The sequence below is a fragment of the Coffea eugenioides genome, chromosome 2 (genome assembly GCF_003713205.1).
Source record: "Coffea eugenioides isolate CCC68of chromosome 2, Ceug_1.0, whole genome shotgun sequence".
Classification (NCBI taxonomy): Eukaryota; Viridiplantae; Streptophyta; class Magnoliopsida; order Gentianales; family Rubiaceae; genus Coffea; species Coffea eugenioides.
The window spans coordinates 77,482,748-77,546,839 of NC_040036.1; the positions used below are offsets into that span (position 1 = coordinate 77,482,748).

A 64,092-nucleotide genomic window follows, 5' to 3' on the forward strand; every position below is an offset into this window, starting at 1 on the left:
TTCTTTTTCCTTTTTGGTCTCATGAATTTACAATTATGTCCTCAATAAATTTAGATTATTTTGGTTATAATAATTAGTTAACAGAATCTCACAACTTATTTGTTAGTTTTCTACATTTCAATCAGGATTATAATTGAGTGGGACAGATTTTGTAGTTTAGGGGGTTCAGTGTCCCACTCTGAAGTTTAATAACGCAACTGTGAATTAGTCAAAATTAAAGGGTATAAAGTATAATTAACCCTAATAAAAGCAAGGCGTAGTGCAGCAGAGAAAGGGGCAAATTTTGGGGAGGTTCAATTTTGGGAGTTTGTTATGATAATAACTGATAAGCATACTTAAGGTTCGAATCGAATCGAGAAGCCAGCAGTAGTTTTTTCTTTTCTTTTTAATAACTTTTTGTATCTAATTGGGCTCTATTAGTCTTTCATCCATTAATTTTTGGATTTTTTGTGTATTTTACATAGTTCTTTTATTATTATTATTATTATTATTATCAAGGAGATATAAAAGAATTACTTTAGTTTTTTTAAACTTTTTTTTTGTGTTTTGTTTTTAAAAGTATTACTCTGGTCTCTAGTTACTGCTACAAATTGCTAGTGTAACAAAGCCTGACCAACTTTTTGGTGCAAGACCGTGTGGAAGGGGAAAAAACATATATATTTTTTTTGGTGCAGTACTTTTGAATTTACAATACATCCCTTAATGAGGTGATTACAAAACATATCTCTCTTGTTTTTTTGGCTAAGAGCCAAGGTACTCTTACTTGAATTGCTAACAGTATGGCCTGAAAACTCGACTCAAACTAGATAATGATCAAATTCAAATTGAGTTCAAACTACTCAATAAGGTATTTGACTTGAGTTCAAGTAAAGAAAACTAAAACTCGAGTATGAATAGTGTATATAATATAACTTTCAATTTTTTATTGCTGAATTACATTTATAAGTAAGAGAATGATGATATTTACCAAAAAAAAAAAAAAATCAAACTCGAGAACTCGATTGAGCTCTATTTGTAACCTATCCAGTAATGTATTTATAATAATTTTTTAAACCTTACTCAAGTAAGGTAAAATAAGAAATAAAAAGTTCAATGTAAAAATGGCAGGTGATGTCAAATCATAAATTTATCCGTATTGAATTTGCTGTAATGCATGTTAACTATGTGCCAAGATATTACTAATAATTTAGAATATGGAACCTAGTAGAAGTTTGAAGGAACTGGAAGCTTAAACCAGATTGAGTTATAGTATATATTTTAAAATACAAGAAATCGGATATGTTACTTCATCCAGTTTATAAAGAATTTTCACACTGCCATCCATCCCTTTATCAAGAAATAGGATGATCGAATAATGGGGTAATATATTTCCTATCCTATAAAATGCTTTCCATGCATAAGTCATAATCACCGGCCCAAAGGCTTTCCATGCATAAGTCATAATCACCGGCCCAAAGGCTGGTGGCCACCACTAATGTATTAAAGCTTGGTGGAAACCTTGCCTCCCATCAATTTGCCACATTAAAGCGGCTAAAAAATTCAGGTGAGTGCGTAATGCATCTGTATTGTCCGGTGATGATTCAGTTCCCTTCCGAACTACTCTGGAACCTCAAAAAAAAGCATCAGGGGAGATAAAAAAACTTTATAAACCTAAAGTTTGTGGATCAAAATTAATGACATGGAAACAAAAAGGCAGCACTTCCATGTCAAATGAAACAGCGTCATCCTCTTTAAGATTTTTACAGGAATATACCACTACAAAAAATACAAAGCCTTAGCGAAAACCAAAACCATTCAACAGAACGGAAGAACACAGGGAAAACAAAAACAGGATTGCTTCTTCCTAACAAAAATCTTCATAAATTACAGGGCCTTTTTCACAATTGTATTACCTGGAGCTTTTTCACGGTCTACAACAAAGATCTACTACATTCTTTCCTAAATTACAGGGGCATATCAAAACCGAATCTACATATAAACCTCCTTTACTATGAGTGCAATCAATCTGAGTGAGTGAAAATTTTACCCTGGTCAGTGCGTTGGAATCCTCAACAATGAAGTCACCTACATGGTAGTTTACCCAGCTTCCCAAATTATCCAGTACACAACGACTCACAGCACACTGACCATCCGAAGTCGTAAACTGAAACTGCACTGGTTTTATGTCCCAGCCATGTATGTTATCAGAAGCATACACCCGTCTTCTTCCAAGTCTCTTATTAGTTGCCTTTCCAAGTTTGAGTCTGAAAAACAGACTATAGGTGCCTACTGGAAACTGGAATTTGAAATCTCCAACTACCTCAAGCCACCAGATTTGTTGAAGATAGGCAATAGTTTGGAATCTACAGGAAAGAGCAACCGGTTCAGCCAAACGAATACGATATTCACAATGAAGATCCATATAAGAGTTGCATGGTAAAATATAGAACTCAGTTACACGGCTTAGAGGTCATAAAGATTCATAAGAAGGCCCTCACTCTAGGATGATTCATCAATCACGAATCGTGATTAAGGGCATAGTTTCTGTGGATCCCCTCTCGCAAATGTTCAAAATGAAAGACATACTTTACCCTTGGTGGTCATAACATGTAAAGAGGTATCCAATAAAGCTTAGTGGTCACACTACAACCATCTAGAATGTCACTGGGGCTACATGACCGCAAATCAGACGAGAGAAAGTAAAACCTCAGCACAAGTTGAAACTGATCGTTGCTATGAAAATTGACGATGGTATACGCATTGTTAAATGAGTGTCATGGATCTAAAATTGTTGCAATCAAGAAAAAACTTCCCCTGTAATTTGAAATAAGTAGTCATAGACAGGTTTTCTGATTACATGCTCAAGAAACAATGTGCTCGTACTGGTAGCCTAGCAAACATTTTCTGAAAGAATATATGTGAAGAAAGTCTTTTGGGCCAAATTTGCTTATCAAAGAGCTTCACGAGAGCAGAAAGAAGATCAGTAATAGAAGTCTGACAAATTAACTGCATGTGATATAGGTGTAAGCTGATGGTTGACACTGTTTGGAGACTCTTCAGGACGAAACAGTTAAGAACACTTGGCAAGTAGAACTCATCCTGCCCTTAGACATATATTAAATATGCTTTCAATTATGTGGATCATGTTGGGCATTAACTGGTGTAACCAACACATGCATATACTACTTAGAGGTGGATATGACAATTAAGATATCTGCAACTACAGCTGATAGAAGTTGCATCGAGATGAACATCCTTACCCATCTTATCACATAGCCAACCATCATATGAAGGGGCCTTATATTTGCCACTTAGAAGGTACAATTAATGCATCCATTCACACACATATGCCAAAGTACTGGCATCTCAAATGTTGAAGCAAAATTTAGTTGCAACCTTAAACAGGAAAACTTCATCCTTCCTTGCCTTTGTCGACTCTTCCTCATAGGCCCTACCAAACGTGGCACTTGTGAAGTCTCTGAAAACTCTTCATCAAGTTTTCCGTATGACATTCGTACTTCCATCAATGGTCAACAACCTGCCGGTTTATCTCCAAGAGCATCTCTTATTGTCCTTGATCCAACAGTTAATGCAGATTTACACGCACAGCTAAGAAACTATTGGCATCTAATATGGATGGTGGAGTCAGATCTGAAATTTAAAACCTCAACCTCAACATAAAAATGAAACGACCCATTTCACACCAGTTTTTCTTTTTCCCATCCACCTCAATTTTCACCAAGTCACAAAATTATCTTTTGTTGTTATAACACAAACACGACATACTATTTGACCGAAGACACTGCAAACAGAGCATAAAAAAAAAAAAAGATCAAGGAAAAACAAAACTGAAAAAAGGACAGCAAAAGAAACCTATTCAAGAAGAAATTCACAAACTTGATACCCTTCTATTTAGGGTAGCCCATCCTTTGCAAATAATTTTGCACATCACATGTAAAAATGAAAAATGGGCGCATTATTTCTTCATGTAACTTAGGCACTATTTTTCAGTAAATACAAAGGTAAATATACACAAATACACCCCTCAAAACACAAATAACACATAATTACCAACACAGGCATGAAATACAAATCCTCAAATTCACACACAGATTACGAGCTTAAAATTATCCCAAATTTGTGACTTAACTGACCTAGACTCATCAGTGGCAACGTGCTTCCAATATCGCCTATCATCAATTCCCGTTATGGTCATCGCCTTCCAAGATATTGATAAACATACCCCTCCAGTCTTCTTATCAATCCAAACCTCCTATTACAAGCAATGAAACAATATGCTACTTCACGCAAGTTTTGTGCGAAAAATAAAATAAAGTAAAATTTAGAGCAACTAAAAAAAGATTTCAGAAATTGATAAAGTTGAAACCTTTGTGCCAGCATCAAAAGAATTGGGCTTGGATAGCAGCGCAAAAATATCCCTTTTGCCCAGAGGAGTAAAGGGTTCATCTTGAAGCAATATCTTGAGGATATAGGGATAAGTGGAAGGCAGTTTAGGCTCCCAGATAAAGTCAGCAGAGGAAGCATCCCGGAAAGCCCGGTTGAGACGGGCTAACTTGCAGATCTCCGGGGGATCCAGATGGGACAAGACTAAAGCCACGCAAGATTCCGGTATGTCACTTAATTTTGCTTTCAGTGACGGGCTAAGCAGCAGCCCATTTGGGTCTGATTGTTCCATGGAAGAAGCATTAGCGCCCATTTTACATGCAGAGATACTAATTGTCACTGGAAAACAGAAGAGGAGACTAAGAGGGATATCAGAGAAGGACAATATAAGAGGTTTCTGGGTTTTCGAATTTTTAGGCCACTTGAGGGTGGTAGTGTGTAAGTGTGTGTTTTTGGGTGGCGGTTGTGTTGGGAGGAGGAGAGGACATTTGGCAAATTGGTCTATTTTGGGAATGAGTTAGGACTCAGGAGGAGGAAGAAGACTGGGGGGACCGAAAAAGGCAAGGTGGGGTGGCGGTTTGCAGAGGCCGGGATCTTGATTCTTGTCGAGGACGACGTGGAAGTGGGGGAGGGAATGCAGTGGACGCGTTTTTTGGAGAGTGGGATGCACGGTCAGATTATTTCTGCGTTGATAAGTGGAGTTAGGGATTGGTGTAGTTATCACTTATCAGGAGGTTTCCGTGGGGGAGTGTCGGATTTGGAAATATCCAGTCATCCACTAACTACCGCTGTTCACTTAATCTTATCCGTAACTATTCTGCATATCAGGCAACAATTTGTTTTAAGTCAATTCAAGACAAAAAGGTGAGATACGATTTACGTGAGATAAAAAGTTGATTGAAAATTGTGTGTTGATAATGCAAGCAAGTCAGTGTGTGTAAATAAGATATAAATAAGGTGTAATAATTTACAATCCAAACGCACTAATATAAGGTTATTATTTTTAGATTTTCCTCACAGCTACTCGTTAACACAACTAAATTCACACTTAAGTTTCACCTAATGTTAATCTACCGTGCATATATATATATTTAAATGATTATTAACTTTTCTAACATATCATGTATATACATATACTAGTAATTATTATTGTCTCTTGTATTTATATACTTTTCCTAATCAATCTTATATTTTTAATTATCTAACACCTGAAATACATTTAAACGAGTGTCCATTCAGACACACCCTTATTTTTATAGCATTAATTCATGAAACATAGTTACCAATTTATCATTCAGCAAAGAGGAACTTTTGGTGCTCATTGTAACTGCTTATCCTAATTTTCAAGTTACTATTTTTGGGGTGTTTTTGAAAAACTTTGAAGTAGCATCTTGCGTGAAGTTACTATTTCAAGTTTTTAGAGTATATTTTGGAATATTTTTAGAAAATATTTTTAGAAAATATTTTGGAATATTTAAGAGTAGAAGAGTTTCTAGAATGTATTTTGAGATATTTTTTAAAATTTTAAACTAATTTAAACTAATTTTAGATTACCCTTTAGAGTACTTTTTAAAAATTCTTATTATATTTGAAAAAATAGTTTTTGAAAAACACTCCAAAAACAGGGGATGCAAACAGAGCTATATAGTTGTATACAATTTTTTTTTGGCTCATCATGTTAAATGCTAACAAAATAGATAGGTATAAACCCGTATCAAGGACAGTAGCAATTACACTGAGCTAGTGATTAAGACAAATTCAACATGCTTGCAATTAATACAAAAATGTTTTGTACAAATTTAACATTTTTTAGAAACAAATGAAAGGAAAAAAGAAATTAAAAGTGATGAAAGTGGAGTACCAAAATCTGAACAAAGTCAGAGAAATAGAATTAACCTCTTTCTTGGATAACTGGATAAGTTGGTGTGGATGAGTTCTGACTTCAGATAAATATGCAGTAAGTGCAATTTTGGGAGCAGCAAATAACCTTTTTTGTGATTGTATGAAATTCCCACGTTATATATTGTATGCATATATAGGTGTTAATATCTGACCAGCAATGCATGCTAGTATATTGAATTGACTTGAGAATCATGTTTTCTACTTCAAGAATCATGTGTCAAATTAACTAATTTTACTAGTTTTATATTGAAGTTTGGAAATGGCTTATTGATTTTTCAAAAGCTGCTTAGAGAATGAAAAGGAAGTATAATTAATGTCATAAAACGACTTTTACATATATGCTGATAAGTCACTGATCAATTATCTTCTTTTGTTTTTTTTTTTTTTTGTATTTTGTCATGTAATTTACTAAATCCCTAATTTTAGGATGGTATGTTCTTACAATTATTTTAGTTAACTCGTGCTTCAGTTAAAATTAGAAACTAAAATTACATGGTTGAGAAATTGATCTGTATTTAGACCTTTTTATTTGTTTCATTTATTTGCGAAGCAACAAACACAAGGCCCTTGGTTAATTTTTTGGCAAAATATAAGGAAAATGTAAATTAATAAAGCTATTTCAAAACTTGACAAACCATTTTATCTTCAACTAGTAGGAATGGCACGTCCTATGTGTGTGCAAATCTAAAAGAAAAAAATTTTAAAAAAATATTAAATTTGTTAGTAATTATTGGAGGTTTTGTTTTAAAAGTATGGATAGAAGAATTGCGTGCTTTCTTTTTTTTTTTTTTTTTTTTTTTTTTGTTTTGGATAGGAAGTTGTGGCCATTTATTGCCTCACTGCAAGTTTTGCTAGGCTAATAAAATGGGGGTTTGTATATGTGTTTGTGTGTGCTTATTGTAGTGATAGTTATATAGGATTGGGAAGTTTAATAAATAAGATATGGATTAGATAATAGTGAATATTAGAAGGGTATCTTTGGTAAAAACAAATAATGACACTTTTTTTTTACACCAAACCCTATTTAGACTTTATATATAGAAAGATATTGTTCAAAATTTAAAATATATTTTGTTCATATTACTTATAGGGAATAATTTTTATACATTGTTAGTGTAAAGATATTTTATACAAACATATTTAGATTGAATGTCATATCATTACTATTCAAACTTATCTGTCAAGTGGAGTCATAGGAAGGAGAAACTTTAGATTCTATACTTGATTGTGTAAAAACATGTTTACACTGGCAGTGCATCTATGTACGTAACATTAATCCTTTTAATTATACGATTAAGTTCATTAGATTGTACACGCTTAATGTCTTGATAAAATTTCAATTATCACCCGATCAAGTCTCCATACGAGAGCTTTTGATGAACATCATGTACTTCAATCGATGTTACGATATTTATAATTGTTATTTATTCATCTATTTTTGTTTAAAGAGAGATTCAAATCTTATAGGACGATGGTGAAAGGGGGATGCTTTATACTTTTCTTGGCGTGCCCGCTAAAACGAGGAATACCAGCAAGAGTAGAGAAGAAGGTTGTCAATATAAGTTGATTTAATTGGTAGTAAAAATAGATTACTTCTTCATTAATCTAAGAGTTATATTAATGAACGACTTGTAAGAAATCCTGTAAATGACTTGTATAATGCATGTTCTAACTCAGATTAACAGTGACCGGAGCCGAATTTATCCAAATTTTTTCATGAAAAAAGAAGAAGAAGAAGAGGAGGAGGAGGAGGAGGTTATGAGCTGCAGCTTATACGGAATTGCTGTGGATCACACGGTCTGCAATGAGATGTCTATTCGATTTCTCCTTGCACAGATAAGTGGCCAGTTGCCTAAAAATTTCCTCATAGGGTCGCCACTTGGCGCAAAAGATTCTTAGAAGAAAGACGGACTTGGCAGCTACATGGAAAAATCGATTGTTTTTTCTTTTTTCTTTGATATAAATGTTTCTGAATATTGGATAATGAAGGAAATGTCATAATCTCCACTTGTATTCAATTTTCTTATTACCGCGTTATTTTGCTTCAGTTGGGAAATAAATTGATTCACACCTACTTGCGTAGATATTACAAAATCACGTACCTCTTTTCCTTTTTTTCTCGATGATGAATCATATAGTTCATACCGAGTCAAATACCTCATTTTCTTTGAATGCAACCAAAGTATTTTGTTTCGTTTCTATTGGCTAAGGATGACATATGTTGCTGTTGGACGTGGCTTACATTCTCTGATAAGAAGCACGTTCTAATCCGTCTCTTTCACACACACACACATATATATTCTTGGACTAAAAACGAGAAGCAATCACCTTTTTATAAAGGGATAATCTCACAAACCTCCCCTGAAATTTCTCACAATTATAAAGAGCCCCCGCAGGTTTTAAAAATTACTTATACCTCCCCTATTTTTACTGTTTAGTAACAATGTAGGTCCAAGAACTTAGATTTTTTTTCAAAAATCCTAAATTGCCCTTCTGCACAAAACTAAAAAAGAAAAATATAGTATACTCAATCATTTTCTTCCACACTTTGCATAAATCAACAAGCCAAATCCCTAACAACTATCCAAACATAAGTTCTAAAATCAAGTATCCATTCAAAAGATCCCAAATTGCATATACAATATTAATACTTGCTACGATAAAAAAAAACACACACACAAAACCCCATTGATAACCAATTTTATACCCTCAAATTAAATATCAATACTCAAATACCTTTTCAATATAAGTTAATTTGACGTAGAACCATCATTACAATTCTCATATGGCCTTAAAAATATTAATATCTCAAAAGTTGAGAATAAATTCTTACCTCCACAATAAATCATAATAAAAAATTTCTAATCCAATGAAAGAAATCATTATGTAATTATTGATATTTTATAAAAGTTTTTCTTAACAATAAATAAAATATGATAAATTCCACATCTTTAGTTCTTCTTCCTATTTCAATCATCAATTTCATTATTTATTTATCTATCATTGTGAGTCTCTTCACTTCCTTTTAGTTTGACACATAATCTACTCCCTTTGTAGATTTTGTAATTTCAATTTGCTAATATCCACAAAAATGAATATAATAAAAAGAGGTTATATTAACTAGAAAATAGAAAAGAGATAAAAAAATATATTTTTTTAGGTTTTGTAAATTTATTGCCTTAAATTTAAGATTGTCTACTAAGTGGAGGGCATTATAGGTATTTTACTATGTTAAGAGCGTAAGTGTAATTTCTTAAACCTGAGGGGAGCCGAGTGCAATTATCGAAAATCTCAAGGAGGTTTCTGAAATTATCCCCTTTATAAATACATTTTTCAACCTATCTTTTTATATTTTCGATTACTTTTTTATTTCACTTACATTACATTACAAAAAGTGTTACAGTAATTATTCCAAATAATATTTCAAATAACACTCTAGAAAAACTCTATTTCTTTTGCTTTTCCTCCCTCCAAAAAAAAAAAAAAACTGTTTCGTTCGCTTTAGTTGGTCCCTCTACATATGAAAGATAATCAAGAAGCCTAAAAAGTTGAAAATTACTTGCAGCCCTATTTTTTTTTTTTAACTTGCAGTTTCTTGAAACACAAAAGTATGTGTAAAAGTATATGCAATTCAGAGGGTAAATAATAACTAGCGTTGAAGGCATACTTGATATGTGTGCAACTACAAAAATATATTTCAATTTTTTAAAGATATTGGTTGAAATAATTTTTTATAAAAATTGATTATATATATGTTTTATACATACATAGAAAATTCCCATTCATATAATTAAAATGTACAAATAAACTATTATGTGACAATGGATAGTTATGAGAGAGGTGTAAGGAAATACTGTAGTGCGTAGTTAGATATGAAAAGTAATTTAGGAAAATCATAAAGTGACAGATTTGAATTGAAATCAAAAAGCACCCTCCCCCCTTACATATACTACAGATGCATAAACAAACTATTATTTGACAGTTGATAGTCATGAGAGAGATGAAAGGAGATATAGTAGCGGGCAATTATATATAAAGGGTAACATAAAAGTATCACAAAGTAATAGGTTTTAGTTTACAAAAAAAAAAAAAAAATTGAAATAAAGTATAGATGTTTGAAACTTGTGAATGGTTTATCTTCTCCTCCGTTTTGTGTGTTTCATTATTGATGTGGGGGTGTGGCACAAAATAGAGAAGTCTTATAGTAATATCATGCAAATTTCTTTTTCTTGGATGTCGTTCTTTCAGTTTTTTACACACGGCAAAACGTCCGATGAATAGTAGTATATATGCATTCGTTAAAGGACACAAACAAGAACGAATTCTTTCGTCTACGAGATGAAGTGCTAAAATACAATGCCATCCTTGTCCAAGCAAGATTGTCATCCTTCAAACATTATTATTATCCTCCTGAAACAACTTCACAGGCCCGTTAAATGCAATTTGCTGTTACAAAATGCTCACCATCCCTTCATCCTTCCCCCACTATAGTTGCACTACTTTTGCCTTTCACTGAAAAAGTGACCATTTTTTAACGCAACTTTTTTATGATTCTCCTTTCAAACCACGACTTTCCGGCCAAATTAAACAAAACCCTCAACAGTTTTGATTATTTTAGTCCCAATTAGAAGTATGGATAAAATTTTGTTGGTTATGCAAATTATTATGCTAATCAACGTCCATATCACATGACACGGCAAATGAGCCATTGGGGGTGAGGAAAGGACACATTTCCATAAAGCGACCACTTTTCTGAGTCAGCACGAGCTCTAGACAACAAGTGCCTTCCCTTCCATACACACCCAGGCAGTGGCAATCCCAGACACCAGTACTGTTTACGTGCACGAAAATGCAGCCGTATTGGAAATGTTCAAGCAATTCTTTTAGGGTAAATTAAAAATTTGCATGGATTCAGTCTTGATCACTATCCCAAGTCGGAGCATCTCTTATCAATCATAAGTCGCTTACAAGGGAGGGTTTTTATAGATGGTTCGTTAATGCAATCCTTACATCAATGCCAAAATTCAAATGCATGATTGTTGTTGAAGAAGTATCCCAACTTTACTAATCGAGTCACCTTTACATTCCCGATAATGTTAAAGCAACGTGCTGCGTATATTGTTGGGTGTGATTGCTCATTCAGTCATTTGTCTGTTTAAGCAAGGCATGACCTCAATCTCATTTTTCATAATATGTATGATCCTAGATTTGCTGATTATGCTGACGATTTGTCTATAAAGTAGTAGCCTGCAAGGCCTACCAGCACCGGCTACAAGTTGCTGTTTACGCCGGGCAGACCTCAATCTCATTCTTTTGGTGGTTTTTGTTAGGTTCAAGAATAAATGATTATAATCCATATTGGTCCGAGAGATAGAGAAAGAGCGGTTAATATGTAAGTAAGGATTTGAGGCTTAATGGCTTAAAGTTTTGGGTCAGAGTGAAATTCCTGACTTACATATTGACCTCTTTGATAAATTTTCTCGAGATGTTTCTCCTATCGGTTTTGACGGGAGATTATTTGTAATTTGGTCCGCCACTCAAATAAAGTACTAGCATGTAAGGCCAGCTGCATATCTAAAGGACTAAATTCCTTTTTGGCTAAAGAGTCAGAGAAATTCGTGTGGTTCGACTTCGTTGGAGCATGCTAATTATGAATTTATTTCTTGGGAAAAATGCACTTTTCATCCTCAAAATTTGGGCTGTTGACTAATTTCATCCTCAAAGTTTCACCCAAAACACATTTCATCCTCAAAGTTACGTAATTTTGGCCAATTAAGGACAATTGACGGGAAATAAAGAAATTGGTGTTAAATCCAACTGTAAACCCAACAAAAAATGGATTTAACCGAATGGAGCCATTTTTTAACAGAACAAAAATTGTTGCAACGGACGAAAACCAACCTTCTTCCCTCTGTCTTTTTGCAACCCCAAATTTTTTTTCCCAATCTCTGGATTTCTTAGACGTTTGCAAATGCCAAATCCAGTTGTAAGGTTCGTTTACTTGGTGGAGGTTGATTTCCACCACATCCTCATCCCTAACACCCACCTTGGTTTCTTCCTCCTTCACCTCCCTATCTCCAACCGTCTCTTTCACCCCCTCTACCACCACCACCACCTCCTCCACTACTGCCGCCGCCATCACCACCACTCCCACTTCCCCAACCATGGCCTCCACCATTTCCACCACCTCCACCCCCACCCGCACCTCCACGTCCATCTCCACCGCCACCACTGCCAGCACCTCTGCCACCACTACCTCTCCTTCTACCGCATGTATGTTTTCCTCTCCTTTTCCTCCTTCCACCACCTCTCCCTCCACTACCACTTCCACCGCCTCCACCTCCATCTCCACTGCCGCCGCCACTACCGCCGCCGCCATCCCCTCCTTCTCCTCCACTACCTCCATAGTGCGCAACCTAATTGCCATTTACTTCCAGAACTCGTACCGTTATGGTGAAACAATCACATTCCCATCCTTTGCATGTTGACCATTTCCACTCTCACTTCCCTAACCACCGCCTCCTCCATTTCCACCACCGCCTCCTCCCCCACCCCAAAACAATAGATGGGATTATCTGAGGATGGGTGGAGAGATTGTGAAATATGGATATGATATCGAGCTTAGCCTGCACGCTTAGATTCTGGAAACCGCGTTCTTCTGCCAATTGGGAATTCAGAGATCCAACCAGGATTTGGGCAGCCCCATATGCTGCGATTGCTAACTTGTTAGCGGAGCAAGAAGAAAGAACCAAGAGGGCTGCTGCTGCAAGGTCAATCAATGACTCTTTTTGGCATTGAATGATCTCCAACAATACTGGTATGGCACCAGAATTTGCAATTCGGATCTTGTTTCTGCAAAATCATAGCAAAATTAGATGGGGAACAATTCTACAGCCAATGCCTTCGGATGCAACTTCAAAAATTGCAAAATTTAACTGATGCAAACAATACCTTTCATTGTGAAAAGCTAGACAATGCAGAGCAGAGTGCAGCTTCAGTGGCTTCATAAACTTGCTTACGAAGCATCGTAACGAGCCGAGAAATGATCCCTCTTTCTGCTAACTCTGTCTTAGTTTGGTTGCAAGTTTACCAAGTTCTCTGGCAGCTAAAATCTGAGCTTCCCGTTCATTAGATAGAAGGGCTTCCACTATCACATCTTCCATGGTTGGAAGCCCTCTATCCCCCTCAGTCACTTCTCAACTCTCTTTATGTGAATTTGAAAATATAGAAATTTAGTATTTGATTGCTTCAAGGTGGTGTAAGGTTTGGCTTTTGGGAAAAAATTTTGGAGTTGCAGAAAGGCAGAGGGAAGAAGGAGAAGAATGTTGGTTTTGGTCCGTTGCAACAATTTTTGTTCTGTTAAAAAAAGGCTTCAGTCGGTTTAACCCATTTTTTGTTGGGTTTACAGTTGGGTCTAACGCCAATTTCTCTATTTCCCGTCAATTGTCCTTAATTGGCCAAAATTACATAACTTTGAGGATGAAATATGTTTTGGTGAAACTTTGAGGATGAAATTGGTCAACAGTCCAAACTTTGAGGATGAAAAGTGCATTTTTCCCTTTATTTCTTGGTGCATGCAAGTTTCCTATTGATGTTGGGAAGGCCCATAGTGTCTTATCTGCATTTCCAAAAAATACTACTACTTTATAACTTGATGTTGAATGAATAGCTTATCCAAATGAATAAGTTCATCCAAATGAATAGTCGAACAACATCCCTCAAATTTTTTGAGGGATGTTGCTCGACTGTGCCTTATATAGTAGTGCTACCAAGAAAGTAGGAATCATTTTTGCCAATTCATGTTTGATGCTAACATTCAGGACCAAAAGTACATAATTTTTTTTTTGCCCTCTGTTAATTTTGCCCTCAACCTCCAATTCCTCCATCACAGGGACATTCATGCAGTTTAACAAGTTACATGTATTAGTCTTTGACCAGTTAGTAAAGCCATCAGACCTTATAACAATGACTTGAAAATTAAAAACCTGGTTTGAAGTGCACCAGCCCCCAAGACTCTTGCTCTTTCATACTTGGTCTCTTGTGTTTATCAGTTTTCCTGGCGTCAATTTTCACCTCTTTTCCGCTATCTTCTTGAGCAATTTATCTGGATTTAATTCGATCGGGCTCATCAGAGCCATTGTCATTATCCTCGTTTTCCTCTTGTTCAAACTGTGAATATTTCAACATGACTCAATTATAAACCTTAGAATCAAATAGATACAGTTGAAGCGTATTCATCAGGTCCCCTCTGGAAGAAAACGGTTGGGCATGAGTTCCACAAGATGAAATTCTTTGGTCTTATAGATGGCAAAAAAAAAAATTTTTTTTTTTGAAAGGCAATGGACTTGACAGAGAACTTAAATGCGAGGGAAAATCGTTCAAAACGTCCCTCACATTTTACAAGATGATTTTTTTCGTCTATCACTTTTAAAAGTGTAATTTTACGTCCCTTACAAATTCACATTGACCAAATTTGGTCCCTACCTAGGTTTCCGACTAGTTTTATATTGGAATCCGCCACATGATTTGCATGTGATTATTTTTTAAGGGCAAAATTGTCAAATCAAATTTTTACATAATCTGATTCATAGTCCCTCACATTTCACAAATAAATTTTTTTGTCCCTAATATTTTACAAAATGAATTGTTTTGTTCCTCACATTTCAAAAAATGAAATTTTCCATCCCTCACATTTTCCAAAATGAATTTTTTCATCCCTCATTCATCATGTGTACGAATAGCATTTTTGCTATAAATTCACGTATATGTCTATTTGTCTTTATCTGAACAGTATGAATAACATATAATTTATCTCTATTGAATTTCATCTAAACATGCTAATTGTAGTTATACACATGCTATTGAATAGATATATATAGGGGTTTAAAACTAATAATTTTTGTTTGAAACCCATGTATATATTTATATGATTTCACTATTTGAACCTATTCAATATTTGTGACTTTTCTCTTTTTGTAATAATTTATTTATTGAGTTGTATAATAAGGTCATCTAATTAATGGGTCCTAACTCGAATTCTATAATTGTGCTAACAAATTTCAGATTTAATCTGAAATTTCTACTCGACACTTTTAAGACCAACAGTTGAATTACTTGCCTTGTGATTGTCTTAAAATTTGAAAGTGCCAATCACTTATTTCTTTTTGTCGTATTTTTCTTTTTGTTTACTATTTCTATCCAAATTTAATTCGATATAAACACTCGATAATATTTAGGATTAAATGTCTTCTTTATTTTTAAATTTCGAGTAAAAGAAAATGAATATAAGTGAAAAACTAACAATTTTTTTAAACCCATGTATATATATATTTGATTTCACTTGAGCAGTACGAATAGTATGTAATATATCTCTATTTGATTTCACATGCTATTCGTACTGTTCAAGTGAAATCAAATAGATGTATACATGGATTTAAAAAAAATTATTCACACACATGATCAATAAAAGATGAAAAAACTCATTTTGAAAAATGTGAAGGATGAAAAAATTCATTTTGTGAAATGTAAGGGACGAAAAAATTTATTTTATGAAATGTGAAGGATCATGAATCGAATTATATAAAATTTAATTTGACAATTTTGCCCTTAAAATATGATCACGTGCAAGACACGTGGTGAATTCCGACAAAAAACTAGTAAAAAACCTAAGTAGGGGCCAAATTTGACCAACGTAAATTTGTAAGGGACGTAAAATTACATTTTTAAAAGTGAAGGATGAAAAAAGTTATTTTGTAAAATGAGAGGAATGTTTTGAACGATTTTCCCTAAATGCAACTATAGATGAGGAATAATTTAAGTGCAAATACAGAAGTACGTATTTGGTTCTTGGCCATGGCTAAAGAGCAAAAGCCAAGGCGAAAGAGTGTTTTAATGCTTATGACTTCCTACTGCATATCGTCTCATCTTCTCTTCCCCAAAAGCCTACCAAGAAATTTCAACACCACCACAAATTGCGTATCACAACCATTGTCCTTCCTATTTTCAAAATAAGTGTGAGTATAATTTGAATCATAATTAGACCGATAACTAAGAATGGTTTTCCAAACAAAATTGTGGAAGAATTGAGAATGAACAGTACTGAAAGAAATTGAGGAAAAAAGTTGAAAAGGCCATAAACATTGTAAGAGGTTGTGGGGAAATTATTATTAGTAGAGAAACAAGAGGTAAACCCATAATCCATGGCGTTATTGTCATCGTCATGCTCCATTTATTGCCTCGATCGGTTTCTAATAAACCCTAATGACAAAAGCCCTTGCTACCATATATGCTGATCAGTTTCCACCACCACTTGGAAAAGTGAGGATTAAGTTAGAAGTTAGAACCGCCTAAGCTATAAGTTGACCAATCTATTCGACTCGAACTCACAAGTAGTTCGGTCAATTACTCGACTCAAGTTCGACATTGATCAAACTCAAGTCGAATTTGAGTTGCTCAATAAGACATATGACTCAATATCCAGTATTATATTTCTAAACGCTTAAGTTCGACGAGTCTAATCGAACATTATATATATAATCAACGAATTCGAACCGGAAGCGAACTAAAATCAAACTCGAGCTTGATTTCAACTTTTAAAAGTTCGACAAGTTCAAGACCAAATGTTTTAACTCGAGTCGATCTTGAAAAGTGCACTATTTGAACTCAATTCAATTCAACTCGATTGGAATGCACCCGTCAACCACGTTCTTCATTTATAGTTTGGCAAGCAAGTAGCGTCACATCACCCACGAAATTTGCTGGAATCATGTTTTTGCTCCCTTCTTGAACTTGAGTTGATCGTGCAAACAAAACTGCGGTTATGGTCAAAATCGTCATTCAATTTTAGTCTAATTTTGACCCATTTTACCAAAAGGAAGCAGTAACACGCTCTACGTGCACGCAAGTAATAAAAAGAATTATATCATTATTTATTTATTTCATAGAATTTGGTTCTAAACTTTGAAAATTACTTTTCTTTTTAAAGAATTTCATGAAAATAAAAAATGTATAAATAAATATAGCATTTTCTAATGAAAAAGACAATGATTTTAGATATGATTGGACCATTTTATCCTTCGTCATAAAGGTAGTTTAAAAAAGTAACCCAAAAAAAAAAAGTTAACAGCATAAGAAGACTCATGCAATGCTTTGTACATAGAGAGTAAGATAATTCGCAGTTGAGCTTAACCTGTTAGGTTATTACTACTGTGAATAAGCATACAAAACATAGGAGTAATCCATTATAAATTTCAAACGTTATCATTCCTTCCTCAATTGGAGAAACTTCAGCCAAAAAAAAAATAATTTTATTTATTCAGACAATTAATCACCGGCCTATCTCAGGACGTCTTCAGGCACTCCCCCTCCCCATAGTGTAGTAAGTTAATCGTATCGACAAAAAAAACCCACCGACTTCACCTCTTATCATCAATAGAACCCTTGTTTGAAAAGGGTAAAGACAAGTCGGATATTGGACCTTGGAACGTGGTATGGCATCGCAGTTTTGGGCTTAGATATTGAATAGGCTACCATGGTTACTCCTAAATTGGGCCGTGAGACTCATCTTTAATTTGGGCTAAGCTCTATCTGTGTAAAATATCAGACGACCTCGATGTTATGCGTCCTTAAAGCTTGCGCTTACAGGATTGTTTGTTGAAAGAAAATTTCAGTCTTTGATACTAACAGAAGTAAGATAATTGAACAAAATCCTATATTTTTTGGTGAATTACGTAAAAGTCCCCAAGGTACCTTAAAACTTCTTGGATTCTTAGCATAACGGGTAGCACTGGGAAAAAAAAAGGAGACCCTTTCAACATAATGGTAACACTTTGGTCAAAAATAAAAAAAAAATAATGGTAACACTGAAATCCAAAAAAAAAAAAACTCCATTTTCTTTTCATTTGTAAAGCGCATTGACTTTGGTTTATTTATTTTATTTTCCATTGATGGGACGGGCTTAGATCTTAAAGCAAGCCATCATGTCTCAAAACCCCAAATCACTCACTTAGGAGAGAATGGATCTTCTACCGAAAATCAACTCTTTTTTGACGAGTTGACCACCAAGTGAAGCACAAGGTGTATGCCTGACTGTAAGTCAAGAATTCAAACCTCTACCATAAAATTCAAAACGTGTGTGTTGGTGGATAGAAGATGGAATTCTCTTCCTCTAATCTTCCATTTTCTTCTTCTAATCCTCGTCTTAACCCAATTGAACTCTCCTTCTCTGGTATAGGTGAAAATAGGAATAGGAGTTGAAGATCAATCAAAAAGAAAAGAAAAGAAAAATGTTCTGCCTGAAAAAGCTCCATAAACAAAAATTTAAGATCTTGTAACCAAATTCTAATGGCAGAATTTTTCGTCTAATTGGTCTACGATTGACTTCCCGAACTGAATGGAATAGAGCAAAATAGTTTCAAGCGTGCTGGTCATTCCATGAAAGGAACAAAAATAGATAATAATAATAATAATGATAATAATGTTGGCCTTTAGAATCAAGGCTTCCATGACGAGGCGACCTTATAAGAATTGCGGCCACATGGATAGAAGAGGAAAAAAGAAGATGTTATAACAAAGGGATAATTTCAGATACCTCCCTTGAGGTTTTTAATAATTACACTTAAATATCCTCTAAAATTAAAAATTACACTTACCTCCCCTCTGGAATAGATGTGACAACATGTCTGCACCAAAAACCTCCTAATGACCAACTTGCCCTCAAAATGTTGTGGCTCATATTATTGCAAAAATGTGAGAAAAAAATTGCCTACAACAATATTATTATTTTTTATTTGTTTCTTGGTGCAAGCATCTGTAAAAGAAAAATTGATTTTGTCATTTCTCAACTGTTATCCTGAGAAGCAAAATTGATTTTATTATTCCTCAATTGCCATAGAGAGGAAGAATGCCAAGAGTTTAAAATAGCATTAATTTTTTTTTACACTTTATCCATCTTATATACTGTCAAGATAGAGCCGTTGCAACTTGTCCAACTCTTCTTACTTTTAACAGTCAAAAGTGCAGAATTGTATACGTATTCTTTGTTGTATTGAGAGGATCCCTACTATTTTCATAATTTTTCTCTTTTTTAATTAATTTTTAGAAACAAAGTAGCAAATGTTTCGTTCAAAATATAAAGAGGGTAAAAACTTGTGTGCCCGTACCTTTTTCCCACTTTGTAACTTTCTTTTAGTGACAGGACAGGGACTGCAATATTTAGCAAATGTGTCCATCAAAGGGAGGTGAGTGTAAATTTTAATTTTAGAGAGCATTTAAGTGCAATTGTTAGAAATATCGAGGGAGGTATTTGAAATTATCCCCATAACAAAAGAATATTATTATTGTTTTGTCCAAAATTGCTTCTGTGGGTACACTAAGAATTGGATGGATGATATTGATACCGTTTAATTACTTTGCAAGAAGATATTGAAGTAACGTTAGGTCCACTTAACTAACTAGCCACATGCTTAGCAGGTAAGCTTCATTGACCTTCCCACTTAGTTGCGCCGCTTTCTGAGATGGATCATTGGATCTGCATCTCCTTTTCCAACTCGATTTCTAGTTAATTAATCATGTGAATGCTGAAGATATAACCTCTAGTGACAACGTTAATCTTTTGAATAAAAAAAAAAATCTCATGATTAACAGCTCACTTAACTTCAGGAAACCCCAAAAAAAAAAGGGTTCTGGAGACCAAGAAATTAATTCGAATTGGAATATCCTAATACTAGCAAAGATCAAGAAATTTCGAGGTACAATGAGGGCCGTACGTATTCCATCAAGCTTTTCACTTCATCAAATACGAATAGATCAGTGATTGTCTCCCACTAAACAATTGAAGTCAATGTTTTGGCAGTATTATTGTTGTTACCAAGATTATTAAAACAACCACCACATAACTTTGAGGGTAAGTAGACCCACCAACTTATCACCCAAAGCCGTTCCAGAACTACCCCAGATATATATGCACATGGCATCATTCCTAGAAAGACTACTGATGCAGGTCACCATCTTAATTAAGAATTGGAAAATATTGGGAGCGGGTGGAGCTGTAATTAACTGTCAAACGGTCCAGTAATTGCTTGGTTGATTAAGACCATGAAAAGGGACCATTAATATCTGGAGTGGAAGAGGGTGATATTCCGTGCTTACAAGTCATATCTGGACTGAGTTTGTGGGACGGCCATCTTGCTCTCGAGTCAAGCTCTTCCTTAGTCTTCTTCCTGTGCTTTTGTTTTTGTTGGATATTTTAATAAAAAATATCAGATGTTTATTTTAAATTCACACGCAATAAATTACAAATTATTCAATGAATTTTCAGCTGCAAATTCAATTATTCAAAAGTATAACTTATGTCTTTAAAATCAGGTTTATGAATTCATTTAGTGAATTTTTTACCGTCATCATCGACACCTCCTCCCCTTAAATTAGAATAGATTAGCTTATAAGAATGTTACCGTTACGACAAAAAAAAAAAAAAACAGAGTAACCTCTCGTCATTTCGACGGGCGTATGTTGATGCTTTTGCCTCGTAAGACAACGTGTAGAGAGCATTATTTATAGTCAAGCCTTTTGTATATCCCGGTATGTTACTTCCATTTCCATTCTATGAAGATTCAAATTGAGGATAATTAAATAGACTCCAAAATTGAAAATCCAAAAAGAGAAAAAAGAAAATATCAGAGTCAACTGTCATAATCATGGGCCATTAAATTTTTTAAAGATTTCTGGTGTCTGTCATGAATAAAATTGAACTTCCCGCAATCCTAGTGCAAGCAAGAAGGGGGTTAGACTTCGTGGAAATTGACCATTGAATTGGTTAACGTTAGACTAGTCTGTGGTCTCTCTGGAATTTGATAAAATATGACTTAGCATTGGTCATATAATAGCTGCCTAAGTAGGCGTAGCTCTAGATAACAAGAAAAAAAAAGGAAATAAATAAGTTGTGATAAGGAGATAAATATATATAAGCAACAGTACTGTTATTAAGGTCCGTCCAACTAATTGTGCATCGTACGGATCAGCACCTTGGGCTAGGATTCAAATAATATAAATCATACGTGTGTGTATATATATATATATTATGAAACAATTATAATATTTTGGTAGGTTACTAATTTGGCTATTCTCATATTCTGCCAAGTGGACATTTTATCTTCCTGCCACGTGACAAATTAAGCTGTAAGAGAAAGTGTCTGTTTATATCTTTGTAGATTTTATTCTTTTCTCCTTTTTTTAATTATAGTCTTTTTGTAGTTCCTTATCTATAGTCAATTTCACCCAATCTATTAATGATCTAATTTATATAAATTTGTATTAGTTATACCTTTTTATTTTTTTGTCAATCAACTTATATCTTTCCTTTTAATCCTCTTTTTCTATTCCTATTTTTGGCTTGATTATTTATCATCATTACTAAAATTTGGACAAAATATGCTATATTAATGCTTACATAGATAGTTTTTTCCTTTGGTAGGTTACTAAGGTGGCTATTCTAAAAAAAAAATGGCCGTTCCGATTAGGTAGAAGTTCTATCTTTTAGGAAAAAATTGTGTTTGCTTATGTTTATTGATGGATTTTATTCTTTTTTTTTGTTAACAATTAATTATAGTCTTTTTTTACTTTTGTATTTATAGTAACTTTCAAACAATCAATTAATTATTTACTTTATATACGTTTGAATAATTTATGTCTTATTTTTTTGTTAATAGCTTTCCTCCTTTAATTCTCTACAATCACATTTGTGTACCTGTTATTGAATTGATCGTTTATTATCATTACTAAAATTTGGATGAACCTTCATTTCTTTCTATCATTCTAATACTTCCTTATTTACAGTAAATCTAAATCTATTAATTCTCTACTTTATATACGTTTACATTGATATTTATGCTTTTCTTTTTTATCATTAACACTATTTTTTAAAATTTTCTTCAATTACGTTAACTATATTTCTATTATTTGACTTGATTATTTATTTGTAATTCTAAATTTTTGGCAAATTTTATTTGTCAATGAATTTTTATTCCGCAACTTTAGCGTATCATTCATATAAGTTCACTTGAATTGTATAAATAGTCATTCTATTTCTAAAATTTTTCCTATTAATTTTTATGCTCTCTTTCCATTGGAATTCAATATAGGCTAAAATGGTATCCATATAAACACGGAAAGTAAAGGTTCTCCTAAATTACTTTCTTTTGTTAGTTTTTAATAATTTGATCAAATAATAAGTTTATTATCTATTAGTTTGCTTTTTAAATTTTTTTAGTCACGAAAGAATCGAATATTAAGTGCATTTATTTCTTAATATATCTTCTTTACTCGACATACCATAATTAATTAGAGTAAAAATAATTGAATCATGGGATAAGATTTGATTGAAACTAATTATTAAGTTATTATGAATTAACTATTTTTAATCTATTTAATTTAATTGTTTCCTTTCAAATAGTATATTAAATTTTATAAAATAATATTTTAGTTATTTTATATCAATTTTTGTTCAAAAAAATAATTTTAAAGCATAAAACTGCCCATACAAATGCACGAGTGAATAATTAGCTATCCTATAAAAATTAAAATCCACACTGAGAAAAAGGTCGTATACAAAAGTACCGAGAAAAGAAGCACAAAGAGTATCAATGATACTTTGCTCAATTTCATTTTTTAAAGACCCTCTTTTCTTTTCACTCCATAATTAAAAGAAATAAATGAAAGGAATATTGATGACGAATACCTTATCATGACATAGTGTTCAGAAAATTGTGGAGAAAACTGATCTAACATGTTTAGATTGAAGTTTTTTCCCAAAAAAAATTTATATTTTCTGTGATCACAATTTTTAATCATCTTTTTACCTCACATACATCAAATTATTATAGTAATTTTTCTACAAAAAACTCTAGAAGCATTGAATATCAGGAAAAGAACGCGGAACTGGCAGTTAGGGATAAGAAGAGTACAGAGAACGACGAACAGTGAGCAGCAGTAGTTAAAGATAAGAAGAGTATAAAGAACGACGATAGATTAAAAAAAAAAATTGCGGAATGGGACAGGGGAAAATTGAACCACTAATTTCTTGTCTTTCATTAAATGATAACTCATAGAAGCAACCTAAGATTCCGTAATGGTTTTTGTAATTTTGTTTTTTTAAATTCTTAATGGGTCTAGCAACCAAACCTTCCCCAAGTCATCAACGGCTAATTCATACTCACATGATACGCTACAGACCAAAAAATTGGAGTTTGCATCCAAACCTCGACCTAATTATCATACGCCAAGAATGATGAACAACCAAATTCTGCTTACGACTGCCTAACCTTTTAATTTACACTCAATTTACCCAATTCAAGAAAAGTAACAAAATTTTCTTACAAAAGCATAGCATTTGTTATGTATGAAAAGGAAGCAACAAATCAGGGGGTCTCGAGACTGGACATTCTGCTATTTATTACCATAAAAACATAGGACAACGTACCATGATAAATGCTTCCATTTCTCTGGCTTTTGGAATTCTTAGACTTAAGAGCCACCACCCCAACTCGAGTTCAACCCCGCCGTGCATTGTCAATTTTCACGAGGGGAGCGTCCGCGCGTGAGCGCGTGCCCGTATCTCCCACCGCCGTCGTCAACGTTCAGTTGGAAGATTGATCTTCCCCAGTCCTCCCATTTCACTTAACATCTCCCCCAAGAAGTCATATTTGATTACCCAATAAAAGAAGCCATATTATGTCATCTTAGGCCGCTGTATCTGTCGTCTAGGCCGACCTTTTGTGTTCGTTCCATTCTTTTTTTTTTTTTCTTTCTTTTGGGGAATAACATGTGGAAAGTTGACTCACTTAATTAAAAAGAAAAGAGACTCTTAATTCATACATTAATTGTTAATGCTTATGCACCAACGTGACATGTATCCAAGAAAAAAAAAAAAAAAAGGACTTGTCGTTCAGATGGACTTAGGTGGTAGCTCTTTATAAAGGTGAAATTAATTCGATGAAAATAATTATAAATGTGTACATTTATATGATAAATTACACATAATTCTAGTGGTTAGAAAAATTATTAGCATGGTAATGGTAACTTTCGGGATCACTATGTGCAATGGGAAATCAAATTAAAAAAAAATCCCATTATATGCTTTCAAAAGAAAAATGGTAACCAGCAGGAAAGTTCAAAACATATCAAACACCCCTCTTACCAAAATGAAAAATAAATTAATGCACTTTCCTTAAAATTATCTGCTAATTATTTCTAATTAGTTCTCTCTCTCTCTCTCACCTCCTTCCATATATTCACAATTCACACCCTTCCCGGCTCTCTCTCTTCCGCCCCCCCCCCCCTTTTTCCCCTCTCTCACACACACACACACGCACATATGCAAACAAACAAGATTTCTAGGACAAGAACAAACTCATATATGTAAGTACAAAGAACAGTACATCAGCATCCCTCCTTCCGTTCTTTCTTCCTATATCTTTTCTTTCTTTTCTTTGGGTTGGTGGCAATGGCGACTTGGGCCAACCTACCCTACTACCTTACCTTAAAAACCAAGAAAACCAGTCTTTTCTACATGGCCGTGACCACTGTTCTATGCTCTCTGAGTTACTTCATCGGAATTTGGCAGCACGGCGGATTAAAAATCGCCGCCAAGTCACCTATGGGCACTCTTCTTGAACTCCCATGCAACAATTTGGATAAAAACTTCACCACCATCGGCGGCAGTTCTTCTGTCACCCTCGACTTCACCGCCCGCCACAACGCCGATGATCTTGTCCCGCTCTCCTCATCGGCGCGTGCCGAACAAATCCCCCCATGCAAACCAGAATTCTCCGAGTACACCCCGTGTGAGGACGTGAACAGATCACTCAAGTTCGATAGAGACAGAAACATATACCGAGAGAGGCATTGCCCGGACAAGGATGAGCTTTTGAAGTGCAGAATTCCGGCGCCTCACGGGTACAAGACGCCGTTCCGGTGGCCGGCCAGCCGGGACATGGTTTGGTACGCTAACGTGCCACATAAGCATTTGACGGTGGAGAAGGCTAAACAAAACTGGGTCCAGTTTAAGGGCGACCGGTTTAAGTTTCCGGGTGGTGGGACCATGTTCCCACGTGGCGCTGACTCATACATTGCTGATATCGGAAAATTCATAAATCTCAAAGATGGGTCTATAAGGACCGCCATCGATACTGGATGCGGGGTAAGTAAAACAACAAATTACATTTATAATAATTCAATTAAATATTTGAAAAGCTTGGTTTTATTTTCTTGAAATAAATAAATTTAATTGATAATCTTCTGTTAATATAATCTAAGATGATGAGAACTATGGACTATGAAGAACGGGTCAGAGGGTCCAGGACGTGGTACAGATGATTAACGTTTTGATGGGGTTGCTTTTTTTTTTTTAATGCCTTTTGACTTTTGATTTGTACTCTTCCTTTTTTTTTTTTTTTGGGTTATTTTCTTAGTCTAAGAAAGGGATATTCCTTTAGGGGCTTGCTTGCTTTTTTTTTTTTTGAAAAAAGTATCAAAGCACTTTCTTTTTCTTTTCTTTTTTTTGATATGGGATTTTAGGGTGGCGAAAGAAAGCCTTGAAAATTTTGGTTGGATTCATTGGTTTTGGTCGGTTAGCAATTTGGAAATTGGATTGGTTGTAAGAAAGATTGCATCAAGATATATTTTTTTTTCTTTTTTGGTTCTTGGCGTTGTGCAGGGAATGTTGCTAAAATTGGTAGATGGAAGCATACATCGAATGGGACCTAAAATTCAACAATTACTTACGTTAGACTTCAAGAATAAATGTATACGAATAGAATTCCTTGATTGTTTTGTTATTCTTGATTCCAAAGTAAATAAAGGCAAACTTTCTCAACCCCACCTTCCCCCAAACCGAAAAAAGATTTCTTAATTTCCAATTCGTATAGCCAAAATTCCTTTGTTCCAACTTTGACTCGTCTTTAAACCATGGTTGTTATGTCTTGAGTAATTATTTCATGATTTCCAAGGCTGGAAGAGGATATGTAGGCATTTAATAAAATCCTTGAAATCTGTGAATGAGTTTTTGTATTGCCTTGCTTGAATTCTGCAACTTGAATCTTTTCTTTACACCATATTGGTTCGAAAAGAAAGTTTTTCTTTCCTAGTTACTTTATATTTCCTATGTCAATGAGAAGACATGCATCCATCACAGCTTCTTATTCAACCGTAGGAATTAATTGAAATGGGAAAGCTATCCAGGGACGAGTATTAGTTGACCAGCCTTGGAAATGTTTTCTGTGTTTGAAAGTCATCTTTTAGTTGCTAGCTTTGGAAATTATTGGCATCCATCTTGGACTTCAGTTTACAACAACGTCCGATTGTCTAGTGATTGGCGGAACCAATAGGCTGGTCAATACCATTCCAAGTTCACCTAAATGTCTTTCTGCCCATAAGCATTTGTTGCAGTTCTGAAGTAAACGTTTTCACTTATAGGGGCTGGCTGCATCTTGAGCCGAGGCATAATTGATATTGGCTTGAAATATTAATGGCGTGTTTTTGCCATATTCTTTGAGAAATTATTCAGTGTGAAACAAATTTGTCATTTTATCTATGCTATAAAGAAAAGCATTTTGCGAGAACTGTTTACTGGATGGTGGTCACATGAACATGATTTGGGCTGTTTATCGAGCAGCATCTGTCACTCCATAGGAATGAGCAAGTTCTTGATTGCCAAATTGGACATTGAGTAATTGTGGTAGTCTTATTGATGTCTTGCAGGTTGCCAGTTGGGGGGCCTATCTGCTATCTAGGAATATTTTGAGTGTATCATTTGCACCGAGAGACACCCATGTAGCACAAGTACAATTTGCCCTCGAGCGAGGAGTTCCTGCATTAATTGGTGTCTTAGCCTCCATTAGGCTTCCTTATCCTTCAAGAGCATTTGATATTGCTCATTGTTCGCGATGTCTCATTCCGTGGGGAAAGTTTGGTAATTGAGTTATCTCACTTTGTTAACATATTATCTGTCTGTTAAAAAGTTTTGGAATTACATGGAAACTCATAAAACTGCTTTGAGCAGATGGACTTTATTTGATTGAAGTTGATCGGCTTTTACGTCCTGGTGGCTACTGGGTTCTATCTGGACCTCCCATAAACTGGGAGAGTCACTGGAAAGGCTGGAATAGAACAGCACAAGATTTGAAAAAAGAGCAAGATGGAATTGAGAACGTTGCGAGAAGCTTATGCTGGAAAAAGTTGGTACAAAAAAATGACCTCGCCATTTGGCAGAAACCTTCTAATCATATTCACTGCAAAATTTATCGCAAGGCATTCAAGAAACCACCTTTTTGCCAGGCACAAGACCCAGATAAAGCATGGTAATGTTGCCAATGGTTGATATTTACTCTGCAGTTTAAAATTTCCTCGTATCATAAGATAAAAGACTTGAGCAAATTGATAGACAGTTCTGGTTTTACTCTGTGTACACAGCTGAAACATACTCATGATTTTAGTTCCTGTGTCAAAGCTTATGCTTATTGTTTTATGGCAATTCGGACTTTATTTTGCTCCATGCTTTCCTTCTCAAACTTCTCAGTCATAGAACATTGAACCATACGGGCTTGAGTAATGCACTAATATGAAAAGACAATAAAGGGGGAAAAGAAAAGGGGAATTTCACTGTCATTTAACCCTGCTGCGGCTACAGTGATACCAAAACCTGTTAGATCAAGGCCACTGCTTGTAACATGTTGATGATGTTTACCTTGATGTCGACATAAACTTTTTGCTCACCAGATTACGTAGCTCCAGTATCTTGCCAGGCAAATTTCATTGCCAAAAACTTGAGTTTCTTTGCTTTTAATTCAAAAACATAATTCTCTTAGCAATAAAGGCTAAATAGCTGCTCCCCAAGAGTACTATGAACTATTTACAAATTGAGATTTCATGACTTTTGCCGTCGTTTTCTACATAATGTATCCTTTGATTGCATGTGACTCATATGTTGCAGGTATACCAAAATGGAGGCCTGCTTGACTCCTCTGCCTGAGGTGTCTGAGACAAAAGAAATGGCTGGTGGACCGCTAGCAAAATGGCCAGAGAGACTTACAGCAGTCCCTCCAAGAATTGTCAGCGGAAGTTTAGATGGGATTACAGCTGCAACCTTTGAAGAAGATACATACTTGTGGAAGAAGAGAGTCGAGCACTACAAAGTCTTGGATTCTCAGTTAGCAGAGCCTGGAAGGTACCGCAACTTGCTTGATATGAATGCTCACTTGGGAGGTTTTGCTGCTGCTCTTGTGAATGATCCGCTATGGGTGATGAATGTTGTTCCGGCTGAGGCAAAATTGAATACACTAGGAGCCATCTATGAGCGTGGATTAATTGGAACCTACCAGAACTGGTATGTTTTTTTTTTTGAGATTAACATGCTCTTAGTGATGCGACAGTGGATTTTTCAAGTTTCTGTTGCACTAATATAGTAACTTAAGTCAATAATTTTAATTTAGTTACCTCTACTATGTCTAGTGAAAGTGCATGTTAACTAGTCCACTATTTCAATGTAAAAAAGTTCTCATATAATGACCCCTCCGAAATTCACAATTACAAGTCCAGTGTCTATCCTACAGGAAGTTGATTCTGCAAATTTTGTGTAATTAACTGTTATCATGAAGTTTCATGCCTAAATTGATTGTCTGATCTCCTTTCAGATAGTGGAAAATTATTGGGTTTGTGCGCATCTTTTTACTTATGTTCGAATTTATAATCGTTGTCTCAAACTTTTTCTTGCTACAGTTGTGTGGAGACTTGCATTGTATAGCAGTTGGTGTTTACAGTTTTTGACATGTTGCTGTTACTGATAAAGTACTCTTTTCTCAGGTGCGAAGCCATGTCAACTTATCCCAGAACTTATGATTTCATTCATGCTGACTCGCTCTTTAGCCTCTACCAGGATAGGTAATGTGGTTGTGCTTTGTTTCTCAAAAAGTAAACAACTTGTCATGAATATTTTGGGATTTCTAATCAATTTTTTTTTCATACATGTCTAGCAGATGTGATATGGAAGACATTTTATTAGAGATGGATAGAATATTACGCCCACAAGGTAGTGTTATTATCCGAGACGATGTTGATATTTTAGTGGATGTTAAGAGCGTCATAGACAAGCTTCAATGGGATAGCAGAATGGTCGACCATGAAGGTGGTCCTCATGTTAGGGAGAAGCTACTAATCGCAGTGAAGCAGTATTGGACAGCACCGGCCTCAAGTGAAGATCAAGAAGGGTCAAGAACAGCTTAGAACTTTTTGCTTTGTTTGCCCATCCTAACTTAGAGTTTTCAAGATCATCTTTTTGCTCCTGTTGATAATTCTTTGTAGAAACGATTTTTGGCTTGCCTCTCGAGTACCTTGGCTTTTTTATACATCAGAAGAGACATCTTTTATCTCTCTTCAAAATGCTAACTTAGAATTTTTTTTCTCTGTGTTTTTTTTATCTCTATGTAAAGAATTAAGAGTACAATGTGTAATATGCGCCGGTGCAACATTGGAATATGAAATGCATTATATATCAAAAGAAAGAATAGGTTCATTTTGTGGCAGAACTAGTCTGAAATTCGACAAAAAATGGCTTCTCCTACAGGGTAATAACTAAAGCTAGGATCTTGTCTTATTGAAAGAATGGCAAACTGTTCTGCTCTTTGCTCTATGTGTATTCTGATAATTTCATGATATGATCCTTATGTCTGTAATTGGAAACTCTAGCTTACATTGCAATTTGACTTTGGGAAATCCACTGCCTTCGATCAATCATGTCTGTCTAATTTATGATCATATTTGGTCGTGGATAATAATACTTAACCATCAAGGGTTGAACTTTACGTGCTACAAATCCACTTTCTTGAATCATGTCCATTTCTTGTTAACTGGTGATTTTTTCCCAATCAAAACACTGCAGTACCAATGCCAATGCAATGGAGGCATTGGCCAAGCTTTCCCCTGGGTATTTTCTCCAGCCTGATCCAAAAGGCAAAAATCTGAGACCATCATGCCTTCAAATCTCTCAGGCATGAATTTTTCAGGCTCTGTCCATATGCAGGGGTCATGGTGCAGGGGTCATGGTGCAGGGCCCATACATTCACCAAAAGCATAGTTCGGCGCAGAACTCGAAATCCGCCCATGGTGCAATCCTCAGACGAATAATGGTGCAGTAAGAGTGGTGTTGGCGGATGAAGTCTGAGAGTTTCTTTGATGATGCATCGGAGGTAAGGCTGTTGAGCCACATCCAAATCATCCCAAGGATTATTGCATCTGACCAATTTTTCCAAATCTTTCTGCTCTTTGCAACTTGTTTCCCCCCAATTAGGCATGGAGGGCTAATCCCGAATTAATGATAAATTTTGGGTGCATACAAATGTCCATAAGTTGTTGAGGGGCATATATGTTATTTCTCCTAAAAGTACAATGGACCTTGTGAAACTTCTTCTACCAGGTTCCAGTCACGACTTTTAATAACCTTTCTTCGCCCAGACCCACAGTGCTGTTTTGTCCTAATTTCCTTCCCACCATGCATAGGTAAGTCAGCTTTCCACTATAGATGAAACCGTTAGACGGTTGTCACCAACATGACAGTATCGATCTCGGCTTTAGATAAAATGCCCACTCCATGGTAATAGATGTAGTCTCACTACTTGCTTGATACAGAACCTGCGCTTGCCCACAAAATCAGAGAACTAATACTAAAAGACAAGGGCTGAAAAAGAAAGGTAATACAATGCTGCCTGACTAATACTAAAAGTGAAAATAAAGTAATACAATGCTGCCTAACAATTGTTTCGGGCCAGAATCCTCTTTGGATTGGCAAGACCTTTGACAATTTCATCAGGAAAGCTTTCTGGTTCGGTTGCCTGCAATTCCATTAAGACTTGAATCATACTTCCCTTCCTCCCTTGAGCCTGATGACCAGCCTTTGCAGCTGGATCATCGTCAGTCCCTATGCTTCTACATTTGTCTATTAACGTTTGCAGCAACTTATCCTTTGTTTGGTTTAACTTCATCAACGTCTTCGCAACCTTTCCGTATCCAAAGAAGCGCATGAATGGCATGACAAATAAAATAGGGGAGTTCACAGCCGCCTTTGAAATTCAGCTACAATCCCTCGAAACTGCTTTGCAAAGTCAGAATTCTCCTCACTACTCTCACCATAGTAGTGGCGTTTTCCACCAAAAATCATTCTTCTCATTACACTCATTCCAAGTTCGTATAATGCTGGTCTTATTTTAACAATCCTTTCCAGTTGTTTCTCATGATCAGAGAACTCCTGGAAGAGCCTCAGAATCAGTGCTCTTACCTCGTCAACGCGGATGGGTGATAGCCTGTGAATTGTGTTGGAGGACAATATCTCTAAGGTTGCAATCTGGCGTAGGTTTCTCCAATGCTGGCCGTAAGATGACCAAACCAAAGTGGTCGAATTGTAGTTCAGGAGCTTCCCAACAAGTAGAGTAGGGCGATTTGCAAAAGTAATATCGTTCTTGGTAAAGCATTCTTCGGCAGCCGATGTAGAGGAGACGAGGACGACTGGGCGAATGCCAAACCGGAGGTAAAGTACTGGACCATACTTTCTTGAGACTTCACACAGGGCTATATGGAGGGGGACATTCTTCTTCCTCTTGAGCAAGTAGAGATGGCCGGTGAAGGGAATGGTTGGAAAAGGGGTTGGCGGACGATTTTGTAACTTGTGAAGGGATCGGTTGGTCAAGACATGGAGAATTAGAAGAAATACAATGATAGACAAATATGAAATAGTTTCCATGGATGCAAAGGATATTGTCACTTGGAGATGGAGTTTTTCGAGTTTTAATTAGAAACAAGAGCATCTTCAAAAAGTTAAGAATTGAACGTGAGCATCTTCTTCTTGTGGCATTTTGTCTTCTGCTCGGGAAGTTCTAACCTTTACTAACCAACTTGGTAAATTATATTGACAACGATTGAGAATTTAAAATGGTCCGAGGAAATTCATAGAAGCATCTTGCTTTCATGGATACAAAAATTTAGAAGAATATGAGTATCTTCTCTTGGCATTTTGCCAATAAGTGCCAAGTTCTACTAAATTGGGAGCTGTTCAACGACTTTCACATTTTGTCATGAAGTACGAGCATCTTCTATTTCAGAATTTCAAGAAGAATCGGAGCATCCTCTCCATGGCATTCTTGTCTTGTTTCCTACATGTCAAGTTTCAGTAAACTGGGAGTTGTTAAAGGTTAAAGCTAGTCAGCTGTAAGAACTAATAAATTTACTCATCAGGATTAGGAGTATTAAGTTTATATATATTCATTAGATTCGTTGTGGTTAATAGCAAATCTTAAATCCATTTACTACAGGATAAAGTTGTAACTTAGTGTAAACAGTGATTATCAGTTGAGTTGATAACATTTCTTGTACAATGATGAGCAGTTATTCAAATAAGAAAAATCTTCTTGCAGTACAAATCAGTGAACTACACTTAAATAGGTGCTCTTGTCCTAGAACTCGTGATTTCATTCATGTTGACGCATTCTTTAGCCTCTGGGGCAGGTAAAATTCTTGTGCTTATAAGGTTCTTGATCAATCAGAGAATAATCAAGAATGTTTTGATTGTGAGTTTTCCTTTCACATTGATTTGTTGCAGATGTGATACAGAACGCCTCCAACAACACAAGGATAGAATTTCACGGCCAAAGTTTACTAAAGCAGATCACACCGGTAGACAAAAGAGGTTCGCTCAGTACTAATCAAAACTAGTCTCCGTGTCAAAAAAAAAAAAAGAAAAAACTGATGGGGTAATCGTTTCGTTTAATTAGGATCATGTCTTCTTTGGAAAAAGGCAAACTGTTTTGCACATTCTTCAATGAATTCTTCTCAACTTTTTTATGCTTTTAATCAAAGTGAATTAAAAATATACTTATTCATACATGCATACATACCCTCTAAAACTGCTTTACTTTTGCTTTCCTTTGCATTTGTTTCAAGAAATCTATTCGGTAACTGCAATTCTACAGGACTTGGCAGTTATCGGCAGCAATCTGTAGAAGTTATATCAGAAATTCTTGCTTCATACAAGAATACCACAAAGTGCTAATATTCCATTTGATTTGCTAGATTTGATTAGACGTTGCAATTTTCTGGGGCTCTGAGGAGGCTTGATTCATTGCTGAGACAGAAGGCTGACCATGTTTGGTCTAGGAAAATACTTAACCATCAAGGGTGAAGTGTAAGTGTTTTATCTCTTGAAGTCCACCGTCTTCACTCATGTTTATCTCTTGATCACCACTGATTCTTTCCCAGTCAAAAAATTGCAGTAAAGAACCCAATGTCAATAAAGTGGAGCCAATGGCCGAGTTTTCTCTCATCTTCACCAGCCTGATCTAAAAGGCATTAGCTTGAACCCATTTTGGTTTCTTCTATGCCTTCAAATCGCTCAGGCATGAACATTTTCAGGTTTTATCCATATTTTGGGATCATGGGGTATGGCCCATGCTTTAACCAACCAACAGCATAGTTCCACCGGGAATGCGAAAACCTTCCACATTGCAATCCTCAGAGGGGATATGGCCTTTGGTTATTTCATCGGGATAGCCTTCTAGTTTTTTAGACTGCAATTCTAATAATACTTGAATCATGCTTCTCATTCTTCCCTGAGCATGATCAGTTGCGGCCGGATCATCAGTCACCATCCTCCTCCTGCTGTCTTCTACCAATTTTTGCAGCAACTTACCCCTCTCTTCGTTTAACTCCACCAACTTCTTAACCATCCAAAGCACAGCATGAATGGCATGAAATCCAAAACACTAGACTTCGTTACCTGCCTCAAAATTTCTTCTACAAGCCCTCGAAACATCTTTGCATCTTCTCCATTCTCCTCGCTCAACCCGTAGTATTTTTTTTAGCGCAGATCATTCGTATCGTCATGTTGAATGCAAGTTCATACAAGGATGATCTTATGTCAAAGATCCTCTCTAGATTCCTATCAGAGACTTGGAAGAAGAGCCTTCGGATCAGGATTCTCACCTCATCCACCAGGATTGGAGATAACATCTGGACTATTTCAATGGTTGCAATTCGACAAAGGTTTCTCCAGTGCTGCCCGTAAGGTGACCAAATTAATGTGGTGACATTGTAGCTCAGGAGCTTTACAACAAGCAAGGGAGAGCGATTGGCAAAAACATGATCATTCTTGGTAAAACATGCTTCTGCAGGCAAGGGAGAGGAGATGAGTAGGACTGGCCAAGAACCAAACTAGAGGTGCAAGTACTGGACTATACTTTCTGGATACATCAGACAGGACTTTATGGAGAGGGAATTTCTTCTTCTTGAGCAAGTAGAGATTTTGTAACTTGTGAAGTAAACGGTGGGTCAAGAGGTGGAGAATCAGAAGAAATTCAGCCATGGACAAATATGCAGTGGTTTCCATGGATGCAGAGGACTGTCACTCTGGACGTGGACTATGGAGTATGGTGTGGTGTCAATTTCATAATTAGTAGTTTCACGGTCCACATGCTAAGTTGCTTTGCTCGCATGTGAAAACAATCAAGAATTATGTATGTAATTCATGATTGGTTGCAGAACCTGAGCATCTTTCATTTTCAAAAGATTAAGAAGGATATGAACATCTTCACTCTGGCGTCTTGTAAATGTCAAATTTTATTGAATTGGAGTAGTTCAAATAAATTTCATGTTTGGTTCTTGAACATCATTATCTTCCATTCCAAAAAGTTAAATGTCAAAAATGTCAATTTTGTCTTGTCTTCGTGAATGTCAATTTCTTAATCTGTCGTGTTCGATACGTGCAAAAATAATTAAGCTGAGACCAATAGATTAGCATTCGTTTGACGCGGATCAACATATATTTCTTTGTCGTGGAGTGACGGATGGTGATCAAGTTAGCAGCCAGCCATGAAGAAAAGAAACGGCACATAATCTGAGAAGGGATTATTAAGTATTTAACCGTTTGTTATCATTGATTTGTTGAGTCCTCTACGCCTTTAATTTTGCAAAAATTGTCATTGGCCGAATTTAAGTGAAACAAACTCGAGAGCTTATAGTGTAAAGTGTTCAAAATTGAAATTTAATATACAAAGTGAAAAGTGATATAAATTCATAGGAACAAACTGCAAAGTGGAGTTTGTCCTCCAGAAAACTGCCAATGATAGATACATTCAAAAGTTGCTCTCCGCGATCAAGGCTCATACGCCATCATCCCTTTTTCTTTGTACTTGAATTGACCAGATCCAACTGTTCTCTCGTCAATCCTTATTGCAAATAAGCAACGTAAAGAATTAAAAAGCAATTAGGTTAATGAAGATTAGTCCTCATGAGCAAAGTGGCAATCTCAAGTAGATACATCATCAAATGATTAAAAACAAAGAACAAAAAACCTTAAACAGCAAGCTATGATTCCCCATTTTCCCTTTCAAAATATCTTAAATCTCATGTCATACGCATAATGGTGGAAAATTATGCCAACAAACACGTACAGGAACTTTAAATACATAACGTTGGTCCAGCACGTTACCTCACGCGGCTCAATTTTGCATTGTCTCCATCATATCTATGATCACCGTATATACACCAGTTTCGTGTCTGCGTGTTATTAGAGTATTAACGTGGGTTATCATCATTAAACTGTTAATGTACATCAAATAAAGACATAAAACAACATACAATAATTAGTATCATGAATGCACATTTGTTACATGTTTTGCTGAAATCTGTGCTCCTAATTAACTACCTAAGGAACCAACTCAATACGAATATTGTATGAAAGATTAAAGATTAAAGAAGGATGAAGTGGTTACCTCTTCAAGCTCCTAAACCCTAGTTGTAAGCAAGACTTTCCACCAATACTTCACCAAGAAACACCACAAGTTTGCACATTTCTTCTAGCTAGAACAAAATTCCAAGAGATTTGTGGGTTGGATGAAGAATATCAAGCAAGATTGGAATATCTTGAAATCCACCACCCTAACGATTCAGATCACTGGCTTAGATTGGCAGAGTTCAAATCACTGGAAAGAGAGGTCAAGAATTCAAATCTTGTTTCTTATCAATATGCCTCAATACGAGGTTTGTTCTAAATTCATATGGGTGTTGTGGTACACCCATCTGATATGATGGTGGTTCAGTCTCTGTCAGTTTCCCTCGGATCAATTGGGCCTTCCCATAGAGTAGATTCCCCTCTCCCCCGCTCCCGATAGAAGTAGGAGTGGGCTATACATTAAGTAATTCAAAATTTATTAACGCGTCTGAAAATATCATTAATGAAGTATCAATCTGGGACGTTGGGTCCCTTAGAACATGATAAAGAAACAAAATATGACATTTTCATTCATGATTTTCATAATGGCATAATTCCCAACTGAGTACGGATACGTATAATCAATTTTGATGTTCATTTGATGATGCTAACATCCGCTCGCGATCAATTAGTCAATTACTCCACATAGTCCACCGAGCATTCATCATCACCATTGCCAGCAAGACTAATTCTAGAGGTTTTCTATTTGTTAAAAGGTTGGTCAAAGCTATTTCCTTCAATTTCTCTTTTTTTAAAAAGAAAAAAGAAAAAAGAAGAAAAAGGGGCACTTTCTTGAACAATTGGCATTGGATCCATCTCACCTACTTTGAAATGGTAGAACATCTTCTTTAACTGAGCTCATCAATTAAATTAAAAAAATATCACAGGTATAGTAGTCCTTGTAACTAGTTGAGGCATTCATTCATTTAATGATTTATGATTAAAAAAAGAAGATTTCTCTGCTGCCGCCTCTTGCCAAGTTTGACTCGTCATATGAGGACATAGCAGATAATGGGATTAATTTTGTAGCAGTCAACAGTTATGTTCTGATACATTGTAGTAATACATGTTTAATTAGTATATATAATAGTTCACGTAATCATATCGTACACCTGCCGTCTGGCAGTTGGGAGCAGAAAACTATTGAAATCAATGATAATATATATATATATATAAAAAAAAAAGGTTGCATGAGGGCTTAGTCGTAAAGGTTCCGGAATTATTTTTTTATTGAGGTTTCAAAATTGGGCTGTAAAATAACCGGAAAAAATGAATATTGTACTCGATAGATACAAATATTGGGTTGGTACCGGTAATGTTTCAACGAGGCTGGTGACTAATTCCATTTGAACGGAGCGTATTTAAATCCTTTCATTTGCTAAAAAATTCAACAACCAATGCCAGAACTATTCAATAGAATCTAAAACGCCTTGCGATCTTGACGCTATTTGTGAAAACGTAAACGACCAGCCCATTGCCTTGAAAACTTTACAAAAGCCATCGTTTGCATATGATATTTTTATTCTTTGTCCACCAAAAATCAAATTGATGTGATAAGTGATGCATTGCTCATCTTGCAGATTTTTTATTTGATGTTCGTTGTTTCTAATCAACGTCAACTTCGGAGTATTTTAGTGCATTGAATTGTGAGAAAGATGCCTATAAATATATAATAAATACTTACTTCAATTATAGATATTACTCAAAGAATTGAATTTTCATTTTTTTTATGGTAGTTTCTTTTCGTAAACAACTTAATTTGGACTTTTGGAGTATTTTGAGTAGGCATTACGTGTGGTGTACCATGCACTCCCATGAGCTGTTTCGTATTTTAAGATTTTCTAAATCCCATGAGTTTGATAGAAGAAAACACCGAAATTTTAAAAATCTAAAAAATGTACGAATCATGTCAAGAAATTTTTCAAAATGAAAAGAAGGTGTCGTATTACTAACGTGTTCAATCGCTAATTAGTAAGTAGAATAACAATTTTCTAGTGTGAAAGAAGATAATTGTTGGAGAAGAGAGAAAGAGTTGGATGAATCATGAAAAGGTGTTGGAAAAAATATTTAGAATAGAATTTCAAATGAGTCAAGTCGAATTGAGTTTTGGTCTAATCGAACCAGCTCGACTCAATTTTGCTAAGTTTGAACACGACGAACTTTTAATGTAAAACTCTCAAATTTGAGCCGCCTTGTCGAACTCGAGTTCGAACCTACTCGAGTTCAAAAAATAAAAAGATTAATATATTTTTAAATAAATAAAATAGACATTTTTCTTAATAAATAATAGAAATATTAAGGATATATATATATGTAATTTTACTATTAAAATAAAATATATATTCGAATCGATTCGCAAATTAACGAGTTGAGTTTTTCTATACTCTACTCAAGCTCGACAATTCAACCTAGTCGAATCGAGCTCGACTTGAGCCGAGCGAACTCGTGAGCATTTAAGAACAATTTAATTCATTTCCAACCCAGATTTAGAGAATGTGATTGATGTTTGAACATGGTGGTCCAATGCAATGTTCTAGAAACCCTCTTTCTATCGAGATAGAAAGTGATGAAGTTTTCTATTATCACATATGACTTTGGGCATTTAGTATTATGGATCTCCTTTCTATAAAAGGAAAAATTGTACATTATCAATCTGCTGTCATTAATGCAGCTTTAAATTCAATGAAATAATCATTTTGTTACTTTACAAAGAAATACACAATATGTGTTTGCACATTAAATTATTTGGAATAATTTTATTAAAAAATATATTATAACACTTTTTTGATATGATATATGTGAAATAAAAAGATGATTGAAAAAATGCATTAACGATATAAGCAAATAAAAAATTGCATCTAAACTACAATCCAAACAAATCGAAGCTAAGGAGATGCCACGTTTTCTCAAATGGAAAGCATCTTTTGTTAATTCCCTTTCTATTGGATGATTTAAGGGATTATCTACTCGTAGGATGATTGCATTACGGTAACTCCAACGTAAAAGCTTATCTTATTTTATTCTTAATGCATCTTTAATTACCCAAAAAAAAAAAAAAGTCGTTGACAAGGTAAAAAATGTTACCTTAAAGCAAAGGGGGAAAAAGATTGCTAATAATATCAAAACTGTGGAAAAAAATACACTAAAACCGATCATCGGCCAAAGGAATTAAACTTTTCTAACTACTAAATGTGAACATGTGAAGCTTTTAGCTGCATAGTTACAATGAAAAAAAATAAAAGCATTAAAAAAAAGAGGCCCCTTAATTTTTCGCAAGGGAAAAAAAAAGCCCCTAGCACCATTGCACTTTTAATTTTTTTTATTTAATGAAAAACGGGCCTCCGACTGGACCGACACTACATAATAATGTCTTTATCATTTATACAATAATAATTCATTTCTTTCATCTCTCAAACTCTTGGTCTGGCCTCTTTGTTTTTTTTTTTTGGCGGGAAACTACGTGCGTCCCATCAATCCATAAATTATGCTACTTCTTTATTAGTTTATTTAGGTCTTGCGTTAGTACAGATCTTGCCAAAAGAAAGTGGCAGATGAATTTGTGCGATGATTTTTAGGGTGGTGCTCCTTGGACAGTTGGCAGCTCACACGCAGCCAGGAACAGAAGTTTCTTTCTCCTATATAAAATAAAACCCCACCCGGACGTCCAAAAATCAGCATCTTAACTATCTTTTATTTAATTTGAGTACTATAATTAAGAGCCAAAAAGCCCTTCAGTTTCAGTACTCAGAAAGCAAGAATCATGACTACTTTTCCAGAACTTGATGGAAAGGTGAAAGAGTTGAAGGAGTTCGATGACACGAAGGTTGGTGTAAGAGGACTCCTGGATTCCGGGGTGGCAGAGGTCCCAAGAATTTTCATCCGTCCACCGGAGAGTCATGATCCAGAGGCTAACAAAACAACGGGAGATGATGGCAGCAACAGTCCCCTCCCGCAGGTTCCCACCATAGACCTTCAGGGCTTTGATATCCCATCAAGAAGGGCCGAAATTGTTGATGAAATTAGTCAGGCACTGGGGACCTGGGGTTTCTTCCAAATGGTTAATCATGGGATTCCCACGGGTGTGTTGGACAACTTGTTGAGAAGCACCAGGGAATTTCATGAGCAACCCGAGGAAACGAGGATGGAATTCTACAGCCGTGATCCTGCGAGGAAGGTGAAATATTACTCCACCGGGGATCTTTATCTAACAAAAGTTGCTCAGTGGAAAGATACCCTCTCCTGCGATTTCGACGATACCAGTAAAATCGACTTGGAAAGCTTCCCTGAGATTTGCAGGTAATTTTCATGGACTACTCCCTAGCATCAATCTAGTTACTACTTGCATGGCCCGAGGATTGCTAGCAGTGGAGAGCCAGCCTAATTCGTGCAGAAAACGACATTGCTTTGGTTCTTTCATTCTTTTTACTAGCCAATTTTGTCTTCAATTAATTACTGCTTGCATGTTTTCACAGATCTGATTTTTGCCTTTTTTGAATGGATCACTAATTAAAATCGAATTACAGAAACGAAATTGGTGATTATCTGAATCGGTTGAATGGATTGAAAAACCTGCTGGCTGAGTTATTGTCCGAAGCTCTGGGCCTATCCAGGGGCCACCTTGCCAGTTTGGAATGCTTCGACATCCAGAGACTCCTATGTCATTATTATCCACCATGTCCCGAGCCTGACTTGACCATAGGCATAATGAAGCACTCCGACCCATACATCCTCACAATCCTCCTGCAAGATGACATCGGGGGTCTCCAAATCCTTCACAAGAACCGATGGCTGGATGTAACTCCTGTTGAAGGAGCCCTTTTGGTAAACGCTGGAGATCTGTTGCAGGTGCATATACAACAACCACTACAATGTTGTTATTAACGCCGTACATATATGTTTGATCAATTCCAGCGCTAATTTGACCTTTATCTTGATTTGATTAATTCTAACAAGTGTATCTCGTTTTCCCGTGGTCAATGTTGCAGCTGATTACCAACGATAAGTTCACAAGTGTGGAACACAGGGTGATAGCTAAAAGAGTCGGTCCAAGACGCTCAGTTGCATGTTTCATTTACCCAAGAAACAAGAATCAATCCAAGCCGTACGGGCCAGTGAAGGAGCTTCTATCCGACAAGAATCCGCAGATATACAGGGAAACCAGCTTCAATGAATACGTCAGGTATTATGCTTCTAAAGGTCTTGATGGTGTCAAAGCGCTTCCTCACTTCCATTTGACAAGTGCAGACAGCTAGGTACAACTTAATTCTAGAGAGTGATCGGAGACAATAGTGAAGTTTTGAGTTTGTATTGGCAAATGACTATGTACCAAAAACTACAAGTGGCACAAAAGGATGATGTTAAAAATTGCGGCAAGCATGATCTACGATGTTAAAAGTTGTGGCAAGGTCACCAGGCAATTGTTGAGGATGCCATATCTCAATTGTTGATTCCCCTTACTCGTACCCTTGTCAAGTGCTTGCATCCTCATGCCTATGAAATGTGTTTCACTTTCTCTCCATAGGGAAAGAACCCAAAATTTTTAATTGAAATTGGAGGACATTAATATTTGACCAGTCAATTCTACTACTAATTGCTAGGAAAGCAACCATTTAGTAGAAAAAAAGAAAAGGTACATTTCCCACATGACGCAATGAAAAAGTTTTGTGTCCGACCAAATCTCCCTCCTCCTCACCCGACACCACCTTTCAAGACCAAGGAAAAGATTAAGTACTGATTAATGATGAGGCGGTTAATTGGTATCGTTGGTGGAATGCTGACAGTGCCAACAGGTATATATTGCGCCTGTTGTGTTTCAATTGGTACTTTTGTCAGGCAATAAAGGAATAGAACACTTTTTTGTTTGTAATTTTATTTTTTTTAGTACAAATGAACAGGCTCGAATCCGGTATCTCTCAGTTACACTCCAATATTAGCTGCTGCCGTGCTAGAAACTCCTCTTTTTTTGTGATAAAATAATTCATATTTCTTGGATTAAAAGCATGAACTTTCCTTTCTAAAAGGTTCTCCAACCGAATGTCTCTTTGTACTCAATTAAACAGCCAAAAAAAGGATCCCGTAAGTTGAGGAATTATCTGAATTCGTATTTTCTTAGGAGTTAGGACCCAATATCGGAACATGTAACATGAGATCATGACAAAGGAGATGTAATATAAAGGCTTTGATCAGGTGCTCAAGAATGAAATCCCAAGATTCAAAGTAACTTCCAAGTCTTCAGCCAAATTTGGAATTAGTTGCGATTTGAATGAGTTGTGAGTTATACGTAACATTATATAATAAGTCAATAAAGTAATGACAGAAACAATTCTGACTTTCTTGTAATCTTCTAGAAAAAGATCACCACGAAAGAGACAGATGACCAAACATGTTATGGGCTACTACTAAATGCTACACGTAATCTTATTAAAAAAAAAAAAAAAGTTCATGACAGAAGAGATAAAATGGCTCCAAGTATAGCCACAGCAATGTTGTTGTTGTTTTTTTTTTTTTTTTTTTTCTTGGCGTAAGAAAGACTGGAATTAACTTAAAATAAAGGGTTTACAACTTCGAGTTTACAAAACCAAGACAGAATCCTCTAGTCATCTTCTAACAATTTCAAAATACAAGAAGGAGTACAAGTATAGTTGATGAATTCTTGCTCTTGCCTTGCACCTGATCTTGCCGAAGTATCTGCACACCTATTTTGCTTCCTTGTAGATGTGCTTAACAGAAACTGCCTGAAAACCCTGCATAATGGCTAGGATGGTCCACCATTGATTTTAACAGCAATGTTGAGTTTGATGTTTGATATTGGGGGTCAAAAAGGTTGAAGGTCCTTTGTCTTTTGACAATTCAACCATTAAAAAGTCTCATGTTAACTTTGGAATTCTAGTAATATCACAGACTGTACTGTAATTTTAAATTACAAATATATATATATATATAAACATACACAACAAAAGATAGGTTTTATTATCATTATCGGGGCTTGGTCAGTTTTGCCCTCTCATGTTACTCTTATGATCTTAGGACAGCTCATTTTTTCACCTATACCACTATAATATTGAATTTCCTTGAACAAGTTAGAACATGGCACTCTCCTTTACAGATTAATAATTGGAATAAGAATTGTTAGATGATTAATTATATTCTAATGGAGTACTAGTTTGAAACGACTAGAAGAAGTGAAAGTTTGGAACTTCTATTCTTCTCATCGAGGTTTTTGCAGGTTTGGTAGTTGCTTTGAGCAGGTAGCTGGTGAGCAGGTGGTGGATTCTAGTGATGTACATGGGAATCTATCACCGCCTACTCTAGCAAGAAGGGATGGGATGCTGTTCCAATCCTATGCTGGCAGATACAGAGTGCCAGCAGGCAAAAGAATGGACAGTAGAGTGATGCATAAGCATAGTTATTAAATTCGGTCCGATCCGAGGGTTGAACTGATCAAACCGGTGGATCTGTCATAGAATCGGGCTAGTTTAGCAATTGGATTAGAATTGCAGATGACTCCCTTTGAACTGTTTGATTCAGACGATTGAACCGGTGACCTGTTAAACATTATGAACTCGAAGGGTTTTAATTTTATTTTTCAAATTATCTTTTTATCCAATTTTTTAATTTGACCAGCTACACCACACATGGGTATTGTCGTCTTTTTGATAATTAGATGAGAAAAATTGAAAAGGAATTTGGAAATTAGGGTTTCTTTCTTTTTTTGACACTTAAATTTATCATTTATATTTGTGTATAATATCAATATGAATTCATGAACTAAGAAACACATATGAGTATGACTTGTGTGTATGAACTTTGAAATATGAATAGGTTATGGCTTGTTAATATTTAAGAATTTCTATATTTATATTATTATTTATATGTTTATTTAATTATATTATATATATATATATATTTTTTATTGTATAGTGTGATCCATCGATTGAACCACTTATCCACCAACCCTAGTCCTCTGTCGGGTTGATGTTCGAGTTGGTTTTAATAATTATGTGCATAAGTAAGTAGTAGCTTAATTAGGAAGCTGGCAATAAAGTCTTATTTGGTCCAGACAATCGAAAAGACCAACTGCTACGACAAATGAACGTAATGACTAGCAAGCACTAGGGCCTCTGTAATGGATGTGGAGAACGCCAAAGTTAAAGACGCTACTCAGGTACTTAGCAAATGCTCTTTGAGTTCTTCGAACATTTGTCTTGATTGGCTTTATACCCAACCAATTTGAGTTGGGTATAATAATGGTCACGCTTGATTTGGTTTCTTACAAAGCATAAAACACTCGCTATTAGAAATTGCCTGTATTAATATACTATTTTTGAGTTGGATAGGGGGAGGGATGGGTTGGGTGGTACACAGGAGGAAGTGTAAGCAAGAGATTTCGGGTTCGAGTCTTTTTACTTACACTTAAAAAAAAAAAGTAAAAAATATATATATATATTTTTGAGTTGGATACACTAATGTTTTGTTCGTACCTTAGCATGATCTATTTTTTTTTATTTACTGTGAATTTGTGCACATATGAATAATTTAAATTAAAAAAAATTAACAACGATTCCAGATGTTCATTCATATTAATTTTAAAATTTTGATATATTCTAAATGTTTAATTATCATACTAATTTTAAAAACTTTTTTACATACTTTTACTATAATAATATAGTATTCATCAAATATTGTAATGCATATTAGAGAATCGATAGATATTCTTTTCTTTTTGTGGCTATTCTTTTGTAAAATAAATATTTTTTTAATGGCCATAATCCTAGCCAAAACAACATATTTGTAGTTAATTAAGTACAAAAGATCCAATAATTTATATTCTTCATCAACAAATATTCAATTTCTAGGAATATTGGTGAATCTATAGGTGTAATAGTTAAATTTTTTGTTACAGTAAATTAATACTTATGGATAAAAAATATATAAGAAATGTATTGAAAAAAGATGATATGATTAGAATAGAAAGGAACCGTAAGAACAAACAATTCAAATGTATTTAAATAAATATAGTTGTTAGAAGAGAGAAAGACTATATATATATATATAAAGATTTATAGAATAGCTGGATATAAATATAGGTAAAATCCATGTATATATCCAAATAAATTTGTTAATTCTCTTCAATTAGGCATGCCATCTAAGAGAAAGAAATATGGATAATTAAAATAACAACATTCGTATGTTTTTATCATGTCAAATTTGAGCAAAACTCAAATGTTTCGATATATTTACACCTAGATAGAATGTCTTATGCTTATAAAGCTAAATATAACAGATCAATAGATAATGAATCTTGCTCGAGCTTAATTTCATTAGTATTTTTTTTTAGCTTAATTTCATTATTTGGTTAACTCTCTTTTGCTTTTCTTTCTTTTTTTTTTTTAATTTGTCTGTTCAAGAGATACTTGGGTTGGAAAAGATTAAGATAGTCTGTGTCGGCCTACATGACAGAAGTAACGTTTGGGCTGCGAAGTGGAAACAAATTGTGTGACGCAAGACGTTGGGCTTAAAATATCAAATGTATAAATTCGGCCCAAGTTTGTAGCCCGTTGAAGGCCCAATTCAATGCAACGACACCGTTACACTACCGCAATAGTGTAGTAGTATCTTAAACCCCTCTGGTCTGCGTCGCTCTCAAAGTCGGAAATTATCGAACGCTCAGAGGCCACAACTGAGCAGGCAAAAAAGGAACAGTGATTTAAACGGAACCCTAGCTTTTGACGACGTCGTTCCACAAAGGATGGAAGCCGAAGACGACATCGGGAGATATATGATGGACGAGAACGAGATCTATGCTAACGGCGGCGACGGCGCCGGTGGGGAACCGCAGCGTCAGAGACCAATAATCAGCGGAGAGCAGCTCGACGTCGAGGCGTATGCGGCGTTGTACAGCGGGAGAACGAAAATTATGCGGCTTCTTTTCATCGCCGAGCGATGCGACAATGTTTCTATGCAATTGGAAGCTTTGAGAATGGCGTACGATGAGATCAAAAAGGGAGAGAATACTCATATTTTCAGGGATGTTGTTCAGAAAATTGATGGGCGTTTGGGCCCTAATTACGGCCCGGACCCAGCATGGGCTGATGCGGTTGATCGTCGTGCTGAGCAGAGGAGGGAGAAGCTCGAGAACGAACTTAATGCTTATAGGGTATATGCTAACTATTTTTAGTATTGTTGGATTTGCCTATTTGTTTGGGGTTTAATGGTGTGCATTGTCGATTTAGTTATTTCTTTTGCTTTGTAAAATCCATACTTGTTAGTATCTGTGCAAGCTTGCTTATATACAATTATACATATGAGGGCTTGTTCTCCATAGTTTCTGCTTATTGAAATTAGATAAAGCTAAAGAGCAGAAGCTGACACCAGCTGAGAATACCTCATATAGGGTTGACTTTGAATAAAAGCTATAGCCCGCTAATTTTATGCTTTGGAGGAAAAGCACTAAAAGTACTGTTTAGCTAAGTAGGTTGTTCTGTTAGGTCCAGAATGGCATTCTTGCGTGTCTAACGGGGTTTTTATTCAATCTCGAATGAGTAATAAGTGCTTGGAATTTACTTCTGATAATAGTATAAGTTATAATGGGTGTCACTTTGTTTTCTCTTTCATCTCCTTATAGCACAGTTATAATGAGATTGGAGATTTGAATACGGGTAACGTTTGAGCATATTATTAGGTAATTTGGCTGTGGCTTTTGATTGGGATGCTATGCTGATGTGGACCTTTCTTGATGTGTGAATTGAATGATAAATATCAGCCTGATCATTTGTTGAATCTTGACCATCCTATAATTAGTTTTATGAGGGGGATGGTTTATGCAGTAAGACTGTTCTACTACCATTGGGTCTCTATTTTCCGGTCTTACTGAATTAACAAAATTAACTCGTCAATGAGATTGAATGAAAACTACCTAGATTAAATTGAATGAATTGCTTTGAAAGTTCACTGGCTGCAGATTAGCGTCAATATACTGTAATAAATGCAATATTAATCACCTTGGCGACAGCCAACTAAACCAATACAGCTTCTTATTTGCAGTGAGTGTCATATTTTTTGTTTAGACATTATAACCTTAGTTTTACCCGAGTAGCACGTAGCCATTGCAATACATGGATTTTCTTTATTTCTTGTGGGATTTTGGAGCATCTGCAATCTGTGGGGTTGTTGATATGTGGAGCTAACTAGGATTTGGGATTACTAATGTAATCTGACCAAAAAATGGTGTCTTTTTTCCCCCTTGACTTTCCTGAGACGCCCTCTATCCATTTTTTTGAGGGATGGGTAATACATAGTACAGTATTGTCTTATCTTTCTGAGAAGTCTGTGTCTTTATGACCCATATCATGGGTTTTGCAAAAGTTCACCCTAATGTTAATTTTATGTTGCTTACCTTCTCATCTTTATTTGCAGACAAATTTGATAAAAGAGAGCATTAGAATGGGATACAATGATTTTGGTGACTTTTACTATGCACATGGTGCACTTGCAGAAGCATTTAAGAATTATGTGCGTACTCGTGATTACTGTACGACTTCAAAGCATATTGTTCATATGTGTTTGAATGCAATTTTGGTTAGCATTGAGATGGGCCAATTCACACATGTTACAAGTTACGTCAGCAAAGCAGAGCAGAGTCCAGATGCTGTGGATGCTGTCACAAGCGCAAAACTGCATTGTGCCGCTGGGTTAGCGCACTTGGAGGGTAAAAAGTACAAGCTTGCTGCTCGCAAGGTTTGTGATTTATGTCACCTTTTTGACTAAAACAATTTTGTCTTTAAGTACTTTTTCGCGAGTGGGATTTACATGTGATTGGGATGGTTAATTTGTTACTTATGATCACTTTACGGTGGCTATCATCCTTGCAGTTCTTGGAAACTGGTCCAGAATTGGGTAATAACTATACAGAAGTAATAGCGGCTCAGGATGTTGCAACATATGGTGGATTATGTGCTCTTGCAAGTTTTGACCGAACAGAACTAAAGGTTACTTACACCCCTCTTTTGCACATCTGTTTTCTGGTGAAGATTTTCTTGAAATTGTGAATTACTTCCTAACTATATTGTTATATTTGCAGAGCAAAGTTATAGACAACAGTAACTTTAGGAATTTCTTAGAGCTGGTACCAGAGATAAGAGAACTTATTCAGGATTTCTATACAAGGTGATCTACTGATGTTCTTACGTGTCAGGCAGCTTTTTAGCATTGCTTCAGTTACGAGTAGGATGTGGTTTCCCTTTTTTCTCTGGTTCACATAAGAGGGCAATAAAAATACATAGCTGTTTTATACTTTGGTAAGTAGGCAGACATTGGCAGCACATATTGTTACATGAAACTTGGTTGATGAAAGTAGTTTTGCAAGGTAAATGCTATTCAAATTTTTACGTTCACCTTTGCCGTTTGGGGCCATTTTTTTTGCATCAGTGTCTTGAAACTTTTATTTTACTTTTACTTTTCCTTGTATGTTCTCTGAGTGGTATGAAAACTCCAGCTAGATGCATACAGATGCAAACATAAATAATTTATTGGAGCCTGGAATCTGTTGTTCAGATGTAAGATTGTAATAAAATCGAGCTTGATTCAGTCTCCTTGTTCACGGTTCGAGTCAATAACAACTACTTTCTGCTCTTTTTATTGTCTAGCCATTGATCTCTCTTGGTGTTCTCTGATCTTTTAGTAATGTACTCTTGTACATATTTCTTCTATACATATAGGAGGAATATAAACTTTGTTTGTTGGTATATTGTTGTTTCCTCCAAATGTCTGTCATTATTTATTAGCACCTTATGCACGTTGCATGTTGGAGGTTATTTTGTTCGGATTTAATAAACATCTATAATTCAGTAGTAGTAAAAGTGAAAATTGTAGATGATTACTCCAAAACATCACTCTCTTGTCTCCTAACTGCTTGCACTTTTATATTGCCTAATGTTAGGGGAGCTTTTATTCCTCTAACTTAGAAACTCATAATCTGCTGATGACACCTCAGGTGTCCCAGCAGCCACTTCATGTTTGCTTTTAAGACATAGTTCACTGAGTGGTATGAGGGTAATTGTGTTCTACTGATGTAAACGATGCCTAGTTGTAAGATCTAAATTTGATGTTGGTGCTTTGATTGTTTGGTATAATCTTCCAAAGAAAATGCCATGACCTTTTCTTCTTGGGCTGTATAATATGATTGTTTTGAATGGTCACATCTCCTATGCAGTAGAAGCAGAAACACTGTTTCCCTTTTACTGTTAATAGATAAGAGGATAGACTTTTTTGTTTTTTAATTTTTGCTTGTAGCGTTATCCACAGGTATTTGATCAGCTAATTTGGATTCTTTTCTGTTTGTCATGCAGCCACTACGCTTCATGTCTGGAGTACTTGGGAAATCTGAAAGCTAACCTGTTGCTTGACATTCATTTGCATGACCATGTGGAGACATTGTATGATCAAATCCGTAACAAAGCTCTCATACAGTACACTCACCCATTCGTCTCTGTTGATCTGTGTATGATGGCCAATGCTTTTAAGACTAGTATTGCTGGACTTGAGAAGGAGCTTGAAGCTTTGATTACTGAAAATCAAATACAGGTAAATTATTCTCAAATAATTATTTGATTGCATCATAAGCATGTTTTACAACCACCTTTTTACCTCATGTACATCACATCATAAAAAGTGCTATAGTATTTTTCCCAAAAAAATTATTCCAAATAATCTCTTATTTAAACACACTAAATTACTTTGCAATACTCTGGCACTCCTTTTTTGTTTTGCTGTATCTGATTGTCAGACCTAGGTCAAGAGAGGGGCTAAATCCTGGGATTTTGGAATTAAAATGACTTGTTCCTGCAGGCTCGAATTGACTCCCACAATAAAGTTCTCTATGCACGGCATGCGGATCAGAGAAATGCCACGTTCCAGAGGGTGCTGCAGACGGGTGGTGAATTTGACCGGGATGTGAGGGCTATGTTATTGAGAGTAAGTCTCATGAAGCACGATTACGCTCTCAAGGCATCAAGGAAACAGCACTGAATCACTTGTAAAATTGGAGCATGCGGATGACCAAACTGGTGAAGTTAAGCAAAGTTATTCCCCAGGAGTGGGAAGGGGAGGAAAAGAAAGGATCAAGCATGTTGGACCAGTGAATCAGTTTTGATTGTTCAATAGCGTTTGGCATTGGTAGGGTGCAAATGGTCCTTCAGTTACATTCAAACATTTAAAATCTCACTTGGTGTTAATATTAATTAGATCATTAATTACACAAGTTGCCAGCCTTTGGTACATATATTTGTCTCTGGCGGTCTTTGTTCGGTACATATATTTGGCTAGATGCTTAATAACTCTGATTTGCGTTTGTGAATATCGGATTTGATTTTTCCCTTGCGAATGTGTGTGCCGGTCGTGTTTGTTTGTATTGTTTTTAAGGGCTATACTGCAAATGTTGTTTGGCAAGTTTGATTTATCTGATTTTGTGGTTGGCGGGTGGAGCCTGTCAAGCCTTTGTTAGTTCCAAATTTTTTCCAAAATTGAGCATGCGAGGGATTTTGAATCAGGCTAAGGCTAGTGATGTAAAATTTCAACCTACCCTTCTGGGAATCGAAATTGAATTTTCCATTTTTGGCAGGCATCAATAATGATTAAAGTAACTATGGCTTGGAATGCATATCAACTGATTTCATCCGCTTCTTGAAATGCTTTGACAAATTTTGACCAAAAAAAAAAAAAAAGAGATGCTTGGCAAAATGAACATGGAAACATCTTAGCGGTAAGAATGTTCCAACTGAACCGGGCCATGCAGCTCAAGTAGAAGCTGTACTAACCATCTGCAAAGAAACGATAATTTTAATTTTTATCACCGGTTAAAATTTGTGTTCATAAATTCAATTCTAGCCATCTAATTTAAAATAGGGATAATTTCACAAACCTCCCCTGAGGTTTCTGACACTTTCACTGAGACCCCTCTAGGTTTTAAAAATTTTACCTAGCTCCCTTGCTTTTCAAATTTGGTAACAATTCAGTCCAATTAAGATTAAAATATTACTATCATGATAGAGATAACATTTATATTCCATGAATACCCTCTTCCTCCCTATATTAGTACAACATTGCTTGTTAATAAAAACCTATTAGTTTTCCTTTTGTAATAATATTAGTGTAACACTTTTTAAATTTCATTTATAAACATTTATGTATTTAATATAAATTAAATGATTCAAAGTAAAATACTCATAAATAGTTAGTACTTTATTCATATAATGGAAGAAACTCGTAAAGAACTGGTATGTTATGGACAATTTTTTTTCTACTTTCAAATACTTCATTTATATTAAATACAAAACATACTAGTTTTCCTTTCATAAAAATATTTGTGTAACGGCTTTTGAATTTTATTTGCAAATATTTATGTATTTAACATAAATTAAATGATTCAGAATAAAATGTCCATAAAAATCTGGTATTTGATTCATATAATAGACAAAGGCTATAAAGAGTTGGTACTTTATGGGATATTTCTTTTTGCTCACAAATAGCTATTACTTTGTTCATGTAATAGAGGAAACCCAAAAAGAGTTGATATGTTATGGGCAATTTCTTTTTTTTTTTTACTTTACGTATTTAATTTATGTTAAATACAAAACCTACTAGTTTTCCTTTCGTAAAAATATTAGTATATCACTTTTTAAATTTTACTTACAAACATTTATGTATTTAACATAAATTATATGATTCAGAGTAAAATGCCTATAAATAGCTAGTATTTTATTCATATAATAGAAGAAAACCCGTAAAGAGCTGGTAAAAAGTGATTAATTTCTTTTTTTACTTTCACGTATTTAATTTATGTTAAATACAAAACCTACTAATTTCCCTTTCGTAATAATATTAGTGTAACACTTTTTGAATTTCACTTATAAACATTTATGTATTTAATATAAATTAAATGATTCAAAGTAAAATATTCATAAATAGTTAGTACTTTATTCATATAATGGAAGAAACTCGTAAAGAACTGGTATGTTATGGACTTTTTTTTTTTACTTTCAAATACTTCATTTATATTAAATACAAAACATGCTAGTTTTCCTTTCGTAAAAATATTTGTGTAACGGCTTTTGAATTTTATTTGTAAATATTTATGTATTTAACATAAATTAAATGATTCAGAATAAAATACCTATAATCATCTCTACCTTTTTATTAACAAGCAATCTTGTACTAATATAGGGAGGGTATTCATAGAATATAAATGTCTTCTCTATCATGATAGTAATATTTTAATTCTAATTGGACTGAATTGTTACCAAATTTGAAAAGCAAGGGAGCTAGGTGAAATTTTTAAAACCTGGAGGGGGCTCAGTGCAAATGTCAGAAACCTCAGGGGAGGTTTGTGAAATTATTCCTTTAAAATATTTCCATCTCCACTGTGAACTGCAGAGGACCCGGATCCTACCCAATAACCACCGTTAAAGCCCGGAGGATAGGTCAAAGCTAGTTGTAAATCTTCTCAATCCGTAGTCATCACCACCTCTTTTTCGGTTACAAACGAATCGAGTTGAATCGAGCCTTTATTTAATCATATCAATTTTTGTTTTAATTTTATTAAATTCGAACTCGACGAATTCTCAATGTAAAATTTAAATTCGAATTTGAGGTTAACTCAAATTCGATCCGAGTCAAGCTTAATAAAATAAAAATAATTATTTTATTTTTTAAAAAAAATAAATAAAATAATAATTTTTTAAATAAATAATAAAATATTATGAATATATATAATTTTTTATTTTAATAATAAAATTATATATAATTTATTATGAATATATATATAAATTTTTAATAATAAAATTACATATATAATCAAGTCAACTCATAAATTGAATTTGATTTCAAATTCAAACTTGATCAATTCGAACATGCGAGCGATTGGATTCACATGCAACCCTAACTCATCAAATTCCGCGCCACATGTCCCGAAGCCCAGTACCATAGTCATACTTTCAATCCCTTAAAAAGAGAGAGAGAGAGAGAAAAAAAAAAAAAAAAAAAAAAAACCCAGTTGTTAACTGAGGCGTTCGAGAGAATAAGCTGATCTAATTCAGTCGACAAATCTTAGTTTTCATTTTTTTTAATTGATTACTATAAAAATTATATCTTAACACTTGTCTGATTCTTCTTCGTAAATTAGTACTAAATCTTCTACATTTAATGTTTCTGTTAGCTTCATATGTTACTCCATTTATTTATTTATTACTATTAGTATAAACCAACTTAAGGCTAAAACTATATATTGAAGTTGATATTTGACAAAAAAAAAAAAAAACTTAAGGCTAAAAACTTCATGACTATCATATTCGGAGAGCGAATTATAAGCAGCTGCACCGACGAGTAGGTTTTGTTGGAGTTGGAGACGGAAGACCCATCTACTATATCCCCGGTTCCCAACTGGACATTGCTTTTCACTTTTCTTTTCTTCACCACTCCTACCGCAAATTCCCACGGCGAGGCAACAGCGGAGTGTGGATGCGTTGTTTGTTTTTGTGTGCGTGTCTTGAGAATTTTACTGCCACCTTTACTACTCTTACTACTAATCATCGAATCTCCAAAACTCAGATCCTCACCATTCACACACACACTCACGCATTAACACACTCCACTCCCTCGTACTCTTTGACGTTGGGTTGGAGTAGAGGTGTCTATCCCATCCGCATGTATGCAGAGATGATATGATGTTTCTTTGATCGGATCCTGAGTTAAATTCCAGATGGGTCACTTGAATCTACCCTCATCTAAGCAGCGGAACAACGCTCGCCAATGGCGCCTACTCGACCTAGTCACTGCTATTCTGTTTGGGGCAGTTTTTATTTTCTTTGTCTTGGTCTTTACCCCACTGGGGGACTCTCTGGCCGCGTCCGGGCGGCAGACTCTGCTCCGCTCCTCTATGGGTGCAGCCGATCCGCTGCAACGGGCGAGACTCGTTGCTCTAGTGGAATCCACTGGCAACCCGGTAATTGATTCTTGCCCTGCCGAGATGGTGGATCATATGCCCTGTGAAGATCCCAGGATTAATAGCCAGCTTAGTAGAGAGATGAATTTCTACAGGGAAAGGCATTGTCCTGCACCTGAGCAGACGCCCCTTTGCTTGATTCCTCCCCCTCAGGGGTACCGAGTTTCGGTTCAGTGGCCAGAGAGCTTGCGCAAGGTACTTATGATCAATTGCCTTATATGGGCTTGTGCCATTTTATGTTAAATTTGTATATTTTGTTCAAGTTTTTGCTGCAAGATTGGATTTTGAAGTTCTTTTTGTTTGTTCGTGGTGTTTAAGGTAGTAGCTTTCATTTTTGCAGTTGGGTTTTGCTTGTTGTGGTATTTGACTAAAGAAAGTCTTTGATTTTGGAGTTGAATTAAGCTCTATTCTTTTGTTCTTCTGCCTTGCATTTTTTAAAAAATTTTGTCTTTAATGTAAGCTTTAGGTAATTACAAATATCATAAACATTGAATTGCCGAAGCTACCCACAGTTTTATAGTTTTAGTCTTTTAGACTCTCAGTGAGTGGAGTCCTCTATACTAGGTTTGCCTCTTTTAAGTCCTCCTGGTTTAATAGTCAGGGTGCTGAGGAAGGTGAACGTGACCGAGGTTTAGGTTTATTCATGAGATTTTTCTTGGCTTGAAATGAGAGTCATATGTCTTCTTCAGTCTGAGGTTTTGTTGTAATCTAATTTCGAGGAATCTTTTTGCTGTTTATTAGCTGAAGTTGAAATCTAAAGTTTTCCAATCTGAGAATGAAGTAGCAGCTGTATGATTCAGATAAGTCTGAAAGTTCTGATTTTGGAGTTGAACAAGAGCTCTTTCATTTCCCCTTTACAATATCTTGAGATAAATATGTGTAAGCACTTAATTAAGCTTTCCGTAAGATAACTGCTGTGACTGTGTATATTAGCTAGTTCTTCTCCCTGCAATGTCTAGACCTTGGACACTAGATTTGAACTTCTTTACTCTTTCTGGTTTGGTGGTTAGGATGTTGAGCAATTTTGATGTGTTTAGTGGGTTTCGAGGTCTGAAATGTGAGTACTGTGACTTCTTCTCTCTTTGGTTTTTAATACACAATTTGAGTAGTTGTTCAGAGGCTAAAGGTCAAATCTTGGAATGTCTTTTATGAATAAAACAACTGAGATAGAGGTTATCTATGTGTAGCCCTGGTAGTTAAATTTGTCATATTACATACACATTTACACAGAGGTACGTATTAAAATTAAGATAATTTTTCACTTTAGAAGGGTAAAATATTATTATCTGGCTTTGTAAATTGCATTAGGTATATGTTCCCTGAGTTTCAATGATGGTTTTTGTACTGGAACAAGTAGTCTTAATATTTTAGCCTTGTTCTCCCCTTGAATAATTTTGATGTTGAACCAAGGGGATGCATGTGGCTTCTTGTTGTTTGTTTCATATTGTTGCTTCTGCTAAATCTTATTTTATAAACAGAAACATGGTCCTGAAATAATAATGTTACATTTAGTGATAAACTAGGAGCTATATAATGAGGTATTGCAGTGATAGCAATCTAGCGTTTGAGCGGAATAAATCAGGTAATTCACTTTCCTGGCTCACCTGGCTCGGCTTCAAGCTTGGATCCCACTTTTAACAAACCCTTGAATTTCAACAATACAAATGGAAAAAAGGCCTTGAATTTCAACAATACGAATGGAAAAAAGGGCTGTGTTAATTAGTTGTTCTTGACCATATTTGTGCTGTTTTTGAGTTTTCTCATGACTTGGGCCTCTTAAATTTCTAATTTTTCTTGTTCTCTGCAGATTGATCTAACAGTTAACTGCAGCATGAAAAGTTCATCCTAATGAGATACAGTGCATTTCAAGTTTTTACATTTTCTTTAAATTTTCATAACATAGTAATCCCTCCATATTAGCATTTCAGTTACCTAAAGAATGTACTATCTTCCGGCTGTAAGTTCCACTATAAGAGGCATCTAAGTTTTGTGGAGATAGGTATAAATGTCGTTACACTTGTAAAACACTCAAGTCCTTTGAAATCGTAATTTTTGCTGTATTTGTTTATTTGAATTTGTAGTCCTGCAGCAGAAAGGTATAATTTCATTGTGATGAATTTTAGTAGATGTCCTTTTTTAGAATCATTCTTTCCGTCTGTATTTTGCTAGCTTATTCTCAGATTGTCAGTTTCCAATTTAGTTTTTGAAAGGTTGCTGTTGATTTTTTTCAATTTGCAAAGGACTATTTGCACAAATTAGGGTCATTTTGCACTCTTATATCCTGAGATCAAGTGAAAAATCAGTACCATGCAGCATTATGCCTTTCTTTCTGTTTACATAGGTATCGTTGTGTGCCTGTGTTTCTTTACTTTACACATGCATGTGTGTATATTTCTTTCCTTAAGATAAATTTTGTTCTCTGCAGATATGGCACGATAATATGCCGTACAATAAAATAGCTGATAGAAAAGGTCACCAGGGATGGATGAAAAAGGAAGGTCCATACTTCATCTTTCCTGGTGGTGGCACTATGTTCCCAGATGGAGCTGTACAATATATCGAAAAACTTAAACAGTACATCCCTATAGCTGGTGGAGTTTTGAGAACAGCTCTTGACATGGGGTGTGGGGTATCAACTTCTGTTCTCTGCATGTATCTATGTACTTGTTACTGCTCTTATGTGAAAGTTGACCCTTATCGATACAATATTTCCAATTTCAACTGTAGGTTGCAAGTTTCGGGGGTTACCTACTAGCAGAAGACATTTTAACTCTTTCATTTGCTCCAAGAGATTCACATAAAGCACAAATACAGTTTGCTTTGGAAAGAGGAATACCAGCATTTGTTGCCATGCTTGGCACTCGCAGACTTCCATTTCCAGCTTTTTCATTTGATCTAATGCACTGTTCTCGATGCTTGATTCCTTTCACTGCCTACAGTAGGTGTCATTCTATATGGTCCTTTTCATGGAGTTATTCTCTTACCAGTTGAATCTGTTTATGACAAAGAAAATGTTATATTGCAGATGCAACATACTTCCTGGAAGTTGATCGATTACTTCGCCCAGGAGGGTACTTGGTCATCTCTGGCCCCCCTGTACAGTGGCCTAAACAAGATAAGGAATGGGCAGACCTCCAGGCAGTGGCCAGAGCACTGTGTTATGAACTGATTGTTGTGGATGGGAACACTGTCATCTGGAAAAAGCCTATGGAATCATGTCTTCCAAATCAAAATGAATTTGGGCTGGGATTTTGTGATGAATCTGATGACCCAAATGTTGCATGGTACTTGTTACGATGCTGTCTGTCATTCTATTTTTACTTTTCATGTTCTGCTCTGTTATCTTGAAACAAGAAATTAAATTGCAAAAGTAGTGCAGCTTCAATATTTAGTAAGATTTGTATTCAATCACTTGATGAAATCTTGCTGTAAATGACAAGTTACATTTCTGGAGCTGAACTGAACTGAACTAATTTGCAGGTACTTCAAAATGAAGAAATGCATTAGCCAGACTTCTGCTGTAAAGGGAGAGTTTGCTATTGGTAGAATTCCAAAATGGCCAGAAAGGTTGACAAAAGCTCCTTCAAGGGCCACGTCACGGAGAAATGGAATGGATGTCTTTGATGCTGATACCCGACGATGGGTGAGGAGAGTTGCTTACTATAAAAAATCATTAAATGTGAAGCTAGGAACATCATCCATTAGAAATGTCATGGACATGAATGCATTATTTGGGGGCTTTGCTGCTGCATTAACTTCTGATCCTGTCTGGGTGATGAATGTCGTTCCTGCTCGCCAACACTCGATGCTTGGTGTCATTTATGACAGAGGCCTTATTGGAATGTACCATGATTGGTATGTAGTTTTATCTTTCTGACTTTCATTTCTATCTCAAAGAAGAGAAAGTTTAAATATAAACTTTATATTCTTCTCGTATCTGATTATGCAAGAATTTGTCTCGCTTCTGTTATAACTTCGAGCAGAAAAAAAAAATTTAATTTGTCTTTAACAAATATATTAAGGTGAACTGTATTAAAGAAGTTAAGGAAACACAAGGAAAGGGATTGTCAACAGAGTAAAAACACTAGTAATTATAATAGTAAGGAGGATGGCTGATGCATGGTTGAATTGTAACTGATAGTCTATGCATGTGATTGATTATCAACAGGTGTGAACCTTTCTCCACATATCCCCGGACTTATGATCTCATTCATGCAGTGTCTGTTGAATCTCTTATAAAGGATTCTAGTTCTGGGAAGCTGAGGTATGTTGATTCTGTTTCTTTCCATCATACTTTTCCTTGGGTAGGAATCTTTCCTCAGTCTTGTTTGATGGCAATTGCTGATGATTTCAGTCTATTGATATTATTGATGTTGCTATTTGTGTTATATTGATGAAATTTGTTGTAGCCTAAAAGAGGTCCCTTCTCTTGCATTATGTCAAACCCAAGGCTACATCTCTATTTATTGAAGCACCATTTGGTTAGACTTTGCTCCTTATGGGATGTTCTATTTTCTCAAGATACATGGAGATAGCGAAAATTTCAAGAGCTAAATGTCTTTGTCAGGGTAAATATGTGGTCAAATCCTGTAATCTGCAACAAAGGTTTTCATAAATATGCACATGCTTTCACATTTTACTTGCGATGCATATATCGAGACATTGGTGGAGAGAAGGGTATTACTTTTTTTTTGGGGGGGTAAAGTAAGAAAGGTGGCACTTAAGAAAATAGTGGAATTGCTATAAACATTTTCATGCTTTCACTTGATGACATTTGACGAGATCTTTGAAATTTATTGTTCAGATGCACTTTATATTCTTTAAGATCATGCCTAAAAACCTCTAGGTCAACTTATCAGCAAATATTCATCTGAATAATTTTAGGTTTTACAGCAGTTAGTATAAGCTACCAACCAGATGTGATTTGCTTCTAGTTCCACAGAACAAAGGGAGAAGACATGGGCTGATGAGTTCGCGACATTAATTCCTTATGAACCTATAGTTGTCTGGAAAGTGTAGGCTCCAGGCTTTCTTTTGAAAGTGTTTCTTCACCTATCCTAACTGGTGCCAGTTAATTGCTTGAGCATAGGGAAGCCTAGAAGCCTGTGCTCGTCCAACAGGCCAGGGCTGGCCCTAGATTTTCTAAAGGATCAATCCTCTGGATGTGGTTTGTCCATAAACAAAAATAAAAATAGGCTGTTACTAGTAAATTATGAGACCTCAAATTCCCATATCCTGTGCATTATGCAAAGGGGTCTAACCCCTAAGTGAAGTCTCCCGTCTTTTATTTGTTTATGGAACATTTGTTGGTTTCCAATTGCTCTTGAATTTGACTGTCACAAGAATACTTGGTGATAATTGGGAGTCACCAACCCCAGAAAGGAAAAAGAATGGATTCGTTTTTGCATGGTTAGATTTAGAGATGAATGGTTGTGTAAGGTTTATTTGTCATTATTGAGTACAGTTTAAGTTTGTATTTATGTTTCTAGGATAGGCCTTACCGAATGAGATTAAAAATGCAGAATTAGCATGTTGATGCGGTTTAAGTTTAAAAGAGTTGTTTTATTTAGTTATGAGCAGACAGTAATGTCATATGCATCAATGATGCAACAACTTGGAACCGGTCTTCTGCCGCAGTTTTACCTTGCTCATTTGTTTTTGGTGCTTATTCTGTTTCTCAAGTGTCCTTATCTGATATAGGCTAGTTGTAAACTATCAAGCTTCAGGGGCATCAAATTTACATTAGATTTCTTGTAATTGGGAGCATTGACTCTATTTTAGTTACCTAAACTTGTTTTACTTGATAAAACTGCTTAAATTTGACTCTCGTACCTGTGCTGCTAAACTCTGAAATGTCTATACCATCCACAGTTTTCAAAGAAAAAATTGCAGTCTTCGCTTAAAACTGATCAGTGGGGTGGTTTGTGACTCTGTTGCAGATGTAACCTTGTGGATTTAATGGTTGAGATCGATAGGATGTTGCGCCCAGAAGGTACAGTTGTGGTCAGAGACTCACCGGAAATGATCGACAAAGTTGCTCGCATTGCTCGTGCAGTAAGATGGAGGGTTGCTATACATGAAAAAGAGCCCGAATCAAATGGGAGGGAGAAAATTCTGGTCGGAACAAAAAATTTGTGGAAGCTGCCTTCAGCATCCAACTGATCTGAAGTTCTGTTCCCTGTAATCTGGGATTCATTCAACTTCATAGCAGCAGTTTTGATTATTTAGCATTAATTATCCTTCCATGCGTCAATGATTAGTTCTCCTCAAGGATTTATACAGTACTTTTTTTTTTTTTTTCATTTCTTTGACATTGCATAAAGGGTAGCTACTAGAATCAGATCAGAAATATGTAGAGATGTGAAAACATGTATGTAAAGAAAATTACACTCAAGTGATGGTGGTCGTTTTTCTGGGCAAAGATGCAGTTAGACTCTTCCACTGAAATCTGAAATTTTCGACTCGCCGGATAGCCTATTCAAGTCGTTTAAACTGTGATCCTTATTCAATCTGATTCGAAAGTGGATTTTTCTTTGTTGAAAAAAGATCAAAAACTTAGATGGATTTGGATCCCAGCAAACATGATATGCTAAAAACAAAATCGAAGTCAATGTACAAGGTATTAAAAGCAAGCGACAGGAACCAAAATCAACTAAAAATGAACATGCCAAAAAGAGGAAAAGGATAAGGGTCGAATAGACAAGCAACATGACTTGAGGTGATAAGAAACGCACAAAATTTATGCATGATACTCTTTTTGGTACGCGGGTGTGATCATATATATATATATATATATACAGTTCTATATAAGTTTAATTACTAATATATAACTAAACACGTGTGAGGCATGTGCCACTTCCTAGTCTAAGATATGAGTGTTTACTTTGCCCTCCCCAACAAAATCTATCAAATCATTTTACTAAATGTGCCTTCGAACGGGAATAATTGTTCAAAATGTATCTTACATTTTTGTCGGGTGAATTTTTTCGTTCTTCACTTTTACAATGTTAATTTTACGCTTCTTACAATTTCAAGTGTGCAAAATTTGGTTCCAATCTGGATTTTCGATCACTATTTTTATCTTGAATCCGTTACGTGATTTACACATGGTCATTTTTAAAGAGCAAAAAGATTAGATATATTTAGAGTTAAAACAAATGATTCAATCCATATTCATTTTTACTTCTAAAAAAATGGAATCTGACCCGCATTATATTCATTTTTTTTTCCTCCTAAAAAACTAAGATCTAAACTAATCCATGTTCATTTTTGCACCTAAACAAGTGGGATATGAATTTTTTGTATTTAAAAATTGATCACACGTGAATCACGTGGTAATTTCGGATTAAAAAGTTGTTAGAAAATCTAGGTTGGGACTAAATTTTACTAATTTAAAATTTGCAAGTGAAAGATGAAATAATTCATCTAGCAAAATCTGAGAGTTAGAGTGACGTTTTGAGCGATTTTTCCGTCCGAGTATCCATGTATCATGTTGATTTATTAATTTAAGTTGACTTCTTAGTGCTATTCTAGAGTCATCTCTCTAAGTCAAAACCCTAGCTCTGCCACTAGGAACTAGTCCGTCTTTCTAAACCCTGACTTAGTCGACATCTAGCTAAACTATATGAAAGAAAATGAGCCAAAACCATAAATGCACAACAAGAACATATAAATATTCCACACATTTCAATCTTTGAACAGATTACTAATTGTAACATTATAAGGATGTGTTGCACAATTGCTTCAGTTTGGTCTCTTCTATTATAGGGAAGGGACGCTGACTAATTATTTCTGACCTCTTCATTGTCAATTCTTTGGTCATCTGATTTGCAACTTTTTGATTCCACATGGGAACCAGATGCTATTTAGTAGTATCAAGGCAAAATTGCGACTTTCCTTTTTTTTTTTTTTTTTTGGCATGAAATTCAAACCAAACTATTTTTCATAAAATAGTATCTGTTAATATAATTAGTTTTGACCCAAAAAAAAAAAAAGGAAACTGGTAGCATAAATAGTTTCCTTTTTATCTTCGATAATTTGTAGCTTAAGCCATCTTTCAAATTTAGGTCGCATATGCGATATAGGGGATCAATTTACAATTTCCTCGTTAAAAGAATAATATCACAGGATTTTATTTTATTTTTTTCAAATTTGATTAAAATGTTCAGACTTAATACATCAAGCATTAGAGAGGGATCATATAATTGATGGTATCAACTAGCAGCAATTAATGTATCTTCGACATCATTTATTTGTCGCAGCTTGATAACAAACTTTTAATTAAGAGAAGATTAGTCGCTTACATGATAGAAATTCCTAATTAAGCTTCCTTCATATAAGTCAGAATAAAAAATGACGTGAGAAAAAACTTGCCCAAACAAGCAACTGGATTTAGACAGGATGATTTGATTTGATTACAACAGAGATCTGTTTTCAATAAAACCAACCATCACGAGAAATGATTTTGTTATAAACCTCAAACTTCATACCTCAATAATTTAGAGTGCTAACCGGACCTTGAATGCCCCACCAATTGAACTTTTTTCTAACCCAAAAAATTTTCAAAAGATTATCTCCGAGAACCCGTATTTTGTCATGGGTTAATTTCAAAATGACAATTCCAATTTTTCATAATGAATCTACTTTTAATTAATTTACTTTTCCGATGCTTGGAGTCTGGTCTTCATCCACAATTTAATGTAATGGATCGGAGGAGTAGGAAAATATAAGCAAGATGTCCAACAGGATTGTCGGATGATCTTGCTATCAAAGTTTGCAAGAAAAAGAATTGCCAGCAATAACTGCTCATACTTTTGCTGTATTTCGTGGCCATTGAATCAATAATAAATCAGAGATAAAGATGAGACAAAGTTCGAAGAAAATAAAATTTTGAAAAAAAAAAGAGATTGTGGGTAAACTTGAAAATACCAACTTCACCAATTGAATTGGTGATACTTTTTTGCAGCATTAAGGATCATTTTTAGCAACGAACGAACCTTAAGATGGCAATTAGTTACCTCTTCGGCTTCTGTCGGCCAACCTGTATGAACAGGGCCGGCACCTCATCAATCATGTCCATATCGAAAATTTTCTCTTCGAATTTAATATTGCAGTACTTGTATTTAATCCAGTGGCAATGCCCCACTCCATTTTAACAACGATCTGTCCATTTTCTTCCTAAATGTGAATTCAATGAATACTTTAATTTGTCGTAAAAGTTCGAAGAGGTTGTTAAAAGCTCCTCTGGCTTATATGTACCAATTTATTATTCAACGTAAAATTATAAAGCGTTACCGCGATCACATGTGCTTATATAGTGATCCTGTAACACTTTTTGTGCTTATTATGTTAAGAAATTAGTCTTTTTAATGTGACGTATGTAAGATAAAAATGTTATTATAAATTGTGCTTATGATGCAAGTAAGATAATATTTGTAAATTACAGCTATGTACTGAAAGTAATCCATGAGCTGAGTAAACGCTGACTCGTTATAATGTGTTATTGCATGTATACAGAGTTTGTTTTCTGTGGTCGTATTTGTTTGGAAGAAATTGTAATTACAAGGTCAAATGTATGCTCCTCCAACAAATTTGACGCGGAAATTAAGGTTATTTATTGTTTGGGAAATCAGTTCATCTATATTCTATATATACAGTAATTAATTGTTACTAGGAAAGGAATAAACCAAATTAATTCATTAATGTTCAATTGGTTTTAATACCGAAAACCATTAGAGCAACAACAAAAAGCATGCATTCATCATCTTGTTTGTATTTATGACTGGTCAAATTCTGATTAGAAGTGCATATAATTGAATTAAAGTGATTATCAGCCCCAATTATCCCCCTGGAAATTCATACCAAGGCAATTTAAAATTCGTTTGACAAATCAAAGGATGTGCTTTTGTTATATTATATAAAACAGAAGCCCCAAGATTATGCGCCGCTAAAAACCACACCATTCTGTGAAATACAATAAAGAAAATAATAAGTAAAAAGGTAGCATTTC

The 64,092-nt window shown here is 35.3% G+C and overlaps 7 protein-coding genes across 7 annotated transcripts; 4 read left to right on the forward strand and 3 right to left on the reverse strand.

The window, feature by feature from the left end:
• Positions 1-1,820: 1,820 nt before the first annotated feature.
• LOC113762955 (F-box protein PP2-A13-like) lies at positions 1,821-4,920 on the reverse strand. The gene is made up of 3 exons (XM_027306613.1): positions 4,367-4,920; positions 4,134-4,252; positions 1,821-2,342 (listed from the first exon to the last, which is right to left on the reverse strand). Exons 1-3 carry the CDS (start codon positions 4,694-4,696, stop codon positions 1,904-1,906), a joined length of 888 nt encoding a protein of 295 aa, XP_027162414.1. The 5' UTR covers positions 4,697-4,920; the 3' UTR covers positions 1,821-1,903.
• Positions 4,921-12,785: 7,865 nt separating this feature from the next.
• Positions 12,786-13,448, reverse strand: LOC113760326 (U-box domain-containing protein 15-like). Its single transcript, XM_027302880.1, has 3 exons — positions 13,349-13,448; positions 13,237-13,252; positions 12,786-13,137 (listed from the first exon to the last, which is right to left on the reverse strand). Exons 1-3 carry the CDS (start codon positions 13,446-13,448, stop codon positions 12,786-12,788), a joined length of 468 nt encoding a protein of 155 aa, XP_027158681.1.
• Positions 13,449-24,670: 11,222 nt separating this feature from the next.
• On the forward strand, positions 24,671-29,737 carry LOC113762652 (probable methyltransferase PMT15). Its single transcript, XM_027306201.1, has 6 exons — positions 24,671-25,480; positions 27,040-27,250; positions 27,341-27,638; positions 28,271-28,663; positions 29,140-29,217; positions 29,313-29,737. The coding sequence occupies exons 1-6, from the start codon at positions 24,785-24,787 to the stop codon at positions 29,557-29,559; spliced, it is 1,923 nt and encodes a 640-aa protein (XP_027162002.1). The 5' UTR covers positions 24,671-24,784; the 3' UTR covers positions 29,560-29,737.
• A 1,644-nt stretch (positions 29,738-31,381) lies between these two features.
• On the reverse strand, positions 31,382-32,068 carry LOC113760327 (isoflavone 3'-hydroxylase-like). The gene has a single exon (XM_027302881.1). It carries the CDS (start codon positions 32,066-32,068, stop codon positions 31,382-31,384), a length of 687 nt encoding a protein of 228 aa, XP_027158682.1.
• Positions 32,069-39,848: 7,780 nt separating this feature from the next.
• Positions 39,849-41,415, forward strand: LOC113760328 (1-aminocyclopropane-1-carboxylate oxidase homolog 1-like). The gene is made up of 3 exons (XM_027302882.1): positions 39,849-40,384; positions 40,612-40,933; positions 41,074-41,415. The coding sequence occupies exons 1-3, from the start codon at positions 39,849-39,851 to the stop codon at positions 41,338-41,340; spliced, it is 1,125 nt and encodes a 374-aa protein (XP_027158683.1). The 3' UTR covers positions 41,341-41,415.
• Positions 41,416-45,744: 4,329 nt separating this feature from the next.
• LOC113762491 (COP9 signalosome complex subunit 1) lies at positions 45,745-50,577 on the forward strand. The gene is made up of 6 exons (XM_027305964.1): positions 45,745-46,244; positions 47,504-47,824; positions 47,959-48,075; positions 48,168-48,253; positions 49,435-49,669; positions 49,934-50,577. Exons 1-6 carry the CDS (start codon positions 45,837-45,839, stop codon positions 50,111-50,113), a joined length of 1,347 nt encoding a protein of 448 aa, XP_027161765.1. The 5' UTR covers positions 45,745-45,836; the 3' UTR covers positions 50,114-50,577.
• A 2,882-nt stretch (positions 50,578-53,459) lies between these two features.
• On the forward strand, positions 53,460-60,530 carry LOC113762257 (probable methyltransferase PMT13). Its single transcript, XM_027305631.1, has 7 exons — positions 53,460-54,278; positions 56,509-56,712; positions 56,811-57,021; positions 57,109-57,367; positions 57,564-57,938; positions 58,252-58,347; positions 60,023-60,530. The coding sequence occupies exons 1-7, from the start codon at positions 53,841-53,843 to the stop codon at positions 60,243-60,245; spliced, it is 1,806 nt and encodes a 601-aa protein (XP_027161432.1). The 5' UTR covers positions 53,460-53,840; the 3' UTR covers positions 60,246-60,530.
• Positions 60,531-64,092: the final 3,562 nt, after the last annotated feature.

Excerpts from the sequence above, each read along its gene's own strand:
- LOC113762955 (XM_027306613.1), bottom strand. The coding sequence starts at position 4,696 with ATGGGCGCTAATGCTTCTTCCATGGAACAATCAGACCCAAATGGGCTG. Across the intron at positions 4,253-4,366 it reads CTTTTGATGCTGGCACAAAG|GAGGTTTGGATTGATAAGAA; the intron begins GTTTCAACTTTA and ends TGCTTGTAATAG. Across the intron at positions 2,343-4,133 it reads GTTGCCACTGATGAGTCTAG|ATTCCAAACTATTGCCTATC; the intron begins GTCAGTTAAGTC and ends TCTTTCCTGTAG.
- LOC113762491 (XM_027305964.1), top strand. The coding sequence starts at position 45,837 with ATGGAAGCCGAAGACGACATCGGGAGATATATGATGGACGAGAACGAG. Across the intron at positions 47,825-47,958 it reads ACAAGCTTGCTGCTCGCAAG|TTCTTGGAAACTGGTCCAGA; the intron begins GTTTGTGATTTA and ends TCATCCTTGCAG. Across the intron at positions 48,076-48,167 it reads TTGACCGAACAGAACTAAAG|AGCAAAGTTATAGACAACAG; the intron begins GTTACTTACACC and ends TTATATTTGCAG.
- LOC113760327 (XM_027302881.1), bottom strand. The coding sequence starts at position 32,068 with ATGGAAACTATTTCATATTTGTCTATCATTGTATTTCTTCTAATTCTC.
- LOC113762652 (XM_027306201.1), top strand. The coding sequence starts at position 24,785 with ATGGCGACTTGGGCCAACCTACCCTACTACCTTACCTTAAAAACCAAG. Across the intron at positions 25,481-27,039 it reads CCATCGATACTGGATGCGGG|GTTGCCAGTTGGGGGGCCTA; the intron begins GTAAGTAAAACA and ends GATGTCTTGCAG. Across the intron at positions 29,218-29,312 it reads TTTAGCCTCTACCAGGATAG|ATGTGATATGGAAGACATTT; the intron begins GTAATGTGGTTG and ends CATGTCTAGCAG.
- LOC113760328 (XM_027302882.1), top strand. The coding sequence starts at position 39,849 with ATGACTACTTTTCCAGAACTTGATGGAAAGGTGAAAGAGTTGAAGGAG. Across the intron at positions 40,385-40,611 it reads AGCTTCCCTGAGATTTGCAG|AAACGAAATTGGTGATTATC; the intron begins GTAATTTTCATG and ends ATCGAATTACAG. Across the intron at positions 40,934-41,073 it reads ACGCTGGAGATCTGTTGCAG|CTGATTACCAACGATAAGTT; the intron begins GTGCATATACAA and ends TCAATGTTGCAG.
- LOC113760326 (XM_027302880.1), bottom strand. The coding sequence starts at position 13,448 with ATGGAAGATGTGATAGTGGAAGCCCTTCTATCTAATGAACGGGAAGCT.
- LOC113762257 (XM_027305631.1), top strand. The coding sequence starts at position 53,841 with ATGGGTCACTTGAATCTACCCTCATCTAAGCAGCGGAACAACGCTCGC. Across the intron at positions 54,279-56,508 it reads GGCCAGAGAGCTTGCGCAAG|ATATGGCACGATAATATGCC; the intron begins GTACTTATGATC and ends TGTTCTCTGCAG. Across the intron at positions 56,713-56,810 it reads CTCTTGACATGGGGTGTGGG|GTTGCAAGTTTCGGGGGTTA; the intron begins GTATCAACTTCT and ends TTTCAACTGTAG.